Source organism: Nicotiana tabacum, chromosome 22, assembly GCF_000715075.1.
Source record: "Nicotiana tabacum cultivar K326 chromosome 22, ASM71507v2, whole genome shotgun sequence".
Lineage (NCBI taxonomy): Eukaryota > Viridiplantae > Streptophyta > Magnoliopsida > Solanales > Solanaceae > Nicotiana > Nicotiana tabacum.
Window position 1 is genome coordinate 20,236,950 of NC_134101.1, and position 72,089 is coordinate 20,309,038.

The 72,089-nt window shown below is 37.3% G+C and overlaps 2 protein-coding genes, 1 long non-coding RNA gene and 1 other non-coding gene across 13 annotated transcripts; 1 reads left to right on the plus strand and 3 right to left on the minus strand.

The window, feature by feature from the left end:
• Positions 1–13,261: 13,261 nt before the first annotated feature.
• On the minus strand, positions 13,262–15,359 carry LOC107778254 (uncharacterized). The gene is made up of 2 exons (XR_012705489.1): positions 14,933–15,359; positions 13,262–13,867 (listed from the first exon to the last, which is right to left on the minus strand). It is a non-coding gene; the product is annotated as an uncharacterized LOC107778254 (long non-coding RNA).
• A 1,705-nt stretch (positions 15,360–17,064) lies between these two features.
• TRNAK-CUU (transfer RNA lysine (anticodon CUU)) lies at positions 17,065–17,137 on the plus strand. Its single transcript has one exon. It is a non-coding gene; the product is annotated as a tRNA-Lys (tRNA).
• A 520-nt stretch (positions 17,138–17,657) lies between these two features.
• On the minus strand, positions 17,658–21,669 carry LOC107778253 (bidirectional sugar transporter SWEET1). The gene is made up of 7 exons (XM_016598464.2): positions 21,596–21,669; positions 20,074–20,190; positions 19,926–19,962; positions 19,446–19,541; positions 18,483–18,762; positions 18,155–18,274; positions 17,658–18,072 (listed from the first exon to the last, which is right to left on the minus strand). Exons 2-7 carry the CDS (start codon positions 20,114–20,116, stop codon positions 17,887–17,889), a joined length of 762 nt encoding a protein of 253 aa, XP_016453950.2. The 5' UTR covers positions 20,117–20,190; positions 21,596–21,669; the 3' UTR covers positions 17,658–17,886.
• A 28,786-nt stretch (positions 21,670–50,455) lies between these two features.
• Positions 50,456–54,749, minus strand: LOC107778255 (putative trehalose-phosphate phosphatase F). Of its 10 annotated transcripts, none has more exons than XM_016598468.2 (14): positions 54,667–54,749; positions 54,411–54,453; positions 53,105–53,170; positions 52,548–53,018; positions 52,290–52,430; positions 52,138–52,209; positions 51,902–52,024; positions 51,724–51,780; positions 51,514–51,615; positions 51,327–51,407; positions 51,171–51,240; positions 50,998–51,068; positions 50,820–50,912; positions 50,456–50,726 (listed from the first exon to the last, which is right to left on the minus strand). In XM_016598468.2, the coding sequence occupies exons 4-14, from the start codon at positions 52,836–52,838 to the stop codon at positions 50,679–50,681; spliced, it is 1,149 nt and encodes a 382-aa protein (XP_016453954.1). In that variant the 5' UTR covers positions 52,839–53,018; positions 53,105–53,170; positions 54,411–54,453; positions 54,667–54,749; the 3' UTR covers positions 50,456–50,678. The 10 variants fall into 10 exon arrangements, with proteins under 10 accessions (XP_016453954.1, XP_016453958.1, XP_016453952.1 ...); XM_016598472.2 differs by having other exon boundaries at positions 53,105–53,193; XM_016598466.2 differs by having other exon boundaries at positions 53,105–53,951.
• Between the last annotated feature and the right edge of the window lie 17,340 nt (positions 54,750–72,089).

The window sequence follows — 72,089 nt, forward strand, 5'->3', positions numbered from 1 at the left end:
AATAGGGTCCACACACACCTTGTCACGAATAACCTCATTCCTGATCCTATCTAACCTGGTGTGCCCACATATCCATCTCAACATCCTCATCTCTTCTACCTTCATCTTCTGGATATGAGCGATCTTGAGTGGCCAATACTCAGCTCCATACAACATCATTGGTCTGACCACCACTCTATATAACTTACCCTTAAATTTCGATGGCACATTCTTGTCACACAAAACACCTTAAGAGAGTCTCCATTTCATCCATTCTACCCCAATACGATGTGTGACATCTTCATCAATCTCCCCATCCCCCTGAATAATAGACCCAAGGTACTTAAAACTCCTTCTCTTAGGGATGACCTGCGAGTCCAGCCTCACCTCCCCTTCTATATACCTCTTGAGAAATCAAATATGGACCATTAGATGAATGGGTGATAAATGGGGGAGATTGAGTCTTGAATTCATTAAGTGAGATGACATAGTTTTGATATGGGTCTTGGCAAGCCAACAATTGGACTGGGTCAAACGAATTGGGCTCAAAGTTTGGGCATGATTTATGCATAACTCAACTGAAATGGGCATTAATACAATCCCTTAAGCTCCTTAACAAACTAATTAATAATCTAATGCTAAATTCTATAAACACACACAATAAATCTATAGAAAAATATTATGTAGGAGAAATAGAAAGAGCAAAAATTAGATATTTACAGTTGCCCCTCTTTGCTCGAGAACATGAAGAGTTTTCGTGCAAAGAAAGTGAATACCATAGCTAATTTTGCTCATGTATCATTCCAATGAAAGCATTTGGTTGGAAAAAAGGTGACCGAACCTTGCTTCCAAGGTTGCCTACATATCCTTGGCTATAAAGAATCAAGTCAGTGTAGTTCTGAAAATAATTTGGTAGCTGGGACTACCAAACTAGAGTTAAGACTACTGTTGTTGTTGTTGTTGTTGTTGTCGTTACTTGTTGCTTACATCAAAATAAAAAGAGAAGATAACTACATATGTCTGTAAGCTAAAAGTTAACAAAATTCCTATCTATGTGTCTTCTGGAGTCAACTTGTCTTAACCTACTCGTTCGTGCTAACCTTAGATTGGATCTTGATGCTCTTCGAAGAAAAGATTATGACTCAATCTTAGTTGCTTGATTTCCTGATCCGAAATTGAGAAGATGAATCTTGAGATGCTGAGTTGCTGACATTGTTTACCCTAAAAATCAAAGAGCAATTAAATTTATAAGTGGTTTTAACAATACACAGATTAATTTGATACAAAGCGATAGACTAAGTCAAATTGAACAAACAAAGATAAAATAGATTCAAACCACGCGAAGAGGATAGTTTCAGTCTTATTGAAATATTTACCCTCGATTCGGGCTCGCTATGGCCAGCACTGATGAACAAGAGAAAGAGCTAATAACAGAGAAAATAATAATATATTGCTTTGGAATGGGTGTTATCATATGCTTAATGAATTATCAGACCCCCTTTTTTATAGTAGGGGAATTCTACTCTAAGTATAACTCTATAAAAGGAAAAGAATCTTCTGTTTAATTAGTTGCCGGTTCTACATCGATACGTGCTGAGATCCACGCCGTGATATCCGACCGATCACGGATATTACGGCCTCCTGTTAGCCGCGCTTGATTACCCGGCGACGCCCTCTGTAGTCCTTCAAGTTTTAGGTCGGTCTCAAATCATGACCCCGATATTATCGAGGGTAGATTGTCGGCCCCCGTACTCTGATTTGAGGATATTCTTGCTTCAATTTTGATCGTTTGCAATCATATCTCGAGCTTGTTTTATCCTGTTAGAGGTCGGAGTGTATCATGAGCCCGATTTTTACCCATACACAGATAGTCCCCTCGTTTCTCAGAAAGTAAACTGATGAGAACGATATGAGTGTCCTGATCTCTTCTTCGATACACCGTTACGTAAGCGACAAAAACTTGAAACATCTCGTCAGTCATGTTATAATGGCATTAAATGTATGTCAGCCACCGGTCGGCTGTTCCTGGAGGCGAAGTGTCACAACACCACTATAAATAACCCCTCTTTCGTTCATTTATTACTTTGCGTTAAATCGTCTACCCTCGTACCCTCAGGATTTCAGTATTCCCTTTTACATTCTAGCATTTTTACCTCTGGTATTCGAGATTTCTTTGAAATTTTTACTCAACATCCGCTCAGGCCAACACATCTGAGCCTCCAATTTTCAATCCTTTTCTATCTTCTCCAAGCTTTCTCTTGGAACAATGGCCAAAACCTCAAAATTTGTTCCCCAAAAGGTTACTTCTACTTCCCAAATGACTGCCGAAACTACTTCCGTTGTGGTCGACCTCGGGAGACCTGCTGCTAACGTGGCTATCGAGAAACCGACTCCTGAACCTCCTTTGAAGATGTTCATTCTCGGAGGTTGTTCGATCGCTGACGACTTCAAGGTCGAGAAACCCTCCTTGGTGCTGGGTCATGGTGAAGAGGCATTGAGATTTATCTGCTCGATCACCGAACACGATCTCCCCTTAGTCCGAAAGGACTGTAACTGGGCCGATAAATACGTAGTGGTCCCTGAATCTGAGAAGGCCATTACTACACACTTTGAGGGATACCTAAGTGTCTACACTTATCCCTTTACGCTGGGCCCGATGGATCCGGTCATCATAAAGATCTGCAAGAGGTACGAGGTATGCCTCGGCCAAATTCACCCTTCACTATGGAGGATCGTGATCCTCCTCCAATTTTTTGTAAATAAAACCGATTCGCTCACCTGCACCATAGATCATCTGCTCCGCTTATACAGTCCCCGAATTTTTCGGAGGGTGGGAGGGGGGGAGGGGGGAGGGGAGGGGACTGATAAAACTTGTTCGCCGGTCCAGCAAAGCCCCATTTTTGAGTATTGATAAGGATCGGGACCAAGGCTGGTAGGATCGTTTTGTCCGGGTGAGGACCTCGAATTTGATCCCGGCCGAATTTATGCCATTCACCGAGAAGTGAAATACATCACATAAGTAAAAGTTTTCCTTCAAATGTCTATTCCGAGTTCACCCCTTTTTTTAGTGGTAATTGTGGTGGTGCAGCCATTGCTCGAGTCCCAAATGTTGTTCCTCGTCTCAAGGAGTGGGTCGAATGCATCATCTCACAGATGCCCTACTTTGAGCGCTCATGGCGCAAACTCTCTAAGGGCTGTTGGGAGGCCCGTTCCCATGATAATATTTTCCCGAGTAGGTTGTGTTAGGCTCTTTTTGTTTTCTTTTCCAGCTCTACGTTCTTATTATTTTTTCTTTACTTCCCTTTTGCAGGTTTGCCTAAGACCGTCAAACTTAGGCCCTCAGTTAGGGACGAGGACTTACCTGCCGATTCTTCCGCTTCGGGATAGCCCGAGACCATAGCAGCAGAGAAGAAAAGAAAAAGAGCCCCGAGTTCACCAATCTAGGAGAAAAAGAAAATGAGAAGGAGGCTGGTTCTTAAGCCAAAGGAAACCTCCAGCTCCTGAGTGCTTGATTCGGCATCACTCCTCCGGCTCAGAGACGAGCCTGACGATGATGACATTTTCATGGCCCATGTTCCATCTATCCCCGAGGAACGGGTGGCAGCCGAGGCGGAAGTGACTGAAGCTGATCCCCCTCAAGTTTGCGAGGTCGAAGCCGAAGTAAGGTTCGAGGATTCGCGAGATGTCGGTCCTTCCCCGCCAGGTGTTATAGATATTTCGGGATCGCCTTCGTTCATAGAGTCAATGTTTGATGAAGCCCGAACTACGAAGGATCTGCTGGTCCTTCCCCGCCCGGTGTTATAGATATTTTGGGATCGTCTTCGTTCACAGAGTCAATATTCGATGAAGCCCGAACGACGAAGGATCGATCCCATGAGGAGGCCCACGGGGTGGATGCATTTTTAACGGTATAGACTCATCCGTCCTGGAAGATTTTACCGGGTTGGTGAGTTAGAGGTGCCAAGGAAAATTCCACCTTCGGAAGCTGGCGGGTCGAGCTCGAGCCCGAAATTAACCAATCGGTTCCCTGCTCCGAGCACGGATCTTGGTCGGAAGCGGGCCATAGTTATCACAGTTTTTGAGGATTCTTGGGTCCTCTCCGCCCCCCGTAGGGATAGCCAGTTACCTCTGGTTCCTGGTGACTGAAGAAGGCCAGGCCAAAATGAACGAGGTAGACGCACCATGCCTGCTCAACGAAGTACAACAGGCGCTGAACCGGGTAACTCTTAATAATTCCTGATGATTCCAATATTTTTTCTGATATTTGAACTATTTTTTTGATAACTCTAATATATGTCCTCGTATTTGCAAGCCTCGGTGCTCCACCACGAGACCTTCCTCCGGTACCGGGATGAGCTAAGCCAACTCGAGGCCGAAGCCAAAGAGCTTGCTGAGAAAAGAAGCATGTGTAAGCTTCTCAGCGAGAAACGTGAAGGTGAAATCAAGAGCCTCCGAGCCAAGTTGGATGCGGCCCAGAAAGAACATTCCGACTTATTGGAACAAGTAAATATTTTTGAAGTTAGTGATGATGCGCTAGACACGGTGTCTAACAGTCAGAATCCATAGGTCCAGTAGAAGATTGATCGGGTTCACTAGCTCCGGGCTGAGATGGACGAAGTTAAGGCCATGGAGGAGGTGTGGAAGGGCAAGATGTACCGGCTGACTTCTGAAAAGGAAACAACCCGGGAGCAATTGGCCTCGACGGAGGCCCAACTTCGATCGATGAAGGAGAAAGTAGAGGCACGGTCCCGAAATATTGAGGAGCTCGAATCCCAACTGAGCTCGGTTGTTGCCGACCGGGAGACCCTCTCCAAGGAGCTTAAATCAACCAAGTCAGTGGTTAAAATAACCAAGGTCGATACCGATGAGATGGCGGCCCAGTACAAATCCCATGCAGAGGTAGCTCAGGAACGCCTAAAGGCCATAGTCGATCATGTGAAGTGGCAGTCCCGTAGGGAGGCTCTCGATGAGGTTCATGCCCAGGGGTTAGATTTATCGGCCGAGCTCGAAAATGTTAAGAGGCTCGAGGCCGAGGCCAAGAAGTTGGTGTACCCCAAGGATGAGGAAGAGGCCGAGGCCATATATATATAAGGCTTTTTCTCTTCGGTAATTTTCAAGCTTGATTCGTTTTGCTTTTTCCTTTATGATTTCAAAGATTTTGGATGTCATAACACGTAATAATTAGATCTTATTCGGAGGTTCGAACATTGTTCATTTTTGAGACTATTTTGCTTAAGTCTCGTGGGGGGCTTGGTATGACCGAAGCTTTCCCTGAAATGTTCACTTAGAATTTTTTATAATTTTTCCGAGAGTAGCCTTCGAACCGGTTTAGAAATTTTGAAGGCCTTATGTTTTGGTTACGGATCTCGGACGTCTCCGAGCCGTTCTAAGATGGACACAACCTTTTAAGTTCGGGTGTTGCCCAATGGGATCGTTATCCCGAGTTATCCGGACTTGCCTAGGACAATAGATCCGAATGAAGATGGCCATAGACTTTAAAGTTCGGGCCTGCCTAATAAGCTTTGTGCTTCTGGGCTTCGATACCCCGGGTCGCCTGAGCCTGCCTTGGAAGATAGTCTCCGAGTGAGAGTGATCTCTTGGATCCAGACAGAGGTGGACCTTGGGCTCAATATCTTTAGGGGACAAAATATAGAAATGTTTAAGGGACAAAATATTTATACGCAAGGAGAAACATTCTTTCATTTCTATGCGTAATATACAAGGTTACAAATGTGTACATGCTTCACGTCAGAGCTTAGGTGGTCTACGTGGGCATGGTTTATTTGACCGTTTGGTCCTTACAATAAATCCTATCCACTGAGCCTAGGCAGTTCGAGCATAAAGTTTCTCTACTTGCCAAAATCATTATCCGAGGGTGATGGCCCCCAGTATCGGAGGCCGAACATAGAGATGCCTCAGATACTGCTGATGTGGTCCTCGATTCCGGTCTTCGATTCTAAGTTAGCACGATCCAGTGTTGCCTTGTTAAAAACCTTGCCGGAAAACCCATTTGGGACAAAACTAATCTAAGAAGAAAAGAGTGCAATGCGTGATTTCAAGCCTAATAGTCGTATTGTCCCTTGATTGTTACCTACAAGTTTTAGTCTAATATGTAAAGAAAATAAATGAATGGCATCGTACCTCAGGAGTAGTATCATTTTAACTGGGTCACGTTCCAGTTGTTCGATAGTCGCTCACCGTTAATTGCTTTTAGTTTGTATGATCTTTTGCCGGTGATCTCGATAATTCGATATGGACCTTCCCAATTCGGCCTCACCTTCCCCTCATTCGGGTTTCGGGTGCTCAACGTCACCTTTCTTAATACTAAGTCCCCGATACCGAAGTATCGAAGGTTGGCTCTTCGATTGTAGTACCTTTCAATTTGTTGCTTTTGGGCGGCCATCCGGTTGAGGGCGTCCTCGCGCTTTTCATCTAGCAGTTCCAGGCTCTTACTCATGGCCTCGTCGTTTGACTCTTCGGTCGAATATCAGAACTTGAGACTCGGTTCTCCTACTTCAACTGGTATTAGAGCTTCGGCACCGTAAACAAACGAGGACGGGGTGGCCTCGGTACTAGACTTTGAGGTCATACGGTATGCCCATAAGACTTCAAGCAAGATTTCTTTCCATTTTTCTTTGGCGTCGGTCAATCTCTTTTTGAAGTTTTGGAGTATGGTTTTGTTGGTGGACTTCATTTGCCTGTTCCCACTAGGGTGGTAGGGTGTTGATAAGATCCTTTTGATCTTATGGTCTTCGAAAAATTTGCTTACTATGCTACCGATGAACTGTTTCCCATTGTCGCACACGATCTCAGTCGGTATTCCGAACCGACATATTATGTGGTCCCAGATGAAATCAATGACTTCCTTCTCCCTGACTTTCTCATATGCCTGGGCTTCCACCCACTTAGAAAAATAGTCAGTCATAAATAATATAAATTGATCCTTACCAGGTGCCCATGGAAAGGGGCCGACGATGTCCATCCCCCATATCATGAACCACCGAGATGACAAGACTGAATGCAGCAGTTCCCCGAGCTGGTGAAACATTGGAGCATGCCTTTTATACCCGTCGCATTTTCATACGAACTCTTTCGCGTCCTTTTCTATGTCGATCCAGTAGTAGCCGGCTCTAGTTATTTTTTGAACTAATGATTCGGTGCCCGAATGATTTCCATAGGTGCCTTCGTGGACTTCCCTCAGAACATACTCGGTATCTCTTGGTCCTAGACATAATGCGAGTGGGTTATCGAATGTTCTTCTGAACAGGGTACCGTCTTCGGACAAGCTGAACTAGGCAGCTATCGTACACAGAGCCCTCAATTCTTTAGGATTCGAAGGAAATTTTTCTGTCTTTAGATACTCTATATATTTGTTTTCCCAATCCCAAGTTAGGCTTGTTGAGTTTATCTCGGCGTGACCTTCTTCCACTACCGATCTCATGAGTCGTACGATCGCCCCCGAGTTGAACCCATCGTCATCGTCCGACGACCCCAAGTTAGCAAGGGCATCGGCCTCACTGTTTTGATCCTGAGGTACATGTTGTAGAGTCCACTCCTTGAACCGATGTAACATTACCTGCAGCTTATCCAGGTATCTTTGCATTCATTCCTCTCTGACTTCGAACGTCCTATTAACTTGGTTCACCACAAAGATGGAATTGCACTTAGCTTCGATCACCTCTGCCCCCAAGCTTTTGGCCAGTTCGAGACCTGCAATCATGGGCTCATATTCGGCCTCGCTGTTAGTCAATTTTACGTCCTAATAGATTTTCTAACTGCATTACATGTTGGTGGCTTCAATACGATGCCAAGTCCGGACCCTTTTGCGTTCGAGGCATCGTCCGTAAAGAGGGTTCAGATTCCTGAAGAAATCCCTAAGTTCAACAACAACTCTCTTTTGACCTCGGGTATTAAGGCCGGCATAAAGTGGGCCACAAAGTCTGCCAAAATTTGAGATTTAATGGAGGTCCAGGGTCGATATTTGATATCTTACCCACTGATCTCCACGACCTATTTGGCCAATCATCCCGAGAGCTCGGGTTTATGCATTACATTCCTCAACGGGTGAGTAGTTACAACACATATGAGGTGACATTGAAAGTGCCGTTTCAGCTACCTAGAGGCGCTTAGTAAAGCGAGCACCAATTTTTCTAGGTGAGGGTATCTAGTTTCTACCTCGCATAGAGTCCTGCTAACATAATAGATTAGAAATTGCGTACATTCCTCTTCCTAGACCAGGACCCCACTTACCGCTATCTCGGATACTACTAGGTACAGTTATAGTTGTTCGTCTGTCTTCGGAGTATGAAGCAGAGGTAGGATCGAGAGAAACTGCTTAAGTTCCTCCAAGGCTCGTTGGCACTCCGAGGTCCATGAGAAGTTATTCTTTTTCTTCAACAGTGAGAACAACTGGTGGCTCTTGTCGGAGGACCTCGAGATGAATCTCCCCAAGGCGGCTATGTGTCTGGTTAACCTTTGAACGGCCTTGATGTTGTCTATAACAGTGATATCTTCAATGGCCTTGATCTTATCCGGATTAATCTCGATTCCCCGGTTGGACACCATGAATCAGAGGAATTTCTCGGACCCGACTCCGAATGCATATTTCTCCGGGTTCAGCTTCATATTGTATCTCTTCAATATGCTGAAGGTTTCCTGCAAATGTATCAAATGGTCCTCAACCTCCATTGATTTTTCTATTTGTTCTTCAAACATCCAATTTACTAGGCGTTAGTAAGTGGCACCGGCGTTATTTAGTCCGAATGGCATCACGTTATAGCAGTAGGTGTCGTACTTAGTGATGAAGGAAGTTTTTTCTTGATCGCCTGGGTCCATCCAAATTTGGTTGTACCCGAAATAAGCGTCAAGAAAATTGAGGATCTCGTGGCCGGCCGTTGCATCGATTATGCGATCAATGTTAGGCAAAGGGAAAGAGTCCCTGGGACACACTTTATTCAAGTCTTTATAGTCTACATACATTCTTAATTTGTTTTCCTTTTTGGGGACTACTACTACATTTGCTAACCAGTCCGGTTATTTAACCTCTCGGATGGACCATATTTTAAAGAGTTTAGATACCTCGTCCTTGATGAACGCATGCTTGACTTCTGACTGGGCTCATTTTCTTCTTGATCGGGTGGAAATTCAGGTCCAGTCTCAGCTTGTGAGTGGTTATTTCCGACAGGATCCCTATCATATCAAGGTGGGACAAAGAAAAATAATCTATGTTAGCTATAAGGAATTGAATGAGTTTTTTCCTAAGCTCGGGACTCAACCCCGTGACCAAGTATACCTTTCGATCGGGAAAGTGCTCAATCAGTATGACTTGCTCTAGTTCCTCAACTGTCGATTTAGTAGCGTCGGAATCGTCGGGGGCTATGAAAGACCTGGGAACTCAGTAGTCGTTGTCCTCACCCATCTCCTGCTCTTCCGGTTGGGGTGGGGCTGGTGTTAGTAGTTTCTATTTGGTTTCTCCCTTGGTGACCGAACCCAGATCCTTTGGTGTAAAAAGTGCAGATATCGGGACCACCTCGTCGATCGCGAACATCTCCTTTTCGGCTTGCTGTTCTCCGTAAATTATTTTTATCCCTCCCGGTGTCGGGAACTTCAACACCTGGTGCACAGTCGAGGGCACTACCCTCATGTTGTGAATCCACGGTTTCCCGAACAAAGCATTGTACCTCATGTCCCCTTCGATCACGCAGAACTTCGTTTCCTGAATGGTCCTGGCGGTGTTCACCGGTAATGTTATCTCTCCTTTAGTGGTCTCGCTCACCATGTTGAATCCGTTTAGAACCCTGACTGTAGGCACGATTTGGTCTTGCAAACCTAGTTGTTCCACGACCCTCGATCTAATGATATTGGCCGAGCTACTTGGATCAATCAACACATGCTTAACTCGAGATTTATTTATGAGTACAGATATTACCAGTGCATCATTGTGGGGTTGCACGATGCCTTCAGCATCCTCGTCATTGAAAGACAAGGTCCCTTCTGGTACGTAATCTCGCATCCGTTTTTCTCTCATGATGGATACTTTGGTATGCTTCAACATTGGCACCTAGGGGATATCAACCCCACCAATGATCATGTTAATGACTTTTGCTGAGGTTCCTCTTGCTCGGTCTGTTTATTAGAATCTCTATTCCTAAAATGATTTTTGGCTCGATCGCTCAGGAACTCCCGGAGATGTCTGTTATTGAATAACCGGGCTACCTCCTCCCTTAATTATCGACAATCTTCTGTTCTGTGGCCGTGTGAGCCATGATACTTGCATATTAGGTTAGGATCCCTTTGGGCTGGATTGGACTGTAGAGGTCGAGGCCACTTGGTGTCTCTGATGCATCCGATAGCGGATACGATAGCATCCGCATCGACATTGAAGTTGTACTCCGACAACCTTGGCGCTTCCTTAGGCCCGATGGGCTTGTCAAAACAGTTTTTGCTCATGATTCCTCGGTTATTTTGACTCTGATCGCTTCTCCTTTCATTTCTCACAGAGTGTCGTCCGGACCCGTTACCTCTGCGATCACCGTTATATGGCAGATATCGATCCCTAGTTGACCTTGGTTCACGATCAATGTCTCTTTTGGGTATGTCACTAGCTCGGACATGATAAACAGACCCGAAAGGGGCCCCAAGCTGATCATCTTCAACTCTAATTTTTGACTGATATCAGTTATGCACATCGGCCTATGTTACGGCCGGATATTCTACCAGATTTTGCTTCAACTGTTGCGAAGCCAATGAGCTTTGAGTATTGAGTCCTTGGGTGAAGGCCTAAACGACAGAATCGTCTGCCATCGGTGGCAGGTCCATCCATTCTATTTGAAATCTTGACACGAACTCCCTGAGCATCTCGTTATCTCTTTGCTTTACCTTAAAAAAAGTCTGATTTCTTGGTCTCAACCTTGATAGCTCCGCTTTCACAAAAGCATCTACAAGCATGGAAAATGAGTCAATAGAATTAGGGGGTAAGTCGTGATACCATATCATAGCTCCTTTTGATAAGGTCTCTCTGAAATTTTTCAGCAAGACAGATTCGATCTCATAATCTTCGAGGTCGTTCCCCTTGATGGCACACATGTATGAGGTCACATGTTTATTTGGGTCAGTTGTCCCATTGTACTTAGAAATTTAAGGCGTGCGGAACTTCTTAGGGATTGGCTTCGGATCTGCACTCGGAAGGAAAGGTTTTTGAACGAACTTCTTGGAATCCAGGCCCTTTAATATCGGCGATGCTCCTGGGATCTGATCGACCCTAGAATTATAGGTTTCCACCTTTTTGTCATTGGCTTCGATTTTATTTTCTTTCGTTTCCACACGCTTTTTCAATTCCTCGATCATCTTTATTATCTCGAGGTTGGTCCCAGGTTCAGCTTCATTTGGCCTATCCGCGGCTAGTTCATTTCTGCGAGTATTCTCCCGGGATGATCCGGGCTCAACTCCACTGGGAGCGCGACTTTGGTTCTGCATCTGGGCTATCGCTGCCTGTTGAGCTTGCATCATTTCGAAGATCACCCATAAGTTGATCCCATCTCCTTCACAGTCACGAGCATTTTGGGCTACCGACCGGACTCCCCCATGGACGCTGTTCTCAGGATCGATGGGCAAATTCGTGTTGATGGCCACATGTGAACTGGTGTCGATCGGGTACATGACCGGGATTCCGTTGGGATCAGAGGGGGGCACCCCGTTACCGGGTATATTGTTGTTCTCGCCATGGTTGCCAGACTCAACATCTGTGTTTAGAGGGGCAGATTGGGAGTTCGACATTCTCAACACAGACCTGAAATCAAAGACACTTCAAAGAACAAGTGTGAAATAGAATGTGTTATGAAAATTTGTATCGAATTGCCACTATTATCCTTAGCCCCATGGTGGGCGCCAAACTGTTTACCCTTAAAATCGTATAACAATTAAATTTGTAAGTGATTTTAAGGATATATGATTTCACTTGATACAAAGCGATATATTAAGTCAAGTTGAATAAACAAAGATAAAATAGATTCAAACCACACGAGGAGGATAGTTCCAGCCTTATTGAAATATTTACCCTCGATCCGGGTTCGCTATAGCCAGCACTGATGAATAAGAGAAAGAGTTAATAACAGTTAAAATAATAATATATTACTTTGGAATGCGTGTTACAGTGTGCTTAATAAATTGTCAGACCCCTTTTATATAGTAGGAGAATTCTACTCTAAGTATAACTCTATAAAAGTTAACTGTTTAATTAGTTGCCGGTTCTACATCGATATGTGCCAAGATCCATGCCGTGATATCCGGCCGGTCACGGATATTACGACCTCCTGTTTGCCGTGCTTGATTACCCGGCGACGCCCTCCGAAGTCCTTAAAGTATTAGGTCGGTCTCGAATCATGACCCGGATATTATCGAGGGTAGATGGTCGGCCCCCGTACTCTGACTCGAGGATATCCTTGTTTCGATTTTCCGATCTTTCGCAATCATATCTCGAGCTCGTTTTACCCTGTTGGAGGCCGGAGTGTATCATGAGCCCGATTTTTAGCCGTACACAGACATATTATCAAAGTTAACTCCAACTATATGAACGCAATGGAGATTGGATCATTGGCTATGCAAATTACAACTACGCACACTCTGCCATTCATATGGAAATTCCGGCCTTTTATAATGGTCTAAGGCTGGCACTCAGTAAGAGCTTAGTTCCACTTATTGTGGAAACTGACTCACAGACAACTAATGGAGAAGCTGGGCAGCCCACAAGTGTGCCACATCTTTACGGAAGCAAATGCTGCAGCAGATAAGCTGGCTTGCTATGGAAAAGGCAGAGATCCAGCCATGGGAATTGGGAAACAGTGCTTTGACTTTTGTATACCCACTAGTTACCATCATGTAATAACTTCCGTTTGTGTTATTCAATAAAAGCTTCTTTCATTAGCCCAAAAAAAAGAAATTGAGTTATCTGAATACCAAATGCCCATTTGGTAAGTGTTCGTAATTGTTTATGTCCCTAATTAATGTTTCATTATTTGATAGCATTCGCTCTTAATTTGCTCCACAAATTAAGCTGCTAACTCCAAAAGAAGAATGAATGGTTTTAGTTCATTTTCACCTTTTAAAGTACTTTCTGTTATTTTAGTTTTCATTGTTCGCAATTAAGAAGTCAAAGTAAATATGGATTTAGAGATTTGGAGTTAGACAAAAATTCCAAAAATTTATTCAGAGAGGATAAAGAGAATTCATTTAAGAAGTGTAAGCTTTTGAAGCAAAATCTCAACAAAACTTATCCAAGATGATATTTCATTGACAAACAAAGTAGAGCTTAAATTTAAATGTAAAGTGTGTACATCTCCAAAGTGAATGCATTTTGCACCAAATTAAACTAATGAAGTAACCAATTAAACTCATCGTGCATCCGTAGCCATTTCGTGCTACTTTATACAATTTGTTAATTACACATGCAAAATTAAAAGCAGAAACAATTACAATAAAAAGAGAAAAAAAATACTATCAAGTGTCAAATTTACGTGAACTTCACCCACAACTGGCCCAAAAGAAAAGTACCTATCCCTTTAGGGGTAGGAAAATCATGATCAATATAGCGAATCAAACACTATGGAATTTGGGTGTGAGTCTTTTGTCGAGTGAAGAATATTATTTGTTGTGATCATGGTTTGCTCGAAATGCTTAAAGCAAGGGGATAAGGTGGCATTTTGGCGAAAAAAACTGCTTAGAATAATCACAATTTATACTAAGAGATCCATGAACTTTGCCAATAGAAGTGAAAGTTTCGCCGCGGCCTTTGCTTTGTCCTTGCAAGATGAATTAATACTACAATTTGGTTTTGGACATAGAAAGAAACTTCGAGATTCCAAATTTAGCAACTTCTCCTCTGGCTTTAAGCCTGTATATATATATTCCCACCATGAAAATAGTTAGTCAAATAGAATATTAATTTCATATAAAAGTTACTTCCATCTTTCAATTTAATTGGAAGAAGTTACTGAACACGAGACATTGCAGCGTACTCCGTATATTTCAGTTTTGAGAACAACATTAGTACACTATCCTATTTACTAAATTAATTAATTATCGGGCATCATTAGGCTTCTTGATGGGAAATTAGGATTTTTTTCACTTTTAGCCCGCGGCAGAAACTATTTATATTCGGTAGTTGAAAAAATATATAAAATTTGTATAATTTTTATATATAACATAATACATAATGTATGTATATACAAAAAATATACATTTTTCGGCTATTATTTAAAGAGCGGTTATACAGTATCATTTTTTCGGGAAATTATGCAGGTTAATGACCGGTATTAGTGCTTGTTTACTTCATAAGTTGAATTTATTACCTATCTCCTAAATAAATTGAAAATTGCCAACTAGCCAAAGCAAATATATAAAACTTTTCCAAAAGAAGAAAATTATAAAAGGAAAGTGAACTCAGATGGCACGAGACAGAAAAAACAAAAATGCCTTAAAATTATTACTTAAACAAAGGACAAATATACTCCTTGGTCTGTTCCAAAATGTTGTCAAACAAAATTAACTTTTATTGATATTTCAAATATAATCTTTTGCTAATTGACTCTTCAAAAAATTATAATTTTTTATCAAATTGACAAGCAAAATAAAATGTGTGAAACGAATTATTACAAAAGGAGTACTGAAAACTTTTTGCGGTGCAATTTTCACAGTTTTGAGAATTGTCTTCATACATACGAAGAACATGGAAAATAGGAAGCCACAAGCCCACAACCATACACTTCAGATCTTTCTCTTTTTTTCTTTTTTTTCTTGTAATAAATAATTTGAAGTCGCAAACTTTTAAAAAAGGAATTTTAATACGGCATTATATGCAAAAATGTGATTTAAAGGGACTAAATTGCACTCAACAAAAGGAAATGACATAAACATTAATATTCCTAGCTCAAAGTTGGGAACAAAACAGAGAACTTACTATCCAAACTAAACTGGGAGTAATGAAGCTTGTAACTCCGAGAATCACGACTGGGCAACAATGGCCGCCGCTTCTCCTTCACGTAAATATCTATCGCAGCCTTTATCAAGTCTCCGACAGTGTTCTCCGGCAACATAACGACATGCACCGGCCCCAAACTGTTTTGTATATGTACATTCAACAACAACTTCGTTAGCTTCTGCTGCTTCTCCTGACCAATTATTGTCACATTTCCAGCCAGGACATCTATGCTGCTGCCTCCGCGCTTTTGTACTGAACATTCTAATATTCTCTGTATCGTTTCAATTTTATCAGATGTTTCCGATAAAACTTTCGAATTTGTATGTACAGCGGCAAGTCTTGGCGGAGCTCTCATTTCTGGTCTGAGGTTTAGAAGATCTCCAATATAATATTACATTCATACTAGGATAAATTTTAATACGCAGCAGTATATATATATGATTGATATATGTTGAGATATCTGTGTTTTTATAGCTAGATATATTACGTAAGATATGGGGAGTTTGTGATAACGATATTTGGCTGACAATTGTGAATGAAATCATTTCAGTTGATGGCGCGGGAAGCTTCTTGGAAATTGCAGGTATCGCTATCTGTTCAAAGTTTTGCTAAATTACCACATACTCCTTAACATTTTGAATTTCTTTGTTCTTTTCCCTTTTTTGTTTGGTCATAATGTTGGCTTACAAATAATTTTGATCACCCAATAAAATTTCAATAAAGTATTGTAGGTTTAATTAGGGATTGATTTGGTGTCATAATTTTCAATAAACATGCAGGACCTACAATTTTCTTCCCTTTAATTCCTTAATATAGACTATGCTGTGTGAAAACCCCCTCAAGAAACATAGTTAATTCTCTGATAGTGACATTAATTAGGAAATCGCAATATGTTTTCTAAGATATTGGGTAAGAGTTTGAATTGAGTTATGTAAGTGTAACGATAGAAAGAAATGTACTTGGTTAAATATATGGAGACATAATCGCAATTTATTACACTATCGTTTTTGCTGGTAATTTAGAACTGGGGGGTGGAGAAATTATCAGGGTATAGCAACTGAAGAGTGGGGAAGAACACAACTGGTGGAAGCTTTAACTGAAAGGGGTAAGGTGGCAATACAAGATCGAATAGTATGCCAATGCAAGGATGTATTTTTTTTTCTTTTCTTATTTTGAAATTTTAATGTTTTTTTTGGTCAAAAAATACGTGTAATACTGAAAACTGAAGATTCTAATACTAGCCACGTATGATGAAATCATTGGGGATAGTGACTAAATGAAAAGTATTCAAGCCATTCTTGAAATTTCGTTAGAGAATCTATGGTGAAAGGAACGCCATTTGTAGAAGTTTAGACTTTAGAATTGTAGTAGTAACACTGGTAGTTTTTTTTTTATTAGACCATGTGTTTATGCGAATTTCTGTGCGTACAACTTAGAAAACATGTCTTATAGTGATATAGTAACTGATTTCTACTTAATACTACCCGAGTAAAAACTGGAGTGGAGAGCTGCTGAGAGATGCAAAAGACCCAACCAATTCCTTAGAAGCGAGAATAACATGTTTTGCCTACTGTATTATAAAAGTATCATGAGAAATTATGTATTGCATATTTTGAAAATATTATAGTAGCATATTATTCTCCTGATAATTAAATACATCAGGCATGTAGAAATTAAGTGGGCATTTGGACATAAGTATTGTAAAATTCCAAAAAAGGGCGGAAATTTTTTTCAGGTGAAAATGGTATTTGAATTAGAGTTGTGTTTGGACATGAATATAGTTTTGGGTTAATTTTGAAGTTTTGTAAGTGATTTGAGTGAAAATTTTAAAAAACAGTTTTTTGGAGTTTTTCAAATTTTCGAAAATTTTCAAAATGTATTTTCAAGTGAAAAATTGAAAATTTATGAATAAACGCTGAATTCGGAAAAAAGTTGAAAAAAAAGAAAAAATTTCTTATGTCCAAACGGGTTCTAGCATGCACCTATTTGTATCTGTTTGCTGATTTATCGGCTAGTTTTATTTGATTATAATCAGTCTTCCTGTGTAATGTTCCAATAGATTAACCTAAAATACGTATCATTATGAAGAAGTTCGAATATGAGGATAAGCTGCCCGTCTAGCTCAGTTGGTAGAGCGCAAGGCTCTTAACCTTGTGGTCGTGGGTTCGAGCCCCACGGTGGGCGTTTTTAAGTTATGTCTCGTTTTTTGAAAACGAAGACCAGCCTGCTAAAGAAAAAGACAATTCAGCCTCACCTTGTCTCGCGTGCTAAGTCCATTTTTATGGCTTTAGAGGTAGCATTCGATCAGACAATTCAGGTTTACTGACGAGAAGGGAAGTAATTTTTACTGAAAGGATGCAAATGCCGAGCTAAGCCAAAATTAAGAAAAGCCTAGTATAACTCTACTCATTTCACAGGCTGTTAATATAACAACTACATTACTTTACATGATTCAGATTCTGTGCAATTGGGACGTCTATATATACTTCTGTGGAGCCTTCTATCACATCTTAAATTTTAGAGTCAGCTCCATGTACTCGTAGGTATTCTTGAGATTAATTAGATTCAGTTTGACACGTTGATTTTAAGCTTTAGTTAAGGTTCTAGTTAGTTTAAAAGCTATTGAATGTTTTGAACATAATTTATGTGAGCAGGAGGAGTGGAATTAGTGACAATTAAATGCTGGATGAGGTCTGATAGAATATTGTACAACGTTATTAATTTTATCTGCTATTGCTTATAATTAATCATAAATACATTTCATTAGGGAATGCAGATATCTCCTGCACCATTCCTGACATGCCTTTATGCTTCTACAGCATTATATATTAGCACTTATCAGAGTGCTTTTAGAATCTAAAATATACAGATTCTGAGCAACAATCCAAGAGTACTTTTGAGCGCCCACGAAACTTGATCCGATCCTGTTAGTTCTAGACTTGCTCATGGTTCGACTGGTTATATTGCTTCTCCTCATAGTGAAGTTTAACATTGCTATGGCCGTTGTCCATCTCCAGAGACACATCAGTTGATTTGTTGGTTAAAACTTTCTTGTCACAGTAAATGGCATACAAGATCAGCTGCACTATTCCTAAAAACAAGCCAACCCCTGTTGAAATCTGCATGCAGTACAAAACATTACCCCATAATTCACTTTTGTATATATGATTTATTTCATATTTCAATAGGAGAGATGCTTACACCAATAAATGGATCCCTCCCAAGCATGGCATAGGTAAACCAACAGGTGCAAGATATGACAACTGCAAATGACAGGAAAAATGGCATGTACTCCACACTCTTTGTCCTGATTACTAGTCTCTGCACCAATAAACTTGAATTGAGTATAAAACCAGGGGGTAGATCCAATATATTCTTCACAAAAATCACTAAAATTTCATTAAATAATTATGCGATGAATCCAATGGTGATCAGAACATAAATACTGAATCCATTAAATTCAAATCTTGAATCTACCTCGTAAAAACATAAAAATTGAAAGTGATAATTAGAAGTTTAAAGAGCTTACTATGATAGACATAGGAGATGCATACATAACGATGGAGAAGATGGTGGCAGCTGTACCACAAAACAGCTTCCTATTTTTCCCATGAAAAACAAGCAAGGAAACAAGCGCTGCGCCAGCAAAAACGAGGAGGACTAAAAGGAGGGTTGCTAAGATTTTTCCCTTCTGTTTATTGGGTGCAAGTGCGAGAAAGATCAGCACGTAAATGAGCTCAATTGTAGCTCCAGCCCCATTTATTGTTGTTACTAGAATATTGTCAGATGTTATAAAAGGCAGACCGTACCTATTCAATTAGTAATAGATTTATCAGTCTATGACCAAACAATTGAGACAATATCATTATGATGAAAAATCCTAATCCATCTTTGTACCTACTTGTTTTTGAAGATTAGACAAATTTATTTCTGTAAATAGATTACCTAATCCAAGGGTTTGAAGGAACTGCACAATTCTTTTGAAAATTTAATTAGACAATGTTTTCCTTTCAATATCATATTCATTTTGGATACCAGTCTTTTGGAAAAGGCAATTGTAGTTGTTATGGATTATCGGCTACTATGCAAGTTCAACATTTTGGATGGTATATAAAGTTGGGTGGAAGCAGCTTATATACTAGGGTTTTAACTGAACTCAAAATTTTCGACACATGATATATATATGTGTGAAAACAATTATTCCTGTCTACTAAATTTCAACAAATATTAAAATCTTAATCTATAATTTCAAAAGTATTGTGTTTAATTCTTAAAGATCATATGGAATCCATCAACTTTTTTTTATAGAAAAAATCCATCAAATTTAAATTGTAAATCTACTCTGTGTGGACAGACAATTTCATCCCAAAACGCGCCAAACATTTAATTGGAATTAGGAAACCGATAAATTATCATTACAATTAATTAAGTTTGGTAAAGAGGCACTTCAAGAACTCAACGGAAAGAGGTTTTTTTTAGTAAAGATAGTTACCATGCAGAAAGCAAGCAGTTGAGAAAGGTCATGACGTAAGGTAAGCCAGAGAACTGTTCCGTCGATCTGTTCTTGATTATCCTCTTGAATGTAAACCTAAATAAAATCAGACAAAAATATATCAAAATAAAATCTTGACCACGTGGAGTTTCAGATATATCCCCTTTAATTGAAATAGAAAAATCGATACACGGACGATCATAAAAGAAAACACCTTATTCTCGTCTTTCCCGAAACTTATAACAATAAGAAGAGAATGTAATTACAAGAGTTTTGCCTCTGTAAGCTGATAATGTATACAATAGTTTTCTTACTCCATAGTATCATGTTAAAAATACATGTGTAAACTAATACTAGTAAAAACTTTATTTATTTTGCCAGTGTGTATATATAAGTTAAATCTCAATATGGACATGACTCTTTACAAGAAGGAGCAATATTTAAGAGTAAAAAAAAGGTCTGAAAAGAGTTCTTGCTCACGTTGGTACCAAGAAGAGAAACAGAGTAGCAGCATTTCCTGTTAGCAGAAAAAAGAGAAGCAATATAATGATAACGAAAACTTAACCAGAACTGAAGAAAAAATAAAAAGAAATAAAATATGGAAATGAAAGTGATCAAACCAACGTACCGAAAATCCCGAAAGTAAATTGTAGAGCGTGAACAACACCCATGTTGTCTTCTACTAAGCGCTAGCTCTCAGTACTACAGAACGTCTGAATTAACCTTCTTCAATATATAGAGGACTCTGCTTTGAATATAAATCCAAATATTTAAAGACACCAAGAATAAATATATTTAAATGGGAAACCCTGACCAATAATCAATCATTCAAAAGAAGACGTTGCATGGGTTTATACTTTATAGGGATGTCATAATCACTCAACTCAAGAAGTAAAGCAATGAAAAAGAAAACGAAGCACTAAAAAATACTCGGATACTAAAAGTGAAGAATTAAAAATGATGATGAAATTACGCGTATAATTAGCATCAAACAATTTTACAGAGAAGGTATTTATAGAGATGGAGAAACATGCACGGTCAGTAATTAACTGGATCTAACAAATTTAGACTGGCAAGTAAAAACTAAGCAAACTTCCCGGATCTTAACGTAACTAAAGAAACTGCTTAACTAATTCTCAACGACCTTTCCCGCTCAATAATTATATCTCATGCAATAATAATTCTTCATTTCTGATTAAAAAAATAAATTAAGGGGTGTTTTAAGGAAAAAAGGTTTTACAATTTATTTATTTATTGCGAAGAATTTCTTTCTGATATGCAATTTAATGTTTTCGATATGTTTAATTAGCTGGACTTCAAATTTTAGTTCTAGTTAATTTGCATCATATATATACACATATGTGTGAATGTTTACTATCCGTGTCACTTCATTTGAATGGATTGTTTTTATTTGTATGTATATGTTTTATATATGGTTGATGCTCTTTAATCATGCTACTAATTGTGGTGGATAAATGGAATTCATTCGTGCTTAACTAGCAGTCTCAAGTTCGAACTCAAGCCCTAGAAATGGAGAAATTTCTGATAAGGAATGTTTTCTTTTTATTGGCCCTATGGGATGCAAATCTGGACTAGTTGCCAGAGGCCTTTTAGATATCATATGGTTATACAAAATAAAGATTTTCATTAATTAAAATTACACCAAAAAAAACAAATTTTATGATATTTTATGTACTTCTTATTTGATTATCAATTAATAATACCCACGTCGACAAATTACTGAAATAGAGAACTATAAGTTTTTTTTCCTCAGCAAATAGAACTGTAAGCCGAACATACGCGCTATTCAGCATAACGAATTCGACTAATCTACCAATTTTCAAGAATTAGAATAATTTTTAGGACTCATCAGGATTTTAAAATAATAAGAGCTGCCACCGCTCATTAGTTTTTGTAAATTGTATATTTTTGTCTGTTTCAAATTTGTTGCTTCAATTATTAATTAATTTTAAATAAAAAGTTTCTGTTATTCAATATGCGAAGTGACCAAAATATTCATGACAATGCAGTAAATAGAAAAATAAGAAATTAGATTAAATATGGTCAATCAATTACTTAAACAGAAAGAAGTAAAATCTTTTAATTACCATTTTTTTTTACTGAAGGGAAAAGGAAAGAACAAGAGTTACCTAGAACTTTATCATTTTACTACTCTTCCCCTGGAAACGCGCCATGTGAGATGTTAGTTGGAATTTGTATAAGCAGAGACAAAGGAATATACATAGGGACTGAGATTTAGGAAGGATTATAAAGGAAAAGAAAACATAAAGGGAATACAAAAGGACAAGAAAAAAAAAAGGTAATGACGGAAAATATACAATATGATATTCGAAAAGAGATTTTGGAATGGATGGGATAAAGAAGAAAAAAGCATATATAGATAAAGGAAAGAGGAAAAGGAGAAGAAAAAGAGGAAATAGGAAAAAAGAAATTGTGGGTCACCAAAAGGCCATCACTTGACTTACAAGTAAATTCTATGTTCTGAGGCCTTAAAAGCCTTCTTTTATCTCAGATGATGAGAGGAAAAATTAAAGAGGGAAAGAAGCGAGCAGGAAAACAAATAGGAGAAAAGGAAAATATAGGAAAATAAATAAAATAAATAAAATAAATAAATCACAACTATGAAAAAAAAGGATAGACAAAAAAATTATTGTAGCTTGCTAGCCCCAAACGTCTAACCTTCAATTGTTTAAGAGTTTTAAGAATTAAATTTAAGTTAGCAACGCTTAGTTCTCATTTATAATAATGCTATAGACACTAACATTATTTTATAAAAAAACTTTTATTAGATATTTATCTGTACCACTGCGCTCAACATAGGATCTAGACGTCTAATACAAATAAAGAGACTTTTTTTAGTTGGAATAAATAAAGGGTTTTCATAATTGCACAAAAGAAGAATGCTGATCCACATCAATCGAATGATTCATCCACTACATTCGGTATTTTCTTATTTCCGTGTAAAACACTGTGGTGACATACATTAACGGGTAGTTGGTACTCGGGATAAAGTGGGAAGAGGTAAGAGATTAAATTTATATCATGTTTGGTTAATGGTATAAATTTATCTTAAAATAAATTTATTTTGGGATAAATTTATACTCCTTCTGTTCTAGTTTATGTGAACTTATTTCCATTTTGGTCTGTTCCAAAAAGAATAACCGCTTTCTAAATTTGGTAATAATTTAGCTTAAACTTACAATTCTACTGAAAAACTTTTATAACCACAAAAATACTCTAGTCCCTTTTTGACTTGTTTAGGACCACAAATTCCATAAATCTTCATTTTTTCTTAAACTCCGTGCCCAATCAAACAAGTTCACATAAATTGGAACGGAGAGAGTACTATCAACTAAACATGGTATAAATTTAATCTCAAACTTAATACTGAATATTTTATCTTATCCCCTCTTATCCCATCAAACTTGAGATTATTTTATCCTACCTCCCACGTGAGATAAAATAGTCCCGGGGACCCCAAAGTTTTCCATATTATTACAGTATTAAAACTGAAATTAGGAACCTCATATGTTTCGGTTGTAGAATAACACCAGCATTGGCGTAGCCACCTATGTCAAGGGTGGTCAAGCGCGCACCCTTCGTCGAAAAATTATATTTCGTATATAAGTTAAATACTATTTTATATGATTATATATTATATTTTGAACACTCTTAATACAATTAAGTGAGACAGTACAACAGTTCAAGGTGTTCGAAGTGACATGTTGTTCACGGGTTCAAAGTTCTAACTATTTTGTTTGCCAAAACTAAACGGAGACCACCATGTGTGGTCTATTTGATTCTTTTTCAATCTAAAAAGTTTCCTAATAAAATAACTCTTAAAATTAAATATTTGTGTAGAAATAAACAACTACATCTTAAAAGTAATTTTTAACTAAAAGTTATTTCTTTATAATTTAAAATATATAAAAATTTCTTTAATAAAGCTCTCTACAAACTACAAATCATCTCTGCTCTCTCTTTACTTTGGTTTTATGCTTACTTTTATTAGTAAAATTACTAATACAACAACAACAACAACAACGACGACGACGACAACAACAACTCAGTGAAATCCCACTAATGGGGTATGAGGAGGGTAGTGTGTATGCAGACCTTACCCCTACCCCGAAAGAGTAGATATGTTATTTCCAAAAGACCCTCAGCTCAAGAAAATAAAAAGACAAAAGGGCAAAAGGAGACAATATTAGTATCACCACAGCAATCATAGGAAAAATAGGAACACCATGAAATCTAGAAGAAAGATGCAAAGCATAGGGAGACAATATTAGTATCACCACAACAATCATAAGAAAAATAGGAACACCATGAAATCCAGACGAAAGATGCAAAGCAAAAACAATAGCTAGTAAATAGGACCTGCACTGAAAATCGAAATAGTAAAACATAACATTGCCACTAGCTATCTTAGACAAAAATCCTACATGGCTAGTCCCACAATGGTACGAAGTAAGGCACGACTCAACTACCTTCTAACCTACAACCCTAATACTCGACCTCCACATCTTCCTATCAAGTGTCATGTCCTCGAAAATCTGGAGTCTCGCCATATCCTACCTGATCACCTCTCCCCAATACTTCTTAGGTCGCCCTCTACCTCTTCTCGTGCCCTTCACAACCAGCCGTGCACATCTCCGTACCGGAGCATCTGGGCTTCTACTCTGAACATGTCCAAACCATCTAAGTCTCGCTTCCCGCATCTTGTCATCAATGGGAGACACGTGCACCTTCTCCCGAATATCATCATTCCTAATCTTATCTATCCTAGTGTGCCTGCACATCCACCGCAACATCCTCATTTCTGCTACTTTCATCTTCTGGATATGTGAGTTGTTAACGGGCCAACACTCAGATTCATACATCATGATGGCCAACACTCAACCCCATACATTAGTAAAATTACTAATGTTATCGTTTATTTTATTTTATTTTAATTTTGATTTATAAAATGATGGTCCTATTAAATATTTTTTATCCATTATATATATATATATGAGGTTATCTACTTGATGAGAAAATAGAAAAACTACAGAGATATTTAGTACTAAGGGCATCTCCAACCTTTATCCCCATTTGGGTCTCCAAAAATGGGAATTTCCCCATTTTGAGGACAACTTACTCCAATTATTTTTCCATTTTCCTCCTCCCTCCCCCAAAAGAGAATATTCTTTTTTATATTCTTCTCTCTCTTCTATATTATATTATTATCTTTCATTTCAATTTTATTTTTTAATTTCCATTAAACAAATTCCATCTTTTATTTTCATTAATTTGTAATTTTCATTAAAAATATTTCATAAATTTTAAATAATATAATTTGCAAGAAATTATTATAGATTAACTAATAATTCAAAAAAAAGTGATATCATGTTTTATATTTGCACCTTTCATTTTTTGTGATGGTTATATCTTTTTCATACAATTATAACTCATAATAAAATTAACTACCAATTTTACATTAAAAAATAGATGCACGATAATTAATTTTTTAAAATTATACGTCAAAGTTAAGATGAAAAATTAATTAGGTAAATATATTATATAAACATAGCTAAGTATATATAAAAAGATAAATTAAATAATAAAAATAATAATATTTTAATAAAGAATAGTAAATGGAGAGATGAATAGTGTGTCTCCAAATTTGGGGAGACACTATTCACTCCCCATTTTGGGGACAAAAAAGGAGGAGGATTGGAGTGAAATTTCTCCATTTTTGTCCCAAAAAATAGGAAAATTCCCATTTTGGGGACAAGATTGGAGTTGCTCTAAAGCATATGTATCTGGATATAATGGTAAATATGAAAAAGAAACATTGTGTTAGATTCAATGAATTTAAGAAAAGTAGCTCTAGTTAAGCCTTTAACACAGTTTAGAAAGTGAAAGGGAAAATGGCAAGAAGTGTAGTAGTAGTATAAGGGAAACAGTTCTCCAATCTTATTGTGTACTACTATATGTTTTCTGTTTTCGTGTATGCATTTGACAAAATAAAACCTCACAAGTAAAACACAATTAATGCAAAAGGCTGACCGCGGCAAGCCGGCAACGACACTCTGTGCATAACTTGAGTTAGAACACAGTACATACACAACAAATCAAATCATACTTAGAGGTTGCCCTTCCCGTAAAGTAAGTAAATCAACTGCTTTAAGTCCCACATTTGTGTGGGTCTATTTTTTGTTACACATACTAAGCTATGTATAAGTTTAAAAAAAGATTATGTGAAGTGAAAAAAGTTTGATTTCTTTCTTGGCAGAATAGCATAGTAGACCATTGTACTTGTTCCGATTTGACATCCCGGTCCTCCTACTTCACTTGTTTTCATCCAAAAACTTTAACTTGATCAAAGTCTATATTTTAAACCCCTCTGATCGTGTGTGTATCTCACTTGCTTGACGTGGATGACACATCATATTCCACGTTATTTTTTATAGGCAAAATACATATAGGGTTGCCTTGTGCTTAGTAATGCACAGATTTCTTCTTCCTTGTCCGTCTCATATCCCTTCTCCCTTCTCTGTCTCACATTTCGTCGATGAATAATTATTTAGGAATTTTTAATTAGGTAGATCATCGCCGCATTGTTTTTAGCAGCGGCTATCAAGACATCGCCGAAGTCAAATATTGGGGGGATGAGAAAGAAGAAGCTAGGTTGGGGATTTCACGACCAGAAAAGGTCAAAATTAGATAAAAACAGAAGAATATAAGTATTGATAGTAGAAATGGCCACTTTTAAGGAATCTTCAGGGATTATTTTTCTTTTTTTTTGAAGGAGGGGGGAGGGGGCATTAGCCCAGCAGATTTGTCCAGCCCTTCATAGTGACTAGATTGGGCATACTTCCCAACGGCACCCGAGTCAGCAAATATTGTGCACAGCTGCTCATAGATAGGGCACTCCTTGGGTTTGCTTGATTCAGGCTTCGGCTGAGCCTGTTTCCATTGAACTGTTAGGAAACTGTGGGGCGAGGGTGTGTGTGTGTGAAAATACAAGCAAATATACAAAAAAAGAGAGAGAAATACCCCAATGTCTTCCCAAAGGTCAAAACCAATGTAGCAAGAATCGTCCAAAGCATCATTTTGATCAGAAGCAGATTTAACAGAAAGAGACAATATCTCTTTGCTTTTTTTTTTTTTATTTTTTATACTTATTTTATCTTTATCTTTTTATTTTATTTTTTTATTCTTATTTTAATATTTTTTTCTCCTTACTTTAATTATTTCTTCTTCAAAATCTTCATATGCACGCTCCTTGTCCGCGTGAATTACACACACTTTGTACAACTCAACCATTTTGTTGCCACATGTGCTTGGTCAACGGTCATAGGAGTTTAAAATATAGACTTTGATCAAGTTAAAGTGTCTGGATAAAAACAAATGAAGTAGGAGGATCGGGATGTCAAACCGGAACAAGTACAATGGTCTACTAGGCTATTCTGCCTTCTTTCTTTAACAAGTATAGAGAAGAAGGATTTGCTACTGCTATGATTTCTGCCACAAAAATTGCACTTGAAATGAATATCGAACCCCATTTTCGTAAGAAATGTATGATATATATGAATTAACAATTTGATGAGAATGTTGATAATAAAATCTCAAAATCTTTCGATGAGTCCTTTGACGTTGATTACTTTATACATAGTAGACAAAGCTATTTTTTTCACTTCAAAATAGATTTGAATAATTCGAAGCATATAAAAATATTTTTGGTTTTCTATTTAGCGGTAAAAATTAAGATCACTAGATGATGAAAATTTGAAAAACTATTGCCTTAACCTTGAATGTTCCTTAAAGCATAATAATCAATTCGATATTGATGGTTTAGATTTATTTTTGAAATTAAAAATATTTAAGAAAATAGTACAATTAGAAGATAACAGTTTAATTGATGCACTCGGTCAAATAAAAAGATTTGATTCTTTTTTCAATGCCTATATTACTTATGGAATAATGTTAATAACTCTTGTTACCGTCGTCTCACCGGAAAGAAATTTTTAAAATTAAAATTGATAAAATCTTACCTAAGATCAACAATGTCAAGAAAAATTAAATGGATTAGGTATATTTTCAATTAAGAAAGACTTATTAGGAGTTATTGATTATAAGAAAATTATTAATAACTTTGTATCTAAGAAATGCTAGAAAAATAGACTTCAAATAAATAAATAAATAAATAATTTTTTTTAAATGTTAAGGTCCCTCATAAAGTTTGACTTTAGGCCACAAAACTCGCCGGGCCGCCCAGATCATACTCACCAAATTTCATATCTATTGGCTATGATTATATTGTGCTTAATAATATTCTTAATCTTCATCTCTTTTGTTAAAAGAAGCTAATTATTAGTATAGTAGATCTACACGTTTTGAATCTGAAAAGTAGTCGTCATTAGTTATTGCTGTTCGACCAACCAGCGGTTTGCTGGTATTCCAAACTTTTTATGCGATTGTCTCCAACTTTTGAAAATATTGATAGGATGTACTAGTTGTGGTTTTCACAGTAAACTAGGATTAGTTCGATTGTGCAAATATATGAGGATTCACGTATGTTTGCTTACTTTGTGGGTAAATATTAAATTAGTATATGAATGATCCGCTATCTTTTTGATGATTTTCATAAATATTGACTTTTATGATGGGTATTGAAATATAATCAGCATTGGCAAATTAAATGTATCGGTATGGAGGGGGAAACTAGGGTAAATGAAAGTGTTAAAAAGGGATAAGATAGACCTAAAATCACATGAAAAGAGTTGTTTCGAAAGACCGATAAATTCTTGAAATCAATACAGACTTAGCTAAAAATAAGGCATAATTAAAGAAAAATTTCCATATAGGTGATATTATGTCTCTTGGAAAATTTTCTTATTATTACACGGGGCATATGCACCTTAAACCATACGGTGGTCGAAAATTTTCATTAGACATTTATAAGAAAAATAAAAATATTGTGAACATGTATAGAAAAATAACACTGCTTATCATTATAGTAATTTATTCATTTGTTCATTTCTTCAAATTATGACAATTATTTATGTAATATATATATATATATATATATATATATATATATATATATATATATATAGACAACTACTCTTATTTTATTTTGACATGATGTAATAAGAAAGGAAAAAGAAAGAAATGAAGATTCATATTGCCGATCTTTACTTTATTTAAAATTGAGTGGTAGTTATTATTGTTCCAAAAATAAATAAAAATTAGCCACAACTTAACAAAGCAGCAAAGGTCACTTTTTCTTCTTTTTCTGCTTCCGTCTTTGCAGAGATAAGAAGTGGCCATGGTCTAGCAGCGGAGTTAGAGTGTGGGTTATGAATCCAATATATCGTTTTGGTTTAAGTTCTATATTTGTCTTAAAAATATTTATTGAATATGTATAAATTATTAATTTAAAATTTATAAATTTAAAATTCTAACTCTACCTCTAAAAGCAACTCCAACCTTTTCCCCAAAATGGGGATTTCCCTATTTTTGAGGACAAAAATGGAGAAATTTCACTCCAACCCTCAACCATTTTTATCCCCAAAATGGGGAGTGAATAGTGTCTCCCCAAATTTGGGAACACACTATTTATCTCCCCATTTACTATTTTCTATTAAAATATTATTATTATTATTATTATTATTATTTAATCTTTTAATTTATCTTTTTATGTATACTTAATTATGTTTATATAATATATTTACCTAATTAATTTTTCATCTTAACTTTGACGTATAATTTTAAAAAATTAATTATCGTGCATCTAAATACATTTGGCATAATAGAAGATCTTCATCTACAGAATATCCTACGTATCGAATGGACATTTTATTTTTCAAATGATTAGAGAAAAAGTGAATTTATGGTTAAAGAAAAATAAAAGGCATTTATGGTTATGGAAGGATATGCTAACATCATAAATATGCTCATTTTGCACTTCGTAATGCATTAATAGATCATTTATGGGAGAATACTAGAGGTTGAAGTTGAATATTTGTGTAGTATTTCGAATAAATTTTATCGTTATGTAATATATATTTAATTAATCATGTATCGTAATAATTTTACTTTTATTTAAATTATTAGTTAATCTATAATAATTACTTACAAATTATATTATTTAAAATTTTATGGAATTATTTTAATGAAAATTACAAATTAATGAAAATAAAAGATGGAATTTGTTTAATGAAAATTTAAAAATAAAATTAAAATAAAAGATAATAATATAATGTAGAAGAGAGAGAAGGATATAAAAAAGAATATTCTCTTTTAGGGGAAAAAATAGGGGAATGGTTAGAGTAAGTTATTCCAAAAAATGGAGAAATTTCCAACCTCAAAATGGAGATAAAGGTTGGAGATGCCCTAACGGGTCATTGATGGAAATCAAATTAATCCAGAATATTGAAGGGATCTAATAAATAAGATGTGTGCCAGCTTTCTTTCCTAATATATCGCTTCTGAAACTTTTCTTATTAGATTTGTTTAAATGTTTTCAAGTAGAAAATAGACATTTCTATCAATGGCAAGATTAGGGAAAGCTACCATTCTTACCTCCATTAATGCACTGTGCACGTATTTGTGATGATCTGATAGGTTATCTTAATAATTATTTTTGTGTTCTTAAACCTCAAATAGCACCATTCAGTTTTTCTCGACTTGCGTGCGCAGTCCGTAAAATTTTTTCGAAAAGTTTTTATGTGAAAAATTAATTAAAATATGAAATAGTGCATCAAAACTCATTTGAGTTGACTTCAGTCAACGTTTTGAGCAAACGGACCCGGATCAGTGCTTTGACAGTTCCGGTAGGTCCGTATTGTGATTTGGGACTTGGGCGTATGCCCAAAATTTAATTTGGAGGTCCCAAGCTTGAGTTATCGTCATTTGTTGAAAATTGGAAGTTTGAAAGCTTATAGATTCCAAAGTTTGACCACAGATTTGACTTTATTGATATTGGGGTCGGAACCCGATTATGAAAATTTGAATAGCTCCATTATGTCATTTATGACTTGTGCGCCAAATTTGAAGTCATTCCGGATTCGTTTAATACGTTTCAGCACGAGTTTTGTAAATAGAAAAGTTTGAAACTCCTGTCGTAATCGAGGTGTGAATTGTAATTTTGATATTAATTGATGTGATTTGAGACCCTGAGTAAGTCTGTATTATGTTAAGGACTTGTTGAAATATTCGGACGAGGTCCCGGGTGGCTCGGATGAATTTCGGACGAGCCACAGACCATTTGGAACATGATGTATAGTGTTGGCTCTGGTGCATCGCACCTGCACATTTTTGGCCGCAGGTGCGTGCCCGCTTCTGCGAAGCTTTGATTGCAGGCGTGATACCACTTCTGTGGCCAGCCGATCGCACATGCGCACCTCGTCGCTTCTGCGGCTCCTTCTTGCACTTCTGCGCAACCGCAAATGCGGCCCATTTTTCGCAGATGTGGAACTCTCCCGGCTGCTTGACTTTGCAAATGCGGCCCTTGTCTCGTAAATACGAGGCAGGAGATGCGACCTTTTGCCCGCAAATGCGAGACTGGATAGAACATTAAGGGGTCGAAAATGGCCTTTTTTCTTCATTTAGTTTGGGTTTTAAAACCTCATTTTTTTGGCGATTTGAAGAAGTTTTTCACGATTTCGAACTGGGTAAGTGTTCCTTATCATATATTGATGATATTTCATAAATCCATGTCTATATTTATCGTTTATTTCGAATTTAGATAGAAGAAATTGAATTTTTTGTAAAACTTTTCAAAAACGAAAATTTAGGATTTGAAGGTCCATTTGACATTGGAATTTGATAATTTTTGTATGGTTGGACTCGTCTCGAAATGGGTGTTCGAATTTCGTAAATTTTTTCGAGATTCGAGACGTGGGTCCCACTGTTAATTTTTGAAATAAATTTCGGAATTTAATTCAGAAAAGTAGAAATTTCATGTGGATTAATTCTTACGAATCGTGCTGAGTATATTGAATTGTTTGTGACTAGATTTGAAACTTTCAGACACTAATTCGCGAGGCAAAGGTGTATTGGATTCTTGAGTTGGTTGCAAATCGAGGTAAGTATCGTGGTTAACCTTGACTTGATGGAGTATGACTTATTTGTCTATTTGCTACATGATTTAATGTGCGAGTACAACGGATATGTGAGGTGACGAGTACTTATGCGTTGTGGTTGAGTCGAAGAATACAGGTGGAATTTGTTTTTTGTGAGTAATTGCCTATTTAATTAAGATATTCCTGCTTAAGTTATTATTGTTTATTTGATCATTTTTCAGGAGATTATTGCTTGTTTAATTATTATTGAATATTTTGGAAGATGTGGTCGGTATTCTGTCATTGAATTGATTGATAAGTATATATCCCCGCATTTAAATACTCTTTCGAATTTATATTATTATCTTCATGGTAAGGAAGAATGTAAAAGCACGAAGGGTGATGCCGTGCCATTTATATTATCCTTGTCATGGTGAGAAAGTGTGTAAAAGCCCGAAGGGTGATACCGTGCCATTTTCAAAGAGTGTAAAAACACGAAGGGTGATGCCGTGCTAGAAGAGTATTAAAACACGAAGGGTGATGCCGTGCCAATTATTATTATTTATTTATCAATTCATAGCAAGAAAGAGAGCTAAAGCATGAAGGGTGATCCCGTGCCAATCTTATTATTTATTTATCAATTTATGGGAAGAATGAGAGTAAAAGCACGAAGAGTGGTGCCGTACCATTTTTATATTATCAGCTGCTCATTTTATTGTTGATGAATTAATTGGCTGATACGTGACACTTCTCCTGCTGAAATTATTATATCATCCCCCTTCGCATGTTCCCTCCCAAATTTATTATTATTAATTATTGTGTTATTGTTCCTTCGTATTTGTATATTCTTGTACAGGTTGTTTACGTACGTGTCTTGTCATAGCCTCGTCACTACTTCGTCGAGGTTAGGCTCGACAGTTACGGAATACATGGGGTCAGTTGTACTCGTAACTCTGCACTTCTTGTGCAGATTTTGGAGTTGGTCCCAGCGACGTACCATAGACTTACTCGGATTCAGCTACCCAGGGGAGACTTGAGGTATAACTGCACAACGTCTGCAGTTCTCAAGTCCCCTTCTATCTTATCTTAGCTGTGTATTATCTTTCAAACAGTTTGAATTTTATTCAGACCTTTATTTATATTATTCTAGTAGTCGTGCACTTGTGACACCCGATTCGGGGATGTATTTTGATGATTTAATAGTTATGGTCTTCCGCACTTTATTTCAGTAATTGACTTCCGTTTAATTTAATTTATTTAAAAATGGTTAAGATTATTCTAACGTTGGCTTGCCTAGCAAGTGAAATGTTAGGCACCATCACGGTCCCGAAGGTGGGAATTTCGGGTCGTGACAAGTTACTATCAAAGCACTAGGTTACTTAGGTCTCACGAGTCACGAGCAAGCTTAGTTGAGTCTGAATGATCGGTACGGAGACGTATGTACTTATCTCTCAGAGGCTATGAAGTTTAGGAACAATATCACTTCTTTCTTATTTTGTCATGCGATTTTATTCTATCATCGATGATTGAACCATTCTATTATTTTTCTCTCGAAGATGGTGATAACACGTAATACATCTACTAACGGACAAGGGCCAGAGCCCCAGGTGGAAACTATGACCAGGGGTAGATATCGAGGCCAAGGTCATGCTAGAGACCGAGGCAGAGCTCAAGCTAGAGCTCGAGCAGTAGCACCCGTAGTGGAGCCTCACGTGGATCTTCAGGAAGAAGTTCTAGTTCAGACTGTACCCGTTGGACCAGTTCAGGTCCCGAAAGAATTCATAGCTACTCCAGTGCTTCATGATGCTCTAGTCCGTTTGGTAAGTCTTATGGAGGGCGTGGCCCAGAATGGTACATTTTCAGTAGCACCAGCCGTCTCACAGGCTGGGGGAGGAACACAGACTCCCACTACTCCCGCTCCGGAGTAGATGGCTCCCCGGTATCAGGCTCCAGCAGCCCCGCCAGTTGGGGTAGTTCAGCCAGTTGTTGCGGCATAGGCCGGTGATAGGCCTGCCATGTCTTCTAAGGCTTTATTGAGGTTGGACAAGTTTACTACGCTTTTTCTAGTTCACTTCAGTGGTACACCTTCTGAGGACCCACAGGATTATATTGACCGCTGCCATGAGGTGTTGCGGAACATGGGTATAGTTGAGACCAATGGGGTCAATTTTGTAGTATTTTAGATAACGGCTTACGCCAAGAGGTGGTGGAGAGATTTTATGTTGACCAGCCAACTAGAGGTAGGGGTCAGGCAGCTAGAGGTAGAGGTTAGGTCATTAGAGGTGGGGGTCAGGCAGCTAGAGGTGGAGGTCAGGCCGTTCCAGATACGCAGTTCAGAGTGGTGGGGCCCACCCCTGATTTTATGATTTTCCAGCTAGGCATGAGACCGAGTCATCCGATGCCGTGATCACATGTATTGTTCCAGTTTTCCATAGAGATGCTTCAGTTCTATTTGTTCCAGGATCTACTTATTCCTATGTGTCCTCCTATTTTGCTTTGTATTTGGTTGTGCCTCGTGATTCTCTGAGTGCTTCTATGTGTGTGTCCATACCGGTGGGAGATTCTGTTGTGGTAGATCATGTCTATCGTTCGTGTGTGGTTACTATTAGGAGTCTTGAGACTAGCGTGGATCTTCTACTTCTTGATATGGTAGATTTTGATGCAATCTTGGGTATGGATTGGTTGTCACGTTATCATGCTATATTTGATTGTCACGCCAAAATGGTGACCTTAGCCATATCGGGGTTACCTCAATTAGAGTGGAAAGAGATTCCTAGCCATTCTACCAGTAGGGTTATCTCTTATATGAAGGCTCAGTGTATGGTCAAGAAGGGCTCTCTAGCTTATTTGGATCCTATTCGCGATTCTAGTGCGGATGTTCCTTCTATGGATTTAGTCCCAGTTGTCCGTGAGTTTCCAGATGTATTTCCTATAGATTTATCGGGGATGCCACCCGACAGAGATATCGACTTCTGTATTGATTTGGCTCCGGATACCTATCCCATTTCTATTCCACCATACCGTATGGTCCCACCGGAGTTGAAGGAATTAAAAGAACAATTACAAGAATTGCTTGATAAGGGCTTTGTTAGACCTAGTGTCTCGCCCTGGGGTGCGCCCGTGTTATTCGTGAAGAAGAAAGATGGGTCGATGAGAATATGTATAGATTATCGGCAGTTGAACAAGGTCACTATCAAGAACAAGTATCCATTGCCAAGAATTGAGGACTTATTCAATCAGCTTCAGAGTTCCAAGGTGTTTTCAAAGATAGATTTGAGGTATGGTTACCATCAGTTTAAGATTAGGGCATCCGATATCCCTAAGACAGCTTTTCGGACTCGGTATGGGCATTACGAATTCCTAGTGATGTCATTTGGGCTAATAAATGCCCCAGCAGCATTTATGGATTTGATAAACCAGGTATTCAAATCCTATTTGGATTCTTTTATAGTTGTATTCATTGATGATATCTTGATTTACTCCAGCAGTCGAGAGGAACATGAGCAACATCATTGAATTGTACTTCAGACTTTGAAGAATAATCAGTTATATGCCAAATTTTCAAAATGCGAATTTTGGTCAGACTCAGTTGCCTTTTTGGGGCATGTAGTATTGGCTGAAGGCATAAAAGTGGATCCTAAGAAGATTGAGGTAGTTCAGAATTAGCCTAGACCTACTTCAGCTACAAATATCTGGAGTTTCCTGGGTTTGGCAGGTTATTATCGCCGGTTTATGGATGGCTTTTCATCCATAGCATCCCCAGTGACCAAATTGACCCATAAGGGTGCCCCATTCAGATGGTAAGACGAGTGTGAGTTGAGCTTTCAGAAGCTCAAGACTGCTTTGACTACGACACCAATGTTGGTATTACCCACAAGTTCAGGATCTTACACGGTGTATTGTGATGCATCTTGCGTTGGGCTTGGTGTGTATTGATGCAAGATGGCAGGGTAATTGCATATGCGTCGCGTCAGTTGAAAGTTCACGAGAAGAATTATCCTGTTCATGACTTAGAATTGGCAACCATTGTTCATGCGCTGAAGTTTTGGAGGCATTAATTTTACGGTGTCTCGTGTGAGGTATTTACTGATCATCGTAGCCTATAGTATCTGTTCAAACAAAAAGATCTCAATTTGAGGCAGAGAAGATGGTTGGAACTATTAAAAGACTATGATATCACCATTTTGTATTACCCCGGAAAGGCCAATGTGTTGGTCGATGCTTTGAGTAGAAAGGTTGTGAGTATGGGCAGCCTTGCGTATATTCCGGTTGGTGAGAGACCATTAGCTGCAGATGTTTGGACTTTGGCCAATCAGTTCATGAGGTTAGATATTTCAAATCCCAGTCGGGTTCTAGCTTGCACATTCGCTCGGTCTTCTTTATATGAGCGTATCAAAGAGAGACAATATGACGATCCTCATTTGCTTATCCTTAAGGACACGGTGCGACACAATGGTTCCAAGAAGGTTGCTGTGAGGGAAGATGGAGTTCTGCGGATGCAGGGTCATATTTGTATGCCTAATGTGGATGGACTTTGTGAATTAATTCTGGAAGAGGCCCACAGTTCCCGGTATTCTATTCATCCAGGTGCCGCCAAAATGTATCAAGATTTTTGGAAACATTATTGGTGGAGGATAATGAAGAAGGATATAGTTGCATAAATAGCTCGGTGTTTAAATTATCAGCAAGTCAAGTACGAGCATCAGAGACTTGGTGGTTTGCTTCAGAAGTTAGAAATTCCTGAGTGAAAGAGGGAGCGTATCACTATGGATTTTATTGTTAGGCTTCCTCGGACTCAGAGAAAGTTTGACGCAGTATGGGTCATTGTGGACAGGTTGACCAAGTCAGCACATTTCATTCCAGTAGCAGTTACCTATTCTTCAGAGTGGTTAGCGAAAATTTACATCAGCGAAATTGTACGCCTTCACGGTGTGCCCATGTCTATCATTTTTGATCGAGGTACGCAATTCACCTTGCATTTCTGGAGGGATGTACAACATGAGTTAGGCACACAGGTTGAGTTGAGTACATCTTTTCATCCTCAGACGGACGGACAGTACGAGCGCACTATTCAGATATTGGAAGTTATGCTTCACGCTTGTGTTATAGACTTTGGAGGTTCTTGGGATCAGTTCTTGCCACTTGTGGAGTTTGCCTATAATAATAGCTACCAGTAGAGCATTCATATGGCTCCATATAAAGCATTATACGGGAGGCGGTGCCGTTTGCCAGTTGGCTGGTTTGAACCGGGAGAGGCTCGGTTGTTGGGTACCGATTTGGTACAGGATGCCTTGGATAAGGTTAAATTGATTCAGGAATGACTTGGCATGGCGCAATCTAGACAGAAGATTTATGCCGATCGGAAGGTTCGTGATGTTGCTTACATGGTAAGAGAGAAGGTACTACTCTGAGTTTCGCCTATGAAAGGTGTTATGATATTTGGGAAGAAGGGCAAGTTGAGTCCTAGGTATATTGGACCTCTTGAAATACTTAAGAAGATTGGAGAGGTGGCTTATGAACTTGCATTGCCGCCTAATCTATCGGGTGTTCACCCAGTGTTTCATGTATTTATGCTCCGGAAGTTTGTCGGGGATCCTTCTCATGTTTTGGATTTTAGCATAGTGCAACTGGATGATAATTTGACTTATGATGTGAACCCGGTGGCCATTTTAGACCGGCAGGTTCAAAAGTTGAGATAAAAGAACATAACTTCAGTGAAAGTACAGTGGAGAGGCTAGCCAGTCTGAGAAGCTACTTGGGAGACTGAGCGGGAGATGTGGAACAAATATGCACACCTATTTGAGGCTCCAGGTATGATTCTAAACTCGTTCGAGGACGAACATTCGTTTAAGAGGGGGAGAATGTAACGACCCGGCTGGCCGTTTTGAGTATTACAATACTGTTCCTCTATTTACTACTCAATTTGTGCTTTACAATTGCTATATGACTTGCCGGGGTAATTGATTCGGGTCCGGTGAGATCTTGGAATGAATGGGAACACTTAGTTCCAAAGTTTAAAACTTAAGTTGAAAAGGTTGGCTGGATGTCGACCTATGTGTAAACGACCTCAGAATAAAGTTTTGATAATTCCAATAGCCCCGTATGGTAATTTTGAACTTAGGAGTCTGTCCGAAAAATTATTTGGAAGTCCGTAATTAAATTACTCTTGAAATGACTAAAATAGAAATTTAAGTTTGAAAGTTTGTCCAGGGAGTTGACTTTTTGGTATCGGGGTCGGAATCCAGTTATAAAAATTTTCATAGCTCCGTTATATCATTTATGACTTGTGTGCAAAATTTGAGGTCAATCAAAATTGAATTGATAGGTTTCGGCATCAAAGGTAGAAGTTGGAATTCGTTAGTTTTCGTTAAGCTTGAATTGGGGTGTGAATTGTGATTTTAGCATTGTTTGATGTGATTTGAGGTTTCAACTAAGTTCGTATGATATTTTAGGACGTGTTAGTGTATTTGGTTGAGGTCCCGTGGGCCACGGGTGAGTTTCGGATAGTTAACGGATCGAAAATTTGGACTTAGAAAAATCTGAAAATTTTGCTTCTGGTGTAACCGCACCTGCGAAGCTTTGATCGCAGGTACGCAAGGACCATCGCAGAAGCAGAAGGGTCAATTTGGATGCGCCGCAGAAGCGGACGGCTTCTTTGCAGAAGCGTGTCCGCAGAAGCGAAAAGGGGAGCAGTAGCAGATGCCAAAACCGCATAAGTGGTTGCGCAAAAGCGGTTAAAATAACGTAGATGCAGAACCCCTGGCAGTATACATTTCGAAGGGGTTCCGAGTTTTACCATTTTTGGACTTTCAAGCACGGTTTTGGGGTGATTTTCAGAGGGAATTCATGGAAAAACTTGAGGTAAGTCACTTATGATCATTTCTACTCCATAATATTGAATTAGTATCGAATAATCCGACTAGATTACGTGTTTTTGAGGTGTAAATCGAGAATTTAGACCTAGGGATTTAGAAATCAGATTTGATGATTTGGAGGTCGAGTTGATGTTGGAATTTGATAAAATTTATATGGTTAGACTCGTGGTCGAATGAGCGTTCATATTTTGTAACTTTTGTCGGGTTTCGAGATGTGGGCCCTACCCCACGGGTAATTTTTGAGTTAAATTTCGGATTATGTTGGAAAATTAGTATTTTCATATGAAATTAATTCCAATAAATTGTATTGACTTTCGGAGACCAATTCGCGAGGCAAGGGCATAGCGGAGTAAGAAATTACATGGTTTGAGGTAAGTAACACTTCTAAACTTGGTTCTGAGGGTATGAATCCCCGAATTTGGTATTATATAAATTGTTTGGAGGTGACGCACACGATAGGTGATGAGCGTGTGGACGTGCACCATAGAAATTGTGACTTGAATAAATCCTGTGAAGTTGTAAAATTAAAGAATCATGTTATTACCCGAATATTCTCCACGTGTTAGGAAATTGAGCTGAAACTCGTATTAAAGATCATGATTAGGCTACATGACGATATTTTTGGGACCCACAGGGTCGTATTGCTGTTGAATTTAATTATTTTTAAAATGTATATTTCATACTCAGTCATGTTCATCAATTGTGAGGATATTTATGGGATCGAGGCTGCCCGCTTGCAGCAGGCCATATTGGCTTTATATTATTATTATTATTATATGAAACGGGGCTGCCCGCCTGCAGCAGGCCATATTGACTTTATATCACGCTTGGGCTGAAGGAGCCTCTCCGGAGTCTGCACACCCTATAGTGAGCGTAGATGATTTTATATACGGGATGGACTTCCCAGTGCATGGACTTGCCTTACTTATTTATATTTGTAATAAATTTTTCCTAGACATGGATCTTGTCCGAATCATTTACATTTGGGGATAAATTACCCCAGGGTTGGATTGGCATTATACGGTACTGAGTGACTAACTGTCAGTCGATGCCTATATATATATATATATAAATATATACAGGATGGAATATCCCTAGGCTGGATTGGACATAAACAGTACCGAGTGACCGAGTGATTAGTGATCGTGAGTACACGAGGTTTTCCACTGAGACATATTCCTCATATAATGAAGTATTGATATATCTTACTTGTACTGAGTTTAATTGTCGAACTTGAAAGCATGCCTACATTTCTGTACCGTTATTTCTACGTTGGACTGTACCTGTGGAGCTCGTTACTACTTTCAGCCTAGAGGTTAGTCTTGTTACTTATTGAGTTAGTTGTACTCATACTACACTTTGCACCTCGTGTGCAGATACAGGTGCTTTCGGACATGGCGACTGTTAGATTTCAGAGTGCTATCAATCGGAGACTAGCAAGGTAGCTGCCTGGTGTCCGCTGACCTTGACTCTCTTTCTTTCAGTTATTGTACTGTTCTATATTTTCAAACAGTGTTTTCATTAGTGAGACTTTGTATTCATTTAGATGCTCATGTACTTAGTGACACCGGATTTTGGGAGTGTAATTTTTTATCAGTATGTGTCGGATTTTTCCATTAAATTTATATATTATGTTTTCAAACTTAAAAGAAATTGTGGCTTATTGAGGTTGTCGGCTTGCCTTGTATTGAAATAGGCGCCATCACGACATGCGAATTTTGGGTCGTGACATTAATCCATATAAAGCTTTCTTTAACCGCAACACTTTATCTTCATGGTTTTTGACCATGAAGTCCAATGGTTCTTCAACATAGGCTTCTTCTTCAAGATAGCCATTCAAGAAGGCTGACTTGACGTCTAGTTGATTGATCTTCCGCTTAATTTGCGCCGCCAAAGAGATCAGCAAACGAATCATCTCCATGCGGGCAACAGGTGCATAGACTTTTTCATAGTCAATGCCTTGCCTTTGCTTGTATCCTTTAGCCACAAGTCGTGCCTTGTATCTCTCTACATCTCCATCAGCATTCTTCTTTGTCTTGTATACCCATTTTACTCCAATTGCGCGATGACCCTTGGGAAGAGTTATTAACTCCCAAGTGTTGTTCTTCTCTATTGACTCGATCGCCTCCCCCATGGCTTGTCTCCACCTTTTGTCTGTAACAAATTCATCAAAGTTCATTGGTTCACTATCAGCAAAGAGACAATACAAAAAATCAAAATTAGTAACTTCTTCCATGCTATCATAGAGCTCTTGAATGCTCCTTGTCCTTTGCGGTTGCTCGTTTGAACTTTGTTGAGAAGAAGGATATGCAACATTGGTTGGAGAAGGAGGTGGAGTTGTATCCTGCACAAGTTCAACGTGTCTCTGGTTCTTTTTTATCGCCAAAGTATGGAAGAAAATCATATGTAGTTTCTTCCTGAGCTTCCTAATTCCATGCCAATTCTTCATCAAATTCAACATCACAACTCACCACCATCTTGCCGCTACTTGGGTTGTATAGCTTGTAGCCTTTTGAACTTGTATCATAGCCAACAAACACATGCTTGACACTTCCATAGTCAAGCTTCGCTCTCCCTTGATGTGGCACATGAGCATAGGCTATGCTTCCAAAGATTCTCAAGTGCTTGACACTTGTCTTTCTTCCACTCCATGCTTCTTGAGGGGTGTGATCTCTAACATTCTTTGTTGGAGACCTGTTGTTCAAATAATCTGCACAAGATACAACTTCTGCCCAAAATTCCTTGGGCATACTTTTAGCTTTTAACATACATCTAGCCATATAAAGAATCGTTCGATTCTTTCTCTATGCAACTCCATTTTGTTGGGGTGAATAATGTATCGTTAGAGGACGACGAATTCCATTAGACTGACAGAAGTCATTGAATTCTTTTGAAGTGAATTCGCCTCCTCTATCGGATCTTAAAACTTTTATTTCATTGCCACTTTCTTTCTCCACAAGTATTTTGAAATTTTTAAAAGCAACAAAAGCTTCAGATTTTTAGTTCAAGAAATAAACCCAAGTCTTTCTACTAAAGTCATCAATTAAAAGTAGAAAGTATTTACTTTTACCAAAGAAAGGTGGATTGATTGGTCCACACATATCAGTGTGAACAAGCTGAAGCAGTTTAGTTGATCTTGACATGGCCTCCTTTGGAAAACTCCTCCTTACTTGTTTTCCAAGAAGACAAGATGCGCACAATTGATTGGGATGGTTGATTGATGGTATCCCATGCACTATGTTCTTTTCTCCCATTGATTTGAGTGCTTCAAAATTCAAGTGCCCAAATCGCATGTGCCAACACCATGATTCATCTTGCACATTAACTTTCAAACACTTTGCATAAATTATTTTATGATTTAGAGAAAATAATCTATTTTTTGCCATATGCACTTTAGCAATTAGAATTCCACCTGAATCTCTAAGCCAAAGATGCATATTTTTCATGTAGATGTCATATTCCTTTTCAAGAAGTTGGCCCAAATTCAAAATATTACTTTTTTTTGCACATAATAAACATCTAGAATTAGCTTATGACTATCATTTTTATAGGAGATCAGAATCGTACCTATCCATTCTATTTGAATCTTTGAGGTATCTCCAAAGGACACATTACCTCTCACCGTTTTATTGATCTCCCTAAACTTCTCTTTGCGTCTACACGTATGGTTGCATGCTCCATTGTCCAAATACCACGACCTGCAACCATCCATGTCTTCTTCATTGAGTGACGTCAACAACGTTGACTCATATTCTTCTTTCTTGTCGTCAACAAGGTTAGCTTTTTCTTCAATATTGCTACGACATTCCCAAGAGTAATGGCCAAATTTATGACGATCATAACACTCAATTTTTTATTTCTCATACCTTTGTCTATTATTTTCTTGGTAGTAGCCACGTCCTCTTCCTCCCCTTTGTCTACGACCACGACCTCTGAATGTTTGGTGGATTTTAACTTTATTGTTGAAGTTGTTACCATTACTTCTTCCTCTTCCATGACCACCACAGCCTCGTCCGTTTCTTCGATAGCTCTTTTCACCTCCATAATCCTTAAAGGATGCCTGAGTTTTAAGAAGTTGCTCCAATGGCACTTCTTGTCTTCTTTTGATCTTTTCTTCTTGGGCCTGTAAAGACCTCCCTCCCCTCCCCCAATTGCTCTACCAGCATAGAGTCTAATTCTTTAGACTCCTCAATAGAACACATCACAAAATTAAATTTAGGTGTTAAAGTATGAAAGATCTTTTCTACCACACAAACATCTTCTATGTCCTCCCCGTATTTTCTTAATTTATTTACAACAGCCTTCACTTTTGAACAATAATCCGAAATGCATTCGGATTCTTTCATTTTTAAAACTTGAAAGTCAGCCCTTAGAGTTTGAAGTTTTACCTTCCTCACCTTGTCAACTCCTTGAAAAGAATTTTGTAAAATCTCGCAAGCTTCCTTTGAGGTGGTAGCATCTGCCACCTTCTCAAACATGGCATCATCCAAATATTAGTGGATGAGCGTGAATGCTTGTTGATCCTTCTTCCTTGTCTTTGCCAAGACATCTTTTTCAGTTTGAGGCAGAGCTTACTCATTATCGGGTTTTGCATACCCTCTATCTACGATTTCTCACACATCCTGGGAGCTAAGAATGACTTTCATACGTAGACACCATTTCTCATAATTATCTTTTGTGAGACGGGTACACTGAAAAGACAGCGTACCATTATTTTTTATGGCTCTGATACCACGTTGTTAGGAAAAATAATTATCTCGCCCAGAAATAATATCCATGAAAAATAATAATAATAACAAAAGAGAGTAACAATGATATTAACTCTTTTAACGAGGTAAATACAATACCCGAGCGGAGCAATATTATCACTATAATATTACAACTTAGTAGTTTCAAGAGACTATTACAATTTTGAAAGAAATAATACTATTTATTTAAAATACCTCACTACAATATTACTGACACTCACTATTTATCTCACACACTACAATATGTGGATTACTCTATTTGACTTCTATTGCTTCTCTTTGTTTTGATGTGATTTCAAATGAGGAGAAGCTCATCTATTTATAGCAAGAAATTCTTGGCCTATAGTGAATATGATGTCATGGCAAATGTCATAAAAACTAGGTTCACAAATTTATTATAGTGGATATGATGTCACGACAAATGTCATGAAACTTGCCCCATACTTGAAAAGAAGCCAAATTAATGGCCATATTACACATGAGATGGACCCATCATAATTTCCTCTGAAGTTCATGAAATATTCTTGAAATTTGTTGGAACTTTAGATGTGTAAATTTCGAGCTTCAGAATATTTTCCTGGAGTTTCAAATTAGTTTAGTTTCAAACTTTAGAATACTTAATCTGGATATTTTACTTTGCAGCAAATCGAACTCCAAGGAAATTTACTCAAGTTTGTGTGGCTATTTTTCAACTGCTTCGCGCACATTTTCAAGCTGTGGCTATTTTCGATTACTTTGTAAATTTTTAAGCTGTGACTATTTGCCGACTACTTTGAGAAAAACTATCCTTTATAGCCCATCAAAATTTTAATAGTTCCTATTTTTGCCCATTGACACAAAATGACCATCCGGCCCAAACATATTACATCTAATAATTCAAAATATTTATTTTATTATTTTTTATATAGTGACAGTCTATTTTGTATAGTCGTTGTATAGTGACAGTCTATTTTATATATTGACAGTCTATTTTATATATTTTTTTACAGTGATAGTCTATTTAGTAAATATTTTATATATATATTTTGTATAGTGACAGTCTATTGTATATAAATTGTATAGTGACAGTCTATTTAGTATATTTTTGTATAGTGACAGTCTATTTTATATATATTTTATATAGTGACTGTCTATTTAGTATATTTTTTTGTATAACGACACTCAATTTTTGTATATATTTTGTATAGTGATAGTCTATTGTATATAAATTGTATAGTGACAGTCTATTTTATATAATTTTTGTATAGTGACAATCTATTTTGTATATATTTTGTAATATACCAATATTCAAATCTATTTTCACCGAAAGAAATACATAAATATCCATGTAAATATATACTAATGGTGGCCCTGAAATTATGATTCCCATCAAAATCAACTAATGACATATATGTGGAAATTTATTTAGTGAAAACCAAAGGATTTCCCTAGCAAAGAAAGTTAGCCCAGAAAAAAATGAGGTAATAACAGAGAGCTTGGGATTTTTATTCAAAGGGTGGTTGTCCCTCTTTGTTTAGCCAATAATTTTTCTTTTCCACTTTTAAAATAAAATCAATAGCCCTTGAATTTCTGAAAATACGTACTACTATACAGGCATTTCTTCAGCATCAATCAACAACAACAACCAGATCTCTCTTTCTTTGTCTCTGTTTCTGTGATTTTAGTTCCTCTTTTTTGGTACATAACAATTGAGGCACTGATGATATTTTATTCAGATTCTGGGCTAACTGGATCGGGCATAGAAACGATCCGACCCGTATCTTGGCCTGGCAAATCACCGGACGACCGGCGATTCAAAGGTTTTTACTTTGCATGCAATCAGTGATTTTGCAGCCATGGCGTGCTCGCCTCTCTTTTCCGCGATCTGTCTTTGCAGATCTGACGTTTGAGCTAGCTGCTAGAATTACTTTTAAGCTATAAAATGTATATTATAATTTTAGGCTATCGGGTATTATAAATTTGGTCCGAATGGCTATAAACGAATTTTGCTCAACTACTTTCGAGACGTTGTCCATATTCTAATTGACAACCCTAAAAGTGGCTACCTGATATATTTTTGCTTCCCTCCTTTTTTGTTTTTTTTATATTTTTAATGGGCTCATTCTTGGCTCTTTGCGCTATTTGTATCTCTAATGCATATATTACTTTATGATTTGCACCCTATTTTTCAATCTTCCAGAACTTATCAACATCAAAATCCTTCCCTTGAAAATTTGTTGATTACAACTCGGAGTTACATAATTGTGTGGCCTTCATTTCACAAGTCACGATATGCCCCGAAAGAAAATATTGTATTATAAATCTCTCTACATTATAGCTACTTCTTAACAATAGAAAATATGTAGTAGCACCCTTATTTATAATACTACAAAATCAAATTTGACTAAAATCTAGAAAACATATTCCTACATGATTTTGGTTGTGAATCCTAATTAGACATAAATTAAATAAACTAGTAATACCAAATTCTAGATGACATAGGAATACTAATTAATCTTGGTTTAATTTCTAACAGCCTCTCTTACACAAAGATATTCAAACTTGAGCATGTCATGAGTAATATCAAGCCTTGTAGAAGTTAAGTACCTTAGACTCTCCACCAATTCCTTAAAATATATTGCATTAACAAAGTCGCGAGTATCATCTTTAGTTAACATCAATTTCTCTTCAATATTGGCCATATATGATTTATCTTTAACCATGGTAAATCCCTTAAAAATATCATCAACATATTTTTTCTTTGCTTTAAAACCATCTACTTCTCGAGTTGCTTTGTAGTTGGACTTGTACACCCATTCAACTCCAATTAAATATTCTACAAGGTGTAGAGTAATGCCGCCAATAAATATTTTGTCATGCTTCTTGAAATATGCAATCTTGAACAATGGCACAAAATTGATTGCATCTTCAATATCTATAATCATATGTTGTTGTGGTTCTGAATCCCTAGTTATTTCTGCCTTAATCTTGGATTGATCAATAAAACTTTCTCTCAATGAACCATCTTGTTTCTTTGATTACTAGGTTCATCTTCAATACTATCAAATAATTTTTCTGGTGAAACACCAACCTCTTTTGGACGGGCATCTCTTGCAATCAAATCGTCCTTTTTCACAATCACAGAAATTTTTGGTAGATCAATTTGATTATTGTTTGACTTCTCTTCGCTTTCAATGGAATCTCTATCATAACAAAAATTACAAGTACCTTCTCTTATTTTCTCTATTTCTCAATTTTGGCCTTCTTGATTTATTTCTGCCAGATCTGGTCTGTCTTATTTTTCGTTTGGTTAATCATCCTTTTCTTGCGATGCCTCCTCCAATGTCTCATCTTTTTGTTGATTCATTGATATCTCGTATGTCACCAATTCACCTTTTAACTCATCAAGTCTGAATGTGCTAAGATCTTTGGTAGCCTCAAAAATAACTTTTTTATTGTGAAACTTTAAACTTAGAGATTGCAATATTTTTTTAACAACTTTAACTTATTCCAATACTTCTCCATTAGTCCTTAGACCATTGACTATTTCTTCAATTCTTGTAAAGAATTCTTTGATAAACTCTGTTGGTCTCATACGAGCAAACTCAAATTGACTCCTACACTCTTGTAGTTTCTTCTTCTTTATATATATTAGTAATTTTTCGATATGATTTCACCAAAATTGTCCAAGCCTCCCTTTTTGACTTTGCATGCAAATATTTTTTTAGATACATGCAATTCGACCTTAATGGTGAGATAGTAGCGTGCCTTATAATCTAAATGTCTTTTCTTCTCCAATTGCGTAGCTGCATCACCCGTCAACGTTGTGCCTTCTAGGAGTTACTCAAATCCTTCATCAATGATGGACCATAATCCAATATCCTTAAAAAAATTCTTCATCTCTTGATACCAAGTTTCAAAATTACTTTTGCCATCAAACACAAAAACGGGACAATTAGGTAATAAGGTATTCATATTTTTTTTTGGATCTCCTACCGGCTCTGATAGAATCTCACACAGACTCTGATACCAATTTGAAGGATTGAAATACCCCAAGAATAATTTAGGCACAAGCAAAAAATTCAACAAAGACTATATAGAAGAAATTTATTAAACTAGGGAGAGAATGTGGTAGGAGGCTTTTTCACAACTCATAAACTCTTGAATCTCTCTACATCATAGCTACCTCTCCACAATAAAAAATATGTAGTAACACCCCTATTTATAATATTATAAAATCAGATTTGACTAGAATCTAGAAAACCTATTCCTACATAATTTTGGTTGTGAATCCTAATTAGACATAAACTAAATAAACTAGTAAATACCAAATCCTAGACGACGTAGGAATACTAATTAATCTTGGTTTAATTTCCAACACACCCTGATGTAGCCATATAGGAACCCTAAATCTTTTTCGGAATAGTTGTTCACAAATTAATGAGATAAAGTGAGATGATGCATTTTCATATGAGAAATCTGTTGTGACTCGTCCTTGCACCAAATATCAAAAGGATAAGATGTAAATTAACAATATGACTATATATTCATCAACTCAAAAGCTTCTTATGTATGCTTCCCTGTATTATTAGTATTAGATAGTGGTAATGATACAGCAGAAAATGGGATAAGATTTTGTTTGTCCCGTAAACCATGCCTTTACTGAAAAGCTAAAGCTAAATACATCACTCAAAAGTTTGAACTAAAAAAGAGTCCACGTTGAACGCATATAGTTTAAGAAAAAAAAATTAAAACTATGATTTAAAATAGCGTATAGACATTTATGTAACTATATATCATCTCAATAGTAATAAAATGAGAAATTTAAAATAAAATAATTTTTAAAATATAAGTATTTTTTAAAAATAAACTAATAAGAAAATTATATCACATAAATTGAGATAGAACTGAGTGGCGACAATGGCCGGACCCTTACCTGTATACTTACGTACTAGTAACCATAACAGGCAATAAACATGTAGGAAAGAGACCTATGAGCTTATCTCCATAAAATCGTGATAGTGAGTGATAAGACGCATTACTTTATAAAGAAAATAGAGGATGTTACAGATATATGTGCCATGGATTAATAATGTTCAAGATATTTGAACATAAAGGAAGGTTATTGCATTTTATCTGGTTTTATAAAAACATCTTAAGATTTATGGAACTTGGAAGGTATAGTACGTATGTTGGGGTTTTTGGAGGATTCAAAAAGATAAAGCGCAGATGCATTTGATAATTGCGGCCATTATATTTACTTTCCTCAAATAAAATAATGTACTTATTTTTCTCAAATTATAAAGTTGCACTTATCCACGTTTTTAGTTGCGCAAAAATGTGTGTTTTTCATTCTCATGTTAGGAGGCGCTAGCATATTGGCTAAGAATTTGGTAATTTATAGGACTATTCTTGTGAGAAACTATCATCTATGTTCAATTATAATTAGTAGATTATTATAAAAATTGGCCGATTTATAAAATACTACAAATATTAGCCAATTAATTATTTGTAACTAAAAAAGGTCAAATTTTTGCTTTCTTTTGAGTAGATATTATTACAGTAGATTGGGTACATCTTAGGAGCTTAGTCTCAGTTTTGGGATGATTTGGTGAAGTTTTGAGGTGGTTTGAATTGAAAATTCGAAGTAGAAGATGAACATTAAAAATATGATATGTGTATCTCATTGTGTATCATTTGTGTATCATATATGTATCATATTTATATCAAATGTGTATCACATGTATACCTGAGTGTGAGATACATGCGTGATGCATGTGTCGCAGAAGAATTTTTTGAACTCGATTTTAACTACGAAGTTTGATACCAAATCAGTCCAAATCACCTCCAAACTTCCTCAAGTTTTGTATGTTGACTCGTCTACAGTCAGATATCTCTATAACAATATCCATATATAATAGTCATTCACTATAAAAGCCAAGTTTAATTTTCTCGAAATCGATCTTTTATGTTATGTTATAATATATGTCCTCTATAACAACACTTCACTATAGCATCCAAAAAATATCGGAACAAACACTGCTATTATAGAAAGGTTTGACTGTATATGTTTTCAATGAATTTCAACCATATCCATTGAAAAAGATCCTTTTTTGCTTAGATATATATATATATATATATATATATATATATATATATATATATATATATATTATTCCATCACCTTATTTGCTATCTCATACATGAAATTTCCTTTCGTCTTTCATCTAATGTTGCTAATCACGCTTAAAAATATGGAAGAAGATCTTTGTGTGTGATTCTTGGAGAGAAAGAACCTTATTTATTTGAATTTTCAATTTTATATGTGCTTGACTAGTTTTGGTAAGTGTATAATTAATGGCTAGAGGTTGATAATTTTGGGACTTATTTGAGATATTTCTGTAAGATTTCCTATTTTTATTTCTATAACATCTATATCAATAAAATAAATAATGAACTAAAATATTGATTAAAGGAAGCATTAGCAATTCTTTACCTATGAAATGTGTAATTTCAATTTGGTTTGCATACTACTAACGTATGCTGTTTGGATGGTTGTTACTATTGTATTGTATTGTTATTATAAATACAATGTTTATTTGATTGTTACTTTAATTTTATTGTATCATATTGTTAAATCCATTGTTACGTAAAGACGAAAAGTGTCATATTATGTAATGACAGATTTAGTATGGTGGTGTTACCTTGCTTTTTTCTCTCATCTTGCCCTTCCTCATTATTAAATAATCATATTTTATCATTTACATTACCTTTATATATAATAATTTTACTATGTATTGTATTTCTTTTTGAAAATGTTGCAAGTTTATTCTTCGTACTGTTGGTGCATGACATCATCAAACGACGGCAAATGATACGATCTATCCAAACGTTGTATTCATCAAATAATACAAAACAATATATTATGAAACGACATGTCACAACCATCCAAATAAGCTGGGAAAGGAAACTTTAGAACACAGAAGTTACATAGTTGGCCGCTCGGCCAAATATATTAAATATTAATAGTCGTTATATACTAATTATGCACCGCTACACACATATGTACTTATATTATATATCTACGGGCTACTTTTCTGTTGGAGGGTAATTTATGTTAATTTTTTGTTGCCTAGATCTGTGTTGGTCTTATAACTGAGTCCATATTGCTTGGCCTGATACAGAGCTCACCCTAGACAACAAAGCCTGTATTTGAACCGTTAAATGCAAAAGAGAGTGCAGCAATATAGTACTTACCCTATTTGTTATCTTGTTTCAACCACAAAAAGAAAGAAAAACAATGGGAATGAAATGACAGAACAACGAACTCTACATAGTCATCTGAAACATTACTATCACATTAACTCAGAGAAGAAAGGCCTTAATACATATTCAAAGGAGAACACGAAAGAAAGTACATGTTTCTTCCACTTGTATTAGAAATACTGAAAGAATGATAAAAAAAAATGGCTTCAGCTTATTCATAAAACTCCAATAACCTAATGTAATGTTTCTTATCTATACTATCCTTTCTGCTCCCCTCCTTTTATTTTAATTTTAGTGATTTTCCATAGTTTTCGTAAGAGATTCCAAGAACTCTTTGACCTGCATATGATTTTGATTGGAGACTTTAGATTTCACATCAAGAAATTACTTTACATTTTATTGACATCAAGAACAAAAATGTCATATTCTCACCTCTGAGGTATCCCTGAGAGAGAAGATAGCATTACTCTCTTTTGGGATAGCCGAAACAAGAATCCCATAACCTTGATATCTTCCCCTCAAAACCTGGATTTAAAATACTCTTTAATGTCAGAAGAAATGGTAATGCTACTAGTATTGACATGAGATTCTGTTGTATACTATTAATTACCTTGAATGCATCTTCGTCTGTTCTATCATCTCCAATATAGATAGGGAGCACATTATGACTATTTCGAAAACCTGCATGGTTGTGCATATATTTGATAAACATGGACAGAACAATCCATTCTAAAATTTCTTGACTTCACCACTTTTATGTGCTCTAAACCAACACTCACATACCTTGTGATTCAAGCAGAAACTCAACTGCTTTTCCTTTGTCCCAGTCTATTACAGGACGGACCTCTAAAACCTATTGAAAAACAAAAAAGAAGCAATATTTCAACAAATTGCAATTATGTATGTAATCATGTTACTAAAATCAAGTAACTGAGAAACCTTCCGGCCATGAGTTTGTCGTAGTCGAGGGTATTCTTTCAAGACGTCATGGACGCATTGTGCAACGACTGGCCAACTCTGCTTTTAAAATGAAAACCATCATCATAAGTTGGCTGCAGAATAATTCACAAAGGTAATTAACCTCAGAATTCACAGACATTATGAAACAGCAAGGAATGAGGCTCACATTCTCATCTACATTACGGTAATGTACAGAGGCACAAAACTTGTGGTTCTCAACTTTTGTACCTTTTACTTCTTTTGTTTTATCGACAAGGGTTCTAAATACCTGCAAAATAATCGAGCTCATCCAATTCAAGTCTATAAATCTTTTTTTTTTTTTCATTTGGTGCCAATCACTACTTATTTGCAAGGCTTAAAGAAACAAGTAAACCACCTCGTCAATCATAGGCAAAAATTCACGAGCAGGCTGGAATAGATTAACTTCCTTGCCCTGCTTGAGACGTAAATTAGAACTAGTTATAAGTACGGTAAAAATGAATAAAAATGACAAAATGTCAATTATACTAGGCAATGGAAGAAGGTGACAACTCTCATAAATTAAATTGTAATACCTGCTGGTCAGTATATTTAATAAGTGAACCATAACTGCACACCTCATTTTTAATTGGAAGCATGATATCCATACCATGGCTACCAGCATAATAGAGTTCAGTTAATCCTACCAACTGATAAACCTGAAACAGGATTGACATAAGTCACATTGCTGAAAGCGAAAAGATAGGTTCAGAAAGTAGATGGGGTAAACAACTAACAATACATGAATTACTGGTTAATGTAAGAATTTTACCTTATCACGGCTTCTTCCACTGATGATGGCTGTTGGGAAATACTTGGCAACATCCCTGACAGCTGAACGCATCTGCAGAATGTGTAATTTCTTTTCATTAATGCGTGAACATCTGCAGTTAAGCTTCTCTCTTGCAAGAAGGAAATACTTACATCAGCGGAGATAAAAGCTCGGTCAGGGTCATCAACAATAGGAGAAAGAGTCCCGTCATAGTCTAAGAAGATAACAATCTGTTTATTCTTTGCATGGCTAACAATTTGCTGAAAGGAGTTAAGAGCTGATGGATACTTGAACTGCAAACAAACAACAGGAAAAGAGACGGTTGATTATAAGGTATTTGACATTCACTCCGCCTAGGCAGATAGACAAGTGTGCAAGATTTAGAAAAACAATAAAATGTCTTAACACACCATCCAAGAGCAGTAAACAATATCAGCATCATCTGAGAAATCCTGGATGTCTACTTCCTTTTGAACCTTCTTACTAGGAGGCGAAGAAGACTTCATTGCATCAAGCCAACCATTAGAACGAACATCATCAAGCTTCCCTGGCTTTTTTCTCGGAATCATTAGCACGCTAGTGGAGATTGAAGGCCCCGATTGTGAATAAGGCAATAAATTTGAACAGATCCGAAATGTAGACTTGTTTATCAGTGAAGGATCCGTAAGAACAGGAGAAGCATTCGCTGAATTTAAGTCCATTATATGTCTCAGAATTTACTGATTTTTATTTCGCTATGTAGAAGACCACTGAATATTAGTAGGTGTATGGAGTACCTAATCTTTCTATCCCACCCTTTTGTCAGCGAAAAACCACCTCTTTAATTTTTTCTTCTCGCTGCTGCTGGATATGCTGTCCATCAAGCTTAGGCTTCCTGAAATCTGGTCAATCACAAATTTTCATGCGCCAAGATTCTCAAAATAGTGGTGTCATTGAGCCAATTATATAAATCCATCAGCGCAAGTACCTCATTTCCAGGGCCGCAACATTTTTGGTTCAGAATTTGATATTAGTCATAGGCCTCTGTGTTTTCCTACCAGGAGGGAAGAAAACAACCTATACATGTCATGGTTTTACCTTAAATCTGGAAACCCATTGGAGGATAAAGTATTGACTAAACAAAGTTATAGTAACACTCAACATGGAGCATATAAACAAAAAGGAATCTTGTACTATTAGCAAAGGAATAATGTAAGTAATATCAATAGAGGAAAAGTATTGCGCCACAATCCTTACGTCAATATGGAAGCAAGATTAATTTCAGCGCTCTATTTTGGAAGGCATTTTGTTGGTTGGCTTCAAAACCATTAGAAAATGGAAGAAAATAGAAGACCAGAACAAAAAACCAGAGATAAGATTTAACTCTGCACAACTATTTAAATCCATATCCTACGGGATGTATACTGTCTTACTGTGATGCTGTTTTTACAAAGGGTGTGAAAGATTCCATTTCTATCAGAACGGTAGTTGCGGCTATTATATCAGGTAGATATAAATTTCTTTCTCACCAATTGACCAGTTTTATTGGTTAATCTGTTGTTATAGGTGGACCTTCTAATGGTAAAAGGATCATTCTACGAGATTGATCTTACACTGAAAAGTGGCAGAAGCCTAATAATCAGGATTTCTCTTGGACAATTATCTCTATAAATTTTCATAAAAATAGATTGGTCTTTCAGGATTTTGAACCAAACGGCAAAGAGTATAAATAACCATTAGGATTTTGAACCAAACTCTCTACAGCTTTATTTACACCAATTCAGCCACGAAAATCAGGAGAAGCTGATAAATTTAAGCATGGCTCATAAGAATCCCTGACCAAAAACAATAAATAAAAATGAATGAGAAAAATACCTGGGCTAGATATGAAACTATAAAACCGTTAGTATTTAACTGTAAAGATTGTTGTCACATAATCAAAGATTTCAACATCTTGCAACAACCAACAGAATTAAATAACTTAAATCATATAACAATGAATTCAAGGATTATGTGCTGTCAAATTACTATTAGCCGATAAAACATAGTACTATATGGTTAATGATCGTACAAAAGACAGAAATTTAATCGGTCAAATTAAATAAGCTACGCAGAAACGTACGACACCATCGTTAATTAAAGGTACGAAAGATGCAAGAATTTCCGAAAAGGGAAAATTACGAGGTTCCAAATGAAGATACTTATGGGGAAATCTAATAGAAAGGCATGAGAAAAGGTCACTTGAATTAAGAAAGAAAAGAAACATTGTAGCTACACGACATCAAATTAAATACCTGGTTGAAACTAAGAGCTCAAAAAAATGTGAATGTCCAAACCCTGAATCCAGAAAAACCAATGTAGATTATCTAATTAGAAGGCCAAGGAGAATTATTAGAAACCAAAATCATGAACTAAAAGAAGAAACAAAAGCATGCAAATTTTAAGAATAAAATGAAAATGAAGAAAAAAATTGTTCCTTATGGGAAATGAAAGAAGAAGATGGAAGAAGGGAAAGAGAAAGAAATGAATTGTACAAAGAAATGAGAAAACCTTAAGAATGGAGTATAGATGGAAAATTAAGAAGGAAATTAAGGAGAGGGAGAGAAAAAATGAAAGGAAATTAATTAGGAAGAAGTAATTGTAGGTGGGAAAAGGCCAAGTATTTATAGAGCTTAAATAGCCCCCCAAAACGACGTGCCATACAAGGAAACCTCTTCCTCCGCTTGTCGAATCACGAAACTATTAGCAAAAGTTCCAATTAATGTTTAGACATGCACGGCCTATAAAAAGATTCAATTCTTAAATGCCTAACAGTTCCTCCTTTTACTCAGACTTCTTAAACCTCCGATATAATAAAATCATACAATCCAAGTGTGTGGTATGTTGATCAATAAACTCGGATAATTTCGGAAGATCGATACAAAATAAATAATTTCTTCTCATCTATCCAATTTTATTGATGAACAAAACTATCTCATATTTGCCTTTTATTAAGCTAGCTTATTTGGTCCGAATGTTTTTTGGCACTAAGGTTAGCATTTTTTATTTGTTCCTATTTGTTATGGTAGGAAGTGATGTAAACTAAGAGTCCATCAAACTGTATAGGGAAGCTGATTCTCTATCAGTTTCCACAGAACACACAACAATAAGTAAATAATACAATAATATTTACGTGAAAAACTTCCAGCTCACGAGGTTAAAAACCACAACCTACACTCGTTTGATTTCAACTTCACTAACTGAGCAACTTTAGATTACAACCTATTGTAACCTAGGAATTAAATTCTTAATTCCTCACCTACTTACAATAATTATATTGCAAGCCTCTTTGTAATAACTCTATTACAAAGCTAACTACGTTGACTAACTCTAGTCAACACAATTAACACAAGGTTTATGGTTTACAAAGTGTCCTACGAGATGCTTCTAAATAAGCTGAGTAGGAGTTATAAGTGAATAACATAAACAAAGACACAACAATACTAAGGACATGCGATGTATTCAATGCTGGGATCTGGTCCTTTGTTATGTTGTTGTTTTGTTCTTCAATTCCTTTGAGGGAATAAAGGCAGCTACACACTTGAGAGTAAATATGTTTTAAGGTTTGCAAGTGTGTGTAATCCCTTGCCTCATGTTGGTAATATATAAGTGAGGTCATCAAAGATGATGCAAGGGAGTGTCTGGTACATAACATGCTTCAACAGTGCACTAGACACGTAGCTTTAACAGTTGTAAGACTTGACTTATAATTTGACCGGAGGAGCTGATTTCTATCAGTTCCCTTAACTGATTTCATTAGAACTTGTGCCAGACATTTGACTTGTTGTTCTGAGCGCGGAGAGGCTAGTGCTATCAGTTTACCTATCTGGTTCTCACGTGAAGTTTGTTAAATCATCAAAACAAAAAGATACATAACTTATCAATTTCTCCCTTTTTGATGATGACAAACTTAGAATTGATATTCTCCCTGAGAACCAGATCTCCATATTGCCCCCTGTAGAATAGCCATATTCTCCCTGAAAACATGTTTTTTCCCTCAATTTTCTTCCCCCTTTTGGCATCATAAAAAGAATTATATAAGTAAACACAAAAAGAAGTCCAACAAAGTTAACTCATGCCACTTGTGCACACATCATAGCTAAAAACAGGATACTAAAGTATAACATGCATTAGAAAAAGGACTAAGATGCTCATTAAATTAATAAGAAGAAAAACAATTCACAGTACCATCATTACAAAACATTCACAAAATAAACATTACTAGAGTATCAAAACCATAGGGAACAGAGAACAAAAAAAACATTGTAAACTTTGGCAGGGACTGACAAATGGGACACTGATAAGGGGACAATTTAGGGGGCACTGGAAAAGGAAGCGAAGGACGAAAGAGCAAAAGCCTTGAGGAGACCATCCACACGAGCATTAGCAACCCTATTTTCATTGATCAACTGCTCTTTTAGGTTCTCCACCTGTTGCCTCAGCTCTGTATTCTCAGTCGTCAAGCGAGCAACTTCTGCACCCTAAGCACTATTAGAACCAGGTTCTGTGTTGGCTTGATTGAGCTTATTCTCAAGAATGGTATTCTAGGCCTTCAGCCTTCTGATCTCCTCATTAGCAACACTCTGAGCATCGATTAGTTGAGAGATTGTAGAACTGCTGCCAACTCCCCCCTTTTTATCAATACACTCGCATTTCTCTAAGATGTTCATTGAGAATATTTGCTTACAAGTTCCCACAACTGCTCTCCTCAAAGAGACTTTAAAACGTTTAAAGACTTTTGTGTGCAGGAACCTATATGAAAACCCATGGTTTCCATCCTTGAATTTTGCCACCTTCTTCATGCGTTCAATTAGAATCCCAAGCATATTGATGGCAGTGTACCCGTCCAATGCCTCCAAAAGAATCAGGTCCACTATAGATGCAATGGATCGTCTTTCAGCTCGTGGTAGGGGGATCTTGTTCACCAACTCGAACAAGAGTTGGTATTTTGGAAGCAGTGCCTTCTTGCGCACTCGTTCCCCTTGCTGAATTGAGGCTTTAGAATAAGCTTCCTAAAATTTGGGGAACAAGTCCCATCAATAGTTGAGATCCCCTCAGGAGGTACCTCAAAAATATCCCCGAGCACAACCTCATCAATCACAAAGTCCACCCCATTGACCTTCAAGTAGATGGTGTCACCTTCCACAGTGAACAGATCAGCATAGAAACTGCGAACTTCCTCCTCATAAACTTTTGGACTCTGAACAGTAAATAGATGAGTCCACTTTTGGAATTCGCAGATTTCAACCAACTGCCTCATGCCTGACTTGTCAAGAATGTCAGTATCAAAGACTCTCTCCCACAGGACGTTTTTGTTTCTTCATCTTTGCTTTCCTTTCATTCTCAGACACATCAACTCCAGCCCTCTTTGAAAAACCAGGTTCCTCACTGCCGCTTGGCTTTCTCTTGAGAGCCATATTTTTTTCCAACACCCTTCTCCTTCTCAATAGACTTCTCCTTCTCACTAGACTCCTTCTTCTCAACACTTTCTTCACCACCAGTTTCAACAACCTTTATAGATGATACCTTCTTCCGTTTCACAGACAAAGTCTTCTTAGAGGATTTACGGACAAGGGAAGCAAGTTCCTCATTCACCTCTTCATTCTCAACTTCCACAACAATTGCCGGACGCGGATCCTCCTCATCAATTGATCTACTTTTCACCAGTCTTCTTCTCTTCTTTTTCTCCTTATTTTCCTTTAAAGCATTGTCAAGGGCAACCTTTTTTAGAGCCTAGTGGTGGGTATTTTAAGAATAGACTTTTGAGTAGCTGTCCTACAACTCCTAGTAGTGATAAACTGGGCTATAGACATATTGTCATAGTCCTCCACACTTCATCTCCTTCTTCTATTTCAGGATACACAATGTCTAAATGGGTTGCATCAAGGTGAGGGGAAGGGGTAGGGTCAGTATTGTCCAAAGGCTATTTAGTAGAGCATGGAGTTTCATCCCAAGTAGGAGCAGAGAACTCCTCTTGGGTAGAGAGAACATGTCCCTCTGTTGGCTCCTATGTAGTACTAACTGGTTTCGTGTCACCTTGAGGCACCAGGTCTCCATTCCAGTCCTCATTCCCTCGTTCTTCCCCCTGAACCCTAACATTCACACAACCAGACACATAACCCCCAATCGGACTCCCTTCAACAACAATAGACAAAATATTTTCAACATCTTCTTTTTTACCCCCATTTTCCAACAATGCGGAATCAGTAAGAGCTAATGGAGCATTACTTGACGATGACAGAACATTTAAATCAAATCCTTGAACTGTAGAGGTGTCAGATACACTATATGCTGACACATGTCCACCCAGACTAGTGATAGCCACTTTGTCCACACTTTCTTTCTCAACGGGTTGACTAGAAACCATTGCACCTTCTTCTCCTTACACCAGTCCCTCTACTTCCATTTTCTCTTTGGTAGCAGAAAGAGAGGTCGAAGCAACAAACTTCTTAGGAGTTTGATTTTCCTGGCTGCGATGGGAACCAAAACTTGTTGAGTGGGGGAGGAGATGGTAGGTGGTTGTTGGTTAGAAATAAGGGTTTCAGCAGGTGAAAGTTGGGGCTCCTATCCTGATGGCTATACTTCTTGGGATGAGACACATCAGGGATTTCAGTGGTGGCCATTGGTGACTCAGATTGCTGTGAAGACATGGTGAGTTTTTGAGAGTGAAGACACAAAAGAGAGGGTTTTCATAAAGAGAGGGAGAGTTTGATGGCTTTGATATAGACAGTTATGTGGGAGACTTGTCATTTAGGGGTATTTAGAGGGGAAAGAGGAACGGGTTACAAAATGGACGTGATTGAGCGGGTAGATGGTTCAGTTTGTAATGGGTATGACGTTTGGGTTTAAGAGATATGGGAAAGGGCTGAAATAATTAATGATGTGGCACACTAGCAGTTCAAAATACGTATGAGTGTAAGAGGAACTACTAAACTGAGTCATGGGAACCAGGTTCCCTGACTAATTTTGGAAACATGAGCATCATCATTCTAACAAATTGTAATGTTATTAGCTGTTTTTTTGTCCTATAGTTGCCATGCGTGTTTACCTTGCAACTCTATATAATTGAGTTAGAAGTTGCCAGAAAACACTTTTTAGCAATTCGCCTTACCATCCTTTCATAGCCAATCATCGAGGGACCAAGTTCTTAGTTCAACTTGATCAAATCCAACTCCAGTCTATTCTTTTCAAAATGCTCTCTGCTTAGTGCTTTGGTGAAGATATCGGCTACCTGATCCTCTGTCTTATAGAACTTCATACAAATGAGTCCCTTTTCAACATTGTCCCTTAGGAAATGGTGTCGCACATTAATGTGCTTTGTCCTCTTATATTGAACTAGGTTCTTTGCCATATTGAGGGCACTTATGTTGTCACACAGCAGTGGCACACAGTGAGAAAATACACCAAAATCTTCTAATTATTGCTTGACCCACAGTAGTTGAGCACAACATGAGGCAACTGCCACATATTTAGCTTCTGCAGTTGAGAGAACCATATAATTTTGTTTCTTTGTACCCCATAAAATCAAGCATGATCCTAGGAAATGCGCCATGCCAGATGTGCTCTTCCTATCCACCAGATAACCAGCATAATCAGCATCAACATACCCAATTAAGTCGTAATTATCTCTTGAGAAATAATATAGGACCAGGTCCTGCGTTCCTTTGAGATATGTCAGAATTCTTTTAGCAGCTTTCAAGTGTGATTCTTTAGGACTTGATTGGAATATAGCACGCAACCTAACACTAAATACAATGTCAAGTCTACTGACTGTTAGGTACAAGAGAGATCCAAAGATGCCCCGATACATGGTTTCATTTACAGGGGAACCAGGTTCGTCCATGTCTAGACGAGTGGCAGTTGCAATAGGAGTATCAATGGTCTTTGAACTTTCCATTTCAAACCTCTTTAGAAGCTCCTTAATGTATTTTTGCTGACTTATCATTGTTCCTTTAGAGGTTTGCTTAACTTGTAGTCCTAGAAAGAAGTTCAGTTCCCCCATCATACTCAACTCAAACTCGCTTCTCATAAGCTTTGCAAACTCCTCACACAAAGAATCTTTTGTTGCACCAAAGATGATGTCATTAACATAGACCTACAAAATGAGCAAGTTCCTCCCTCTTTTGTTTAGAAAAAAAGAGTTGTCAATTTTCCCTCTACTAAAGCCATTATCCAGAAGGAACCCGGACAACCTTTCATACCATGCATGCGGGGCCTACTTTAATCCATATAAGGCCTTGTCAAGCTTGAAGACATGTTTAGGATGCTCATGGCATTCAAAATCAAGTAGTTATTTGACAAAAACTTCTTCCTTCAAATAACCATTCATAAAAGCGCTCTTAACATCCATTTGGAACAATTTGAATTCCATATGAGATGCAAAAACAATAAGAATTCTGATTGCTTCCATTCCTGCAACTGGAGAAAAAGTTTTATCATAATCAATTCCTTCCTCTTGATTATAGCCTTAGACCACCAACCTGGCTTTATTTCTTGTTGTACTGGCAAACTCATCAAGCTTGTTTCTTAACACCCACCTAGTTTTAATGGTTGTTCTATCTGAGGGTCGAGGAATCAGGTGCCATATATTGATCCTCTCAAATTGATAGAGCTCTTCTTACATAGCAGCAATCCAGTCAGCCTCTTTCAAAGCTTCTTTGATATTTTTCGACTTAATTTGATATAGAAAACATGTTTCTTGTCTTTGATCTAGTCTGAATGCCTGAATCCAAAGTAGTGATTACGTTTTAGAGAGGATGTGAGCTTTTGTGCTTCTAGTTAGACACCTGAGTCTCAAGGTGTGAGGGACCAGGTTCAGTCATGTGGGACCCATTATTAACGTCAATGTAAGTATGAGTGCCACTTCTCTGCTCTGCATCAGGAGCACCTAGTGTAGCATCAACAACTCTATTTTCAGCTTCAGTTGCTGTGATAGAGGGACCAGGTTTCTCCGAATCCGTTGGAGGTTATGCTGCATCTTCTTCACTAGAATCCTTGACCTAACTCATCATATTTGCCTTCTAGTTTGCCATATCAATGACCTCTCCAGGGACCTTTGAATAATCTCCATCTTAATCATTCACATCATGTGAACCTTCCCACTTGAGTGATGTGATTCATCAAAAGATTACATGTATACTTTTCTCTACACATTGAGTCCTTTTGTTGTAGACCTTGTATGCTTTACTTTGTGAAGAATAGCCAAGAAAAATTCCTTCATCACTTTTAACATCAAATTTTCCCAACGCTTCCTTACTATTATTGAGAACAAAACATTGCATCCAAATGCTCTCAGGTAAGTTAGCTTTGGTTTTATCCCATTTAGCAATTCATATAGGGTCTTGTTGAGGAGGGACCTGATCATGCACCTGTTTATCAGATAAAAGGCAGTGTTCACTGCTTTAGCTCAAAAGCTCTTTGATGCACCACTATCAATTAGCATCGTCCTTACCATATCTTCAAGAGTCCTATTTTTCCTCTTCACAACATTTTTTGTTAGGGTGTTCTAAGAATCGAAAAAGTATGACTTATACCATTTTCAGCATAGAATTCATCAAATTTTACACTGTCAAACTCGGTGTCATGATCAGATCATATGCCACAAATGTAATAGATAGCCATTTTTTATTGTTTAGTATAAATAGACAAATAAGGATACTAGAAAGGATTCATCTTTGGTTATGAGAAATAAGGTCCATGTGAATCTGGAATAGTCATCAATAATAACGAAGATGTACTTCTTTCCTCCTCAGCTGGGCATCCTCACAGTTCCGCACAGTTCCATATGGAGAAGATCCAGTGGCCTTGAGGTGCTTACTTCCTTCTTTGGCTTGAACGAGGACCTGACTTGCTTCCCTTTCATACATGCATCACATATCTTATGATCTTTGAACTTTGACTTCGGCAACCCACAAACCAGGTCCTTTTTGATTAGCTTGTTCAATAGAGTAAAGCTTATATGTCCCAATCTTCTGTGCCACAGTTGAGCATCATCATCAATAACAATCAAACATGCAAGATCACCACTGTTCAGAGACTCAAAGTTTGCAACATAGATATTTTTAAATCTTTTTGCCACCAGAACTACTTCATTAGTTATAAGATTGGTGACAGTGCAAGACTTTGATTAGAACTCCACTTTGTTTCCTTTGTCGCAAATTTGAGAGACATTCAGCGTGCTGTATTTCAAACCATTCACATAATACAAATTTTCAATTGAGTGAGTGAGTGTTGATCCACGTCCAACCCATACTCAATAGTGAGTGGAAATAGTCTTTGGAAGAATAGAACCCAACAAGAGTTGGGGTCGATTTCCACAGGGAGTTACAATATGTGTTAGGAGTATACACTTGATGAGAGCGAATAGATTAACTAAATTTGCACTTCCACAAAAGGTTTTAATTTTTAATTCTACTTTTACTCTAACAATTGTAAGATAAGATAAGATAAGAATCTAGAAGCGAATGATTGTTTTTGGTCTTTTTTTCAAATAGTTAAAAAGCCTAGGGGTGTGACCATAACATAGTTTTCGCCAATGGGTTAAATACGTTAATACTTGTTTTATTGATTGGGGTGTACTATAGTTCTCAACTCTACGTTACCCACTCATTGCTTCTCGGTCAAATAGTGATTTTGCCCAATTTGGCTTTCTTAAGTCCAAATGGGTATCGAACAAAATATTTGATATAAGCTCAGGTCGGATTCTTACTATCTCTAGTTTGAACCCTTTAATTAGGCTAATCAAACTCTCAATTAATCTAATTCCTTGTTAGCCAAGTTAACCTAGACTAGGCTCCTCTTACTCAAGTAGAGACTAAGTCAAATAGGCATGAATCATTGTTTGCAACCATTAATTCTAAAATTGAAGCATGAACTAAGCTAAATAATCAACACCCAATCATAAACAAGAATTAAATTAAGTACCCATAAGATTTACACACTAGGGTTAGGTCACAACCCTAGTAAGAATCTAGTTACTCATAGTGGAAATTGAAGAATATAAAGAAGAAATGCTAATTAAACTCATAATCTAAGATTAAATTGATAAAAATATAATATTTAAACACTAAAATAGTCACAAGTTTCCTAAAATGGAAAAATATAACGGCAACAACAGCTCATACTTCAAAATTTGACCTAAAAATGTGAAACTCGTCTATTTATAGTGGCCCAAAATTCGTTGACAAAAACGCCCCTCGGGAGGTTTTGTGGCCTCACAATTCCATGTGCAGTCTGCAGATTTCTTCAGTTGACAGGAGCATGGATTCTGCAGCTGCAGATGTTTGAATTGCGGCTGCGAAACATCTTTTGCGCCCGCATAATTCTTGTACGATCCGCACTTCAGCAAGGCTTCACGACTTTGTGTTTTGCACACTCTGTGAACTTGGAATCATTTGTTAGTGCAGACCCTGTTCTGCGACCGTATAATTCATGTGTGGTCCGCACATTGGCTAAAGTCCTGTTGGGTTCTTTCACTTGGTCTGCAGCCGCAAATGAAATTCTGCGGTCCGTTCTTTCTTTTGCGGACCACACTTCTTTGATTATGCGCCCTTTATTGCCTTGTGATTCAGCACACTCTTTTTTGAGTTAGATTTCATCATGGGAGACCAAACTTCCAGCATTCCAGCAATTTACATATTTTCATTAGTTTTGGGAACATAAATCAATACTTTCAGACTAAAACAAAAGCAAAAAGGAGCTAATAAGTAGTCAAACTCTCCACTTATCAACTCCCCCAAACTTAAGTTTTTTCTTGTCCTCAAGCAAATAAATTAGTTCCCACCTCCTAGAGTTAAGGGTCATTTCAGCGAGTTAAATATGAGATGTTCACACATCAGTTGAGACCAACAATTACCCACACTACTCATGCATTATCGACAAATATTCATGCACATATAAATCTAATGTGACATTTGAGCTTCAAGAATTGACATTTCTCATCAAGGACTCTTGCTCTATCATGTAGGTCATAGTGGACTCCAAACCTTTCCTCCTCTATATTCCATTTGCCAAGCTCAGTTAAGTAATTAACATTCAATCTTAGGATTCATAAAAGGTTCACTCGTCTCTCACAAGAGAATGTCACAAGTACGGCTTCAAGTACCATAGGCTTGCCCCTCAGTAGATCGCCACTGATGTAAGCTCACTCGGTTTGAAATCAAGTAGGACTTCTTTCGGGTTATAACGAAGGCTTTTGGATTAGGGTAGGATACCATATGGGTAAGTGGTTACACCTTTCCTTAAGCTCTACACACTTTCATTTCTCGGTTCACATTTGCCAATTCTTAGAGGCATTTTATTTTCACTGGAGATTAGAGAGACTTAACATCACTCTTTCTTATTCATTTCATTCTTTTTTTCCTCCCTATTTTTTGATTACTCATGCTAGGGATCATTACCTCTTTTTCAGACCATCAACCCTTCCACTTATTCACGTTTTGCATTTTATTTTGTTCTTTTCTTTTCTTGACTTCTCTTTTCATATAGATCCTTTCTTTTCTCTTTTTTTTTTTTTTTTGCTTTGATACCTTTTTTTCAAATTCCTCATATCTCCCCCAAACTTATGTTTTAAGACACTTGTTTCACAATATTGTTAAGGAAAGTCCGGGTGCCAAGAGAGGGTCACAACAAAATAGGTAAAGGCTTATAATATGATTATCAAATGAGAAAGGCTAGAGGCTTAAAGGGGTTGACTAGGGATAATGACATTGGTTGGCAATAGAAATCTTAAACGGGCCAAGAAAAGCCTACAATCACTTCTCAAACCAAGCAAAACTTAGGATTTCGCCTTGAAACATATTTGGGGGCAAGTTCTACACCCTTCGCATGGATACTTGGACTAGAAACAATTCATCTCACCCCTCACACAACTGGATTATAAAAGAGAATAGAGTCGAGGCCCACAATGACCACATTCAAGTTTAATGATCACTATGGTCTAATTAAACCACTCGATGGTTTCCAAAGTTAACTCAAGAGTCACAAAGTCACTAACTAGAGTTATTTCTTTCAAAAGACTTGTCTCTAATCATAAGCACGTAGTTAAGTGTGTTGGTACCAATTAAAGTATGGTTGACTCTTCGAGCATGACTTGATTAGGTCTTTTTATTCATTACTACTACTATTATTATCTAAACACAAAAACGGACTCATTCCCTTAAGAAGGTTGTCACGCCATCCATCGTTGGGATGAGTCACTCGGTTCACACAACAACTACCGTTGGAAAGAACCGTGGCTTTAAGAAAACCAAAGGCTTCTTATCTACTAAAGCATAAAAAGAAGCTACTTAACAAAACAAGAATTAATATGGAAAAGATAAAGAAGCTATTAAGCTAAAACAAAGATAAAGAAGCTAATGAGCAAAAACTACTAAAGATAGAGAGAATATACATAATAAGAGAAAAAGAGAGAGAGAGAGAGAGAGAGAGAGAGAGAGAGAGAGAGAGAGAGAGAGAGAGAGAGAAGATAGATAAATACAAATAAGAAAAGAAAGAATATCATCAAATTATTACAGACCAAATGTATCAAAGTATACCAATATGTCAAATAAACTCCACCCCTCGAATAAAAGTAAGCATTGTCCCCAATGCTTAGCAAAATAAGAGTAAAAGAAGAAAGGGTGAAGAAAACTCCCTATGGATACTTGGACATCTCAGTGTCCCCGACAATGTCATCTCTCTTAGGATCAGCCAACTAAATCTCATCATCATCAAATCTAGGTGTGGCTGGGTTGGCAACATCTCACGCACTGCCTCAGCAGTGTCAGCAGCAAGGTCTAGCTCGTCAGCCTAGCCAGCTGGTGCTACCAGTGCAGATTGTGCTAAAATATCTGGGGCGGACTGGTGCGAATGAAGAAACATGTCAAAGGGCAGGTCGCCAGCTGTAGCAAGTCTAGTCACCTCCCTCCAAAGCTTGTCCACTAATTTCGTGTTGACCTGGGACTTCCTCATCTTCTTCACTTTCTTTTCCAGCTCTTCAATAGCTGACCCATGTTGTACCAAGGTGTCCTTGATAACTGACCCATGCAACTATTAATTCTAAAATTGAAGCATGAACTAAGCTAAATAATCAACATCTAATCATAAACCAACATTAAATTAAGTATCCATAAGATTTACACACTAGGGTTGGGTCACAACCCTAGTAAGAATCTAGCTACTCATAGTGAGAATTGAAGAAAATAAAGAAGCAATGCTAATTAAACTCATAATCTAAGATTAAAATGATAAAATATAATGTTTAAACACTAAAATAGTCACAAACGTCCTAAAATGGAATAATGTAACAGCTACAGCAGCTCAAACTTCGAAACTTGACCTAAAAATGTGAAACTCGTCTATTTATAGTGGCCTAAAATTCGCTGACAAAAATTCCCTTTGGGACGTTCTCGGCCGCACAATTCTACGTGAGTCTTCAGATTTCTTTCGTTGGCAGAAGCTGGGATTCTACAGCCACATATTTCTGGATTGCGGCTGCAAAACATCTTCTATGGCCGCACAATTCTTGTGCGGTCCGCACTTCAGCAAGGCTTCAGGACTTGGTCTTTTGCATACTCTCTAAACTTGAAATCATTTGTCAGTGCAGACCCTGTTCTGCTACTGCACAATTTATGTGCGGTCCGCACATTGGCCAAAGTCTTGTTGGGTTCTTTTACTTAGTTTGCGGTAACAGATGGAATTGTGCAGTCCACACTTTCTTCTGGGGACCGTACTTCTTTAATTTTGCGCCCTTTATTGCCTTGTAATTCAGTACACTTCTTTTTAGTTAGATTTCATAGTGGGAGACCAAACTTCCAACATTCCTGTAATTTGCATATTTTCATTAGTTTTAGAATCATAAATCAATACTTTTGTACTAAAACAAAAGCAAAAAGGAGCTAATAAGTAGTCAAAACCCACTTATCAAGTGTCTTTCCAATTTTTTCAACTCCGAGAATATATCCGTTTTTGCCTTTTTCAAAGGACACACTCCCACCTAGTAGGGCTTTGAGTGAAAGAAAATCTTTAGTACTTCATGTCATGTGTTTAGAGGAGCCACTATCTATGTACCATCTTTGGATGCTTCCTTTCACTGTTGCGTGCACAAGGAAATCAGAGATTAGACTTAGGAACCCAAACAAGTTTGAGTCCCTTGTAATGAGAAAAAAGGCGGTTTAAACTTCTTTTTTTCCAAGCAGGCATCACATATCTCTTTTTAAGAGAAACAAGTTCCTTAGCAGTAGATACTTTTTCATCAAAACCTTTATTTTTCTGTTGGGACTAAAACCTGCATTACAAGCATCTTTGAAATGACCAGTACTACCATAGTGAGTGCAAAGCCAGTTATCAGACACCGTAACATACTTGCTATGGGAGTTGTAGGGAGCCTTTTCTTTTTGGAACCCGATTCCCTACCTGTTCCCCCCATTACTTTTATACATGGAAATGATTGTGTCAGAGGACCAGGTTCATGTCACAAATTTATCTAGGTCATTTTTAACCCTACTTTGATCTTTTTGAAGTTGTCTACTTCTTTCAAGTTCTGCACAAAGACTTAATTTTGCCTTTTTGAGTTCATTTTCAAGCTTAAGGTGTGCCTCACTCGCCACTTCCTTTCCTTTTGAGGAGTTCATGCAATTTTTCATTGAAAATTTTAGCGAATTATTATCCATTTTAACTTCTCTACTGTCTCTTTCAGATCCACAATTACTACCAATAAGTCATCTCTCTCATGTTCTATCTCTCCAATGTTATCAGTTAGAACATCTTTTCTTTCCTTAACTCCTATATTATTTCTTTCAAATCAACAACTACGACTAGTAAATCATCTCTCTCATGTTCTATCTCTCTTATTTCCTCAGTTAAATCATTTTTATCTTTAATGAGATTGTGGTAAGCATCAATTAAGACATTAACTAAAGATACCAGCTTCTTTTAAGAATAAGACTTTAAATTTCTTTGAACGTCTAGAAAGTTTACCTCATCGTCATCATCATTTTCGTCCTCATCAGATGTTGCCATCAGGGAAAATATGGAGTCATATTTGATGACGTTTACAACACACCTCAATAAGAGATATGATACGGTCGTATGCAATAATAATTACCAAACTATGAGTCGGGGTCGAATCCACTGGAGTTATAAGGAGTGTCAGGAGTATATATTTGAAGCAAGAGAATGGACTACCTAAATTGCACTTCAACAACAGAGTTTTGATTTATACTTCTACTATTACTCTAATGATTGTGAGCTAAGGTAAATAAACTAGAGATGAATATTTTTGATGTTTTTCTAAATAGTTTAAAGGCCTAGGGCTATGACCATAACCTAGGTGTTTGCCTAATGGGATAAAGACTTTTACACTCGTTTTATTGACTAGGGTGTATTATAGCTCACAACACTATGTTTCTCACTCAATACCTCTTGGTCAGAGAGTGATTTTGCCAAATTTGGCTTTCTCAAATCCAAATGAGTATCAAACAAAATAGTTGATATGAGCTCAAATCGAGTTCTTACTATCCCTAGTTTGAACCCTTTAATAACACTAATTAATCTCTCAATTAACCCAATTCTTTGTTAGCCAAGTTATCCTAGACCAGGTCTCTCTTTCTCAAGTAGAGACTAAGTCAAATAGGCATGAATCAATATTTGCAACCATTAATTCTAAAATTAAAGCATGAACTAAGCTAAAGAATCAACACCCAATCATAAACAAATATTAAATTAATCACCCATAAGGTTTACACACTAGGTTGGGTCACAACCCTAGTGAAAATCTAGCTACTCATAATAGGTGTTGAAGATACATGAAGAAGAAAAGCTAATTAAACCCATAATGAAAGATTTAAATGATGAAATCTAAAGTTAATACACCAAAATAATGCAAAACTTCCTAAAGTAGTAAAAAGAAACGGCTACAACAGCTTTTAATGTTCAAACTTAACCTAATTTTGTGAAACTCGTTTATTTATACAGGGCAAAAAATTGCGGACAAAAATGCCCCTCGGGAGGTTCTGCGGCCGCACAATTCCATGTGAGGCCCGCAGATGCGGCCTTGAGGCAACGTCTATAACCGCACAATTCTTGTCTGGTCCGCACCTCACAAAGGCTCCATGACTTGTTCTTCTTGCACATTCTCTAAACTTTTAATCTTTGTCAGTAAAAGCCCAGTTCTCCGGACGCACAATTCATGTGAGGTCCGCACATTGGATATTTCTTCTTGGTTTGCGGCCGCAGATGGAATTTTATGGTCCGCAATTTCTTTTGTGGATCGCGTATTTGTGCTTCTGCGCTCTTTATTGCCTTGTACTTTGGAACACTCCTTTTTGAGTCGGATTTCATCTCGGGAGACCAAATATCCATCATTCCTGCAATTTGCACAATTTCATTAGTTTCAAGAACACAATTCTTTGGAACAAATCAAAAGCTAAAAGATGCTAATAACCAGTCAAAATTCCCACTTATCAACTTCCCCAAACTTAAGTCTTTGCTTGTTCTCAAGTAAATAAATTAGTTCCCACCTCCAAAAGTTAAGGGTGATTTCAACAAGTTAAAAGTGAGCCATTTACACATCAATTGTGACCGATAATTATCCACACTACTCATGCATTATTAACAAGGCGAAACGTTAAACATTCATACACATATAGTTCTAATGTGACAATTGAGCTTCAAGAATTGACTTTACTCATCAAGGACCCTTGCTCTATCATGTAGGCCATTATGGACTCCAAACTCTTCCTTCTCTACTTTCCATTTTCCAAGCTCACTTAAGAAATTTAGCACTCAATCCAAAGATTTATGAAAGGTTCACTCATCTCTCTCAAGAGAATGTCAAAAGTATGACTTCAAGTACCATAGGCTTTCCCCTCATGTAGATCGCCACTAATGTAAGCTCACTCGGTTTGAAATCAAGTAGGACTTCGTTCGGGATGTAATGAAGGCTTTTGGATTAGGGTAGGATACCGTATGGGTAAGTGGTTACACCTGTCCTTAAGCACTCCATCTTTCATTTCTCGGGTCACACTTTGTCAATTCTTAGAGGCACTTTCTTTTCATTGGAGACTAGAGAGACTTAGCATCACTCTTTCTTGATAATTTCATTCTTTTTCTCCCATTTTTTATTTCTCCATGTTTGGGATCATTACCTCTTTTAGAATCCATTCAACTCTTCCACTTATTCACTTTTTGCATTTTTCTTTTTTGCTCTTTTCTTTTCTTTCCTTCTCTTCTTATAGAGATCATTTCTTTTCTCTTTTTGTGCCTTGATACCTTTTTCAAGTTCCTCATCTCTCCCCAAAACTTACGTTTTAAGCCATATGTTTCACAAGAGTGTTAAGGAAAGCTCGGGTGCCAAGAGAGGATCACGACAAAATGGATAAAGGCTTGTAACATGGTTATCAAATGAGAAAGGCTAGAGGATCAAAGGGGTTGACTAGGGATAATGACATTGGTTGGCAATAGAAAACTTAAACGGTCCAAGGAAAGTTCTAGACCCTTCGCACGAATACTTGGACTAACAACATTTTATCTCACCCCTCATGCAACCAGATTATAAAAGAGGACAAAGTCGAGGGCCCACTACGACAACATTCAAGTTTAAAGATCATTATGGTCCAATTAAACCGCTCAATGATTGCCAAAGTCAACACAAGAGTCACAAAGTCACTAACTAGAGCTACTTCTTTCAAAAACCTTGTCCTTAACCATAAGCACGTAGTTAAGTGTATTGGTGCCAACTGAAGCATGGTTGACTCTTTGAGCATGACTTAGTTAGGTATTTTTATTCATTACTACTACTATTATTACCGAAACACAAAAATAGACTCATTCCCTTAAGAAGGTTATCACGCCATCCATCGTTAGGACGAGTCACCCGGTTCGCGCTAAAACTACCTTTGGAAAGAACTGTGGCATTAAGAAAACCAAAGGCTTATTACCTACTAAAACATAAAAAGAAGATACTAAGAAAAACAAATACTAATACGCTACTAAAATATAAAAATAAGCTAATAAGCAAAAAAAAAGATAAAAAGTAGCTAATGAACAAAACTACTTAGGATAAAATGAATCTACATAGTAAGAGAGATAGAGAAGATATATACATACAAATAAGAAAAGAGAGAATATCATCAAATTATTACAGGCCAAATGTATCAAAGTACCAAATGTATCAAATAAACTCCACCCCCGAATAAAAGTAAGCATTGTCCCAAATGCTTAGCAAAATAAGAGTAAACGATGGAAGAGTGAAGAAAACTCCTTATGGCTCCTTGGACATCTCTGCATCCCCAGCAATGTACCCTCAGGATCAACCAACTGAATCTCACCATCCTCAACTCTAGGTGTGGCTGGGTTGGTGAACATCTGACGCACTGCCTCAGTAGTGTCGATAGCAAGGTTTGGCTCTTCAGACTGGCCAGCTGGTGCCACCAGTGCAGATGGTGCTACAGGATCTGGGACGGGGTGGTGTGGGTCAAGCAATATGTCAAAGGGGAGATCTTCGGCTGTAGCAAGCCTGGTCACCTGTCTCTGAAGCTTGTCCACTGACTTCTTACTGGCCTGGGACTTTTTCATCTTCTTTACTTCCTTTCCCAACTCTTCAATCACCGATCCAAGCTGTACCAAGGTGTCCATAATAGTCTTCTGGTTCTCTAGAATTTTAATGTCTCCTCAATATCAGAGGGAACCTGTGATGCCTATGAGGCGGACTGCGCTGCAACAGTACTGGACAATTCAGTCAGCTTTATAGTGGTTGTCTGTATCCAGTTGTTGAGACTCGCCAATGTCTAGAAGACTCGTAGTACAGATAGTGCATGAGGAGGCACGAGCACTGGCTTCAAAGTTGAGGTCGGAGTTGTAGTAGAAGATGCAGTAGGGGTTTTGGAGGAGGGCAGAGGCATAGCTGCGACACTAGAGCAAGGATCGGCTGAAGTGGATGGAACATCAACAGCCTC

Bases quoted from the DNA above. Each gene is read 5' to 3' on its own strand.
- LOC107778255 (XM_016598468.2), bottom strand. From the start codon at position 52,838: ATGGACTTAAATTCAGCGAATGCTTCTCCTGTTCTTACGGATCCTTCA. The intron at 52,210-52,289 runs GTAAGTATTTCC...CACATTCTGCAG, and splicing joins GAGCTTTTATCTCCGCTGAT to ATGCGTTCAGCTGTCAGGGA. The intron at 51,069-51,170 runs GTATGTGAGTGT...ACAACCATGCAG, and splicing joins GTTTCTGCTTGAATCACAAG to GTTTTCGAAATAGTCATAAT.
- LOC107778253 (XM_016598464.2), bottom strand. From the start codon at position 20,116: ATGGGTGTTGTTCACGCTCTACAATTTACTTTCGGGATTTTCG. The intron at 19,542-19,925 runs GTGAGCAAGAAC...GATTTTATTTAG, and splicing joins TTTCTCTTCTTGGTACCAAC to GTTTACATTCAAGAGGATAA. The intron at 18,073-18,154 runs GTAAGCATCTCT...TACTGCATGCAG, and splicing joins GGAGGGATCCATTTATTGGT to ATTTCAACAGGGGTTGGCTT.